The sequence below is a fragment of the Gymnoscopelus braueri genome (assembly GCF_963280865.1).
Source record: "Gymnoscopelus braueri genome assembly, chromosome: 16".
In the NCBI taxonomy this organism is placed as follows: domain Eukaryota; kingdom Metazoa; phylum Chordata; class Actinopteri; order Myctophiformes; family Myctophidae; genus Gymnoscopelus; species Gymnoscopelus braueri.
The window spans coordinates 7,532,716-7,604,804 of NC_137616.1; the positions used below are offsets into that span (position 1 = coordinate 7,532,716).

At 41.7% G+C, this 72,089-nt stretch overlaps 3 protein-coding genes across 5 annotated transcripts in view; 1 reads left to right on the forward strand and 2 right to left on the reverse strand.

Moving 5' to 3' along the window:
• Window positions 1–700: 700 nt before the first annotated feature.
• Window positions 701–20,337, reverse strand: vps18 (VPS18 core subunit of CORVET and HOPS complexes). 2 transcript variants are annotated; one of them, XR_013934704.1, is made up of 12 exons: window positions 20,081–20,337; window positions 18,683–18,824; window positions 17,140–17,231; window positions 14,662–14,912; window positions 13,805–14,158; window positions 12,521–13,138; window positions 8,907–9,182; window positions 7,293–7,661; window positions 6,435–6,644; window positions 5,136–5,372; window positions 2,859–4,705; window positions 701–2,813 (listed from the first exon to the last, which is right to left on the reverse strand). XR_013934704.1 is itself a non-coding variant. In XM_080452992.1 (11 exons), the coding sequence occupies exons 1-11, from the start codon at window positions 20,181–20,183 to the stop codon at window positions 4,382–4,384; spliced, it is 2,976 nt and encodes a 991-aa protein (XP_080309118.1). In that variant the 5' UTR covers window positions 20,184–20,337; the 3' UTR covers window positions 701–4,381. The 2 variants fall into 2 exon arrangements, 1 of the variants encoding a protein (XP_080309118.1); XM_080452992.1 differs by having other exon boundaries at window positions 701–4,705.
• Window positions 20,338–21,134: 797 nt separating this feature from the next.
• Window positions 21,135–27,084, forward strand: rhov (ras homolog family member V). Its single transcript, XM_080453863.1, has 3 exons — window positions 21,135–21,541; window positions 22,833–22,891; window positions 23,799–27,084. The coding sequence occupies exons 1-3, from the start codon at window positions 21,337–21,339 to the stop codon at window positions 24,246–24,248; spliced, it is 714 nt and encodes a 237-aa protein (XP_080309989.1). The 5' UTR covers window positions 21,135–21,336; the 3' UTR covers window positions 24,249–27,084.
• Window positions 27,085–64,642: 37,558 nt separating this feature from the next.
• pigh (phosphatidylinositol glycan anchor biosynthesis, class H) overlaps window positions 64,643–72,089 on the reverse strand; it is an 11,304-nt gene continuing 3,857 nt past the window's right edge. The window contains exons 3-6 of one of the 2 annotated variants that reach the window (XM_080452499.1): window positions 69,169–69,378; window positions 68,605–68,688; window positions 67,498–67,567; window positions 64,643–67,464 (exon numbers count right to left, since the gene is read on the reverse strand). In XM_080452499.1, coding sequence (XP_080308625.1) covers window positions 67,460–67,464; window positions 67,498–67,567; window positions 68,605–68,688; window positions 69,169–69,378 — 369 coding nt within the window. In that variant the 3' untranslated portion in view covers window positions 64,643–67,459. Of the gene's footprint in view, window positions 67,568–68,604; window positions 68,689–69,168; window positions 69,379–72,089 lie in introns of both variants that reach the window. The other variant, XM_080452500.1, reaches the window with a different exon arrangement.

Sequence of the window (72,089 nt, forward strand, 5' to 3'; positions counted from 1 at the left end):
TTGTTTTGGTTGAGTTGTTGTGATGGTGAGGAGTCAATCCGTTTTCGATTGGTAGCGTCTGCCCCCGCCGCTATGATGACTGGCGGGCAACGTGCTGACGTCATCCGAGGGGAAATCCGTTTAAGGAATTGTGTTGCTCTGATATCACATCCATGTGATGTTTATTTATTATATACACAAATACTGGTACAAAATGACACTTAAAAAAATATATATATATATATTATTAATAATATTATCATTATTATTCCAGGTCATGTTTTTTTATGTATTAGTAACAAACTTGTTAAAAAAGTTAAATTGAATTAGTGTATTGCTTTACTGTCTCTGGTAGCAAAAGCATTGATTGTTTTAAATTCAAGCTGCACTATGTAACTTACCTCTTCTACCCCGGATTTGAACCCAGTTTCAGCCTGCCTGCGTGCTCAGGGGATAAATTGAATCTTGACCATCAGGTCAATAATATTCGTGTCAGATCCTGTGTCTAGGTGAGACACAACCTTTGGTTTGACACGATCTAAATGTCTCAAAAGAAGAGCAGGGAGACAAAATACAACCACCCCAGTTGTATAAGTTATATTGTATTAACATACTCTACCATACGGATTGGACAAAATACATTTCTATTCATTAAAACAAAAGTTACATAGTGCCGCTATATGTATAAATACAATGTTAGCAACACATTCAGGACAAGTGATACTTAACAAAATCCTTTATTAAATATTTATTACACCATCAATGATAACAGCCATTTAGACAATCATAGATACTGTATGCAACACTTGGATTGCAAAATAAGAGTATATGAAAAGCCTTTTAGTTCATTCTAACCAAGAGCTTTGCGTTACAATAATACAATAAAAGGGTTTAAAGGTAAGCTAAGTGATATGTTTTAATAAGTGTTACATTTTCAGCTCGGGATACCTTTATTTTTTATAATTTTATCCAATTAGGATAGAGAACTCAGTCAGGATACAGATTAAACAAGTGGAATTGGATGTGATGACACAAATACATCAGCAGACAAAATTGGAACTGGAACACAATAAAAATGAAGCTGATAAATTGGTACTTTCTCCTGATTGGCTGAGGATTTAAATGCACCTGAAAATGTATTTTCTGTTTATTAAAGATCTGGAGAGACGCAGAGACCCCTACTACTGAACAAACACTCTATAGCAATGATTACTATCACAATATAGTGCTTTAACCCTTTAACAAACAAAAAAACGTTGTTTTAACCCCAAAAAATATCACTTACCCTACCTTTAGTCTACACTCCGTAAAATGGACGGTGTGGCTTGCCTAACAGAACTCAGAATCAGCTGTATTGAACTGATCCATGTACAAGCATAGCAGTGCTCTGTTAGCTTGTAGATCAGTTATTTTAGGCAAGCGATATTGTCGTGCGAATGAGTATAAATTAAAGCTGTGCAATCATTAACTTCTATGTCCTACCCGGGATTAGAACCAGGCTCTCCTGTGTACCACTCAGCCATATACATATGTCACAGGAAGATTGGAGAACCAGGGAGATTGAAGACAGAGCGCTCGTTTTTAGGCACAGGGCTTCGGGGCGAGGCGGGGCTTTGATGCGACGCGGACCTGTCTTTTGTTGTTCCCCCCCACATAGCAACCAGGAAGCTACGCAAGGGGAACGCTGAACACGCGTTCACACGCACACGTGATGATAGTTATTGTCCATGACGGAGGCGCGCCGACTCAGCAGAGCTTGAGGCCGAGGAGGCGCCGAGAATTAGCGCCGTCCGAGTTGTGAACCGATAGGGACAGAATAGTTCTTTTCCTGGATCACTGTGTGTATGTGTGTGTGTGTGTGTGTCAGGGAGAAACTAAAACAATGCGTGTGTACGCGGGCGCGTGCATGCGCGCATGTGTGTGCGCACAAACGCGTACGCACACACACACCCTCCCTCTAGTCTGGCTTGCATTGCCCTCTAGCGTTGGTTTTACAGAATTGCCTGAAAACAAGCGCTCCTTCTTCAATCTCCCTGTAACATACATACATACATACATACATACATACATACATACTATAGCGCTTATGAGCTTGGGGCAGTACTACTTCTTGTCAGCCAGTAGATGTCCTACCAGACACCAGGGTCTAAATGTCTCCGTGGAAGAGTAGGGAGATCCCCCACCCCCCAACAGTAACAGGAAGAGTAGGCACTATGGAAGAGTGGGCTCCTCGATGTAAAATTGGCTATTTGGTCCAAATGTTATACATTTTTTTATAATTGTTATAATTGGAAAACGTTAAGTAATGTAAAGTATGCATGATTAGAACATGATAGAACATTTGACAATTAAGGTCTAATATTTCTACAAAATGCTACAAAACCTGCATATCCACTCGGTTTGGGAATAAACAAGAAGTTGAAGGGTACATTTAAGTCTGATAATGATGTACAGTACATGTTCAAATCATGTATACATTACTTAAGACCATTTTTCTAATATTTCATCTTTAACATTTTGGACAAAATAGCAGATTTTACATCAAGGTGCCCACTCTTCCTTAGTGCCCAGTGCCCACTCTTCTTGTATCCCCTCCAACCACTGCTACCACTGTGCCATTAATATTGTATTAACATACTCTACAACACAGATTGGTTAAAAAAAATATGTTTTATTCCTTAGTCAGTTCTGGTATTGCAGCTTTAAGCTTTAGAGAGGGTAATAAACAGACAGGAGAAGGACAGATACAACGCAAAGCTGCAGCTGCTACACACGAACAAGTGCATCATTTAAAACGTCTCCAACTGGCAATCTGATCTGAGCATGTGCAGTGTCTCCCAAATGAACCCTTACGGGTCCATTTGGTTCCATTTGTACACTCTTCCATTTGTACACAAACTCTTCCATTTGTACACTCTTCATCAGCAGGGTAGTTCAGGCACACACACACACACACACACACACACTCACATACATCCACATACGTACAGCTCAGGCATTGTTATATTAAAGACACATCCGCTTATGTGTGGGTGCGTGCATTCATCCCATCTTCTTCACTCACTGTGCCCACAGTACAGTCAAATCACGGCCTCTATTATCGCTAAGGCTTCGCTCAGAACGCAAGCAAATCCCATTTGACTGTCCAAACCGCTATTTGCAAGTGATCAGATCGGTGTTTGTGTATATTCAGACAACGACGTCGACCTATCTGCATTGGTTGCTGTGCTATCAACATAACATAACAGATGTGTGCGTAATGCTTAGGACTTATACTCTGACATATGACGGTGTCGCTTACTGAAAGTAGCCGATCTACAAGCTCTTTTCTTACAATCAGGGCGACAGTTAAGTTTGAGTGTCTGTGACGTAACGAAGAAAGCTTATAGCGCCAACTCAATTCAACACTGCACTACAGTGTAAATCTCAATGGAACCTTCAGAATATCCCATATCGTACAATACCTTATAGATCAGCTATTTTTCTATGAGCGACATTTCGAGCGTCGACAGAGTATAAATCAGGCTTCAGTGGCAGAGTGTCCAGACGGAGACACATCTGTAGAAATCAGATTTGAATCACATTTCAAACCAACTAAGGAGGAATGTGGTTCAAATCTGATTAACAAAAAATCTGTTTCCTCGAATGAGGATATTGTTTGGTGTTCAGGCTTGATAAAAGAGAATGTAAAACATCCGCACACTGGTTTTAAAGCTCCCAAACTATTTTATTATTATATTATATATACTTGTCCATACCCGTGGGGGGATATGTGCACATGATCTGGCAACCCGGGAGCCAGCGAACACAAAAACGCTAATAAACAGCTGACAGTTGGGGAAAGCGAAAAACGAGCTTCGCTGTTGCACATGGTAATGGTCAATGGCTGTGTGCAAATTCAAATCAATTGCTCCAGCCACTGAGGAGAACCGGGCAGAACAGATGTTGGGCTCACCACTACAGAGCTTTGTCGAATTATGGGAGGATATATATTTAAAACCAGTGTGCAGATGTTTTACCGTCTCTTTGATTCTTGCTTGATGTCCAGCACCTGGCCTACATACAGGTACAAGACATGCACACAATCTCCTCTTTGAACAGACTTGATCAAAACCAATCTGATTCCAATTTGGATCATAGGCCACAAATCTGATTTATTTGAGCCACCGGTCTGAACACAGCCTATACGCATTCACCTGCATAGGGTGCAAAGTTCTCCACATCAGCCTCAAACACTGCCAACAACACAAACATGTTGAAACCAAATGAAGCCGGTTGCGGGGTTGTTTGTTAGGCAGTGGGCATTCTCAGCGGGCAAGAAGAATCCCTGTCATCGCCGAACGGGTCGATTCCCACGTCAACCGATCGAACGAACGAACGATCGCGACACAGCCGTTCTCGTTCATAACCAGCTGTCCCTCTCCTCCTCGAACTTGAGCGGGTCGATGAACGGCTTGTCGATGGACTTGATCATCAGCTCGCCGCAGTACACGCACTCGCACGCCACGATGTCGTCGATGTCCGACTTGATCTGCTCGCGGCTGGTGCTGGTGCTGGCGGCGGCGGCAGCGGAGGCGGCGGTGCTGCCCTTGCCCAGGCTGGCGGTGTCGCCCTCGCCCTCCTTTAGGCGATGGCGCGAGCGGGACGACTGCGCGGCGGCCGCCAGCTTCTTCTGCAGGTCGTCCAGACGACTCTGCTTGTAGGCGGTCAGGTGAGGGCTCACCTCCTGAAAAATCACAATTATTACAGTTAATCAAACAAATCCATTTAATTGATTATTAAAAAAATATGAATAATTTAACACAAAATAATCAATTAGTAATCCATCCCTATTTTGGGCATGTCATTATACAGTAGGTGAACATTATCAAACAATTCAAAAATAAATTGTGCAGATTGGCTGTTTTCACTATTTTTCAATGAAATCATTGTGGAACAAAGTATAATATAACGCTTACACATTGTTAATTGATTACACCGTATTGTATCCACCACTGAGGCAGATCATTATTGCGTTGTGACGTATTGTGAGCTTTAGATCAGCTATTTTAGGGTTCAAGTCTTTAAAACATGGGTTCGAGATGTTAAAATAAGTCTTTAAAACGTGGGTTCAAGGGGTTAAAAGAAGTCTTTAAAGGTGGTGATCAGTGCAGCACCTGGATGAGGCAGTCGTAGTGGAACATGTGCCCACACAGGAACAGGTAGAAGGGTCTGTTGAGCAGGGGGAAGTCGCAGGCGGCACACTTCTCCTGGGACTCCACCATGCCGTACTTGTTCCTCATCTCCTGGATGTCCTCGCGGATGCGCTTGGCGCTCTCCGTGGCCTCCTCCATCTCCTGCTTCAGCTCCTCGATGTGCTTGTTGTACTCCTCCAGGGAGCTGCAGATGGCCTCCTAACACACACACACACACACATTAACACACACACATTAATAAAGGATAACGTTGCTGTCTGTCGGGCAGAAACTTCTTATCTCCATATCCTAACTTTCTGTGTTTTTCTTTCGTAAATGAACGCCCTTCTTGATCATACTACAGAGTCACACAAAAGCTTCAAAAGTAGCAGATCTGCAAGTTCAAAACGCGGCGCGAAACGCGGTGCGAAACGCGGTGCGAAACGCGGCACGAAGCGACGTGTTTTGAGCTTGTAGATCTGCTACTTTTGATGCTTTTGTGAGGGCAAAATGTCCCTAAACATATAGTAGAATTTGAGGAATAGACATTGGTAGGACAAATTTCCTGGTGCTCACAAGAGAAATGGTTGTTTAGGGTTAAAACGTTTTGAATACAGGCATTTTACTTGTAACAAATGTGTTTTTTATATTGTATTATTGATACAATATACAAATATGAGTACTTTACTTTATTTATTTCCGGGGCACTGCACATTAACTCATTCACTGCCACTGACGTAAAAAACGTAATTTCTCCCGTTTACCAATCCTGCCACTGACGTAAAAAACGTAATCTTTTTTTTTTAGTTTTTGTTTCAAATTTGACCCAAAGACCAAGGAGATATGATTGTTTAAAGATCTAGACTCCCATCCACTTCCTTGTTAACTTAAAACTTAAAAATTCTGTATCTCGGCTCCTGAGTACTTTTTTTTTTCGATGAAAAATCTCTGGCAGTGGGCAAACGCGGCCAGCAATAATTGTGGCAGTGAATGAGTTAATGAACATTTCAATCAATAAACATATCATGTAAATATGCCGGATTTAGCTCATTTCCATCCATAGTCCCACATGCAAATACACCACAACTACAACATGACAAAACAGAGAGAACATACAACTGCCTAAGAACAAATTTTAAGAATACCATACCCAGTTTAAAACCAACAAAAACCTACATACCTACCAAAGTGTAATATCTAAGCAATAGAATATCTAAAGCCTAATTTGAAATATCAACATCCACTGGTGAAAAGTAAAAAGAAAGGGACTTGGATCCAGACCTTGAAGTGGTCGATGGTGACAAAGTCAGGGAAGAAGGGCAGAATGTCTTCTATCTTGAGCAGGTTGCAGCTGGACAGACAGTTCATGGCCTTCTTCACGTCCTTCTCCTCCTGGACCACGTGACGCGCGATCTTCAGCCACAGCTTCTTCCTCAGCTCCTCGTCATCCTCGGGCAGGTCGGCGCACGACTTGGCCAGGTCCACGTCCACCTGAGAACAACACGGTAAATAAAATAAACCATATTAAAATATAAAAATAAGTGATGAAATATAAATTAATTCATGTTATTCCTCTCACTTTGATATTCCTTTCATTTTGATTGTGATCTAATTGAAAACATTTCAAATTTAAAAATCATACTTTCCACTGCATTCTGCGTCTGGAGGTAGGCCTGTCACAATTATTACATAATTGCCTAATCGCAATTATTTGAGGTAATCGCATTTTTCTTTTTTGCATAATCGTCATAATCATTTCCATGTTAATTTTTTTTTATATATTTCCAAAAGAATAGTGGAAATTTTCCACTATTAAAGTTTCTTTTTAAGTATAACGTCATTAAATATGTGTTATTAGTCATATCTGCCCTGTGCAACATTTGTTTACGAAGGCTAAAAGCTAAACCGAATCATTTTAATAAAATGAAATAATAATCAGAAACACAATTAAATCGCGATTAATTGTGTGACAATTAATTGTCAAGTAAAATGTCATAATCGTGACAGCCCTATCTGGAGGCTTTCAAAGGCTCTGGAGAAATGCCACCAGCCGGGCCTACATAAATCATGTCTGCTCTCTGACAGTTCACACATTGCACCTCATATTACGATCTTGAAAACACGACATGACTGACGTACATTCAAGGCCAGATCCACGGCCTCCTCGTAGAGCTCCATGATCCGGTAGACCAGGACGCAGGCCTGCAGGAACCCGTGCTCGGCGCACAGCCTCAGCGCGTACTTCAGGTCGTAGTGGATCTCCGAGGCGTGGGTCCCTGCCTGCTCCAGGTACCAGAGCAGGGAGTCGGGCTTGTACTTGGCGTAGAGGGACAGCAGGTAGTTGTGGATGGCCTCCTCGGTGACGGTGAGCTGGTAGACGCAGAACTCCATGTAGCGGATGGTCTCGTTGATCTGCTGGGTGCTGCCCATCTGGCTGTAGTTCATCAGGGCCGGGATCAGCTTCTTGGGGTCCAGCCGCTTGCCCATCTGGATCCAGGCGTCCACCACCTAAGTGGGTCCCCAGCAAAAGTAATTAATATAACGTCACAATCATTTTAACCACTTTAACCATTATTTTATACTTAGGGTATTCAAAAATAGCAGATATATGAGCTTAAAGATCTGCTAAATTTATAAAAAGCAAAAAATGTATGTTTGAATATATATATATTTTTAACTCAAATCTTTGCTTCTGGGGGTCCGTGGAACAAACATATTTTGAGATGATGGGGGTCGGCGCTTGGCGGCCAAATGCATATAATTTTGGGGGTTCTTGACATGCAAAAGTTTTGAGAACCATTGATATAGCAACATAAGTTTCTCAGAAAACTGTTAGGATTTAGAAGACATTTGTAGAATCGGCCACAGGTGGGATATTCAGTTGTCAAAGCAGCACCGCAGTAAGGATGAAACAATGGTACAGGCAAGTATAGAGAAGTAGGAACACTACAGGGGTCGGCAGGGGCTCAGGAGGTAGAGCGGCCCCTTGGGAATCGGAAGGTTCCCCGGCTCCCCCTGGGTTACTGTCGAAGTGTCCTTGAGTCCTTGAGACACTGAACCCCTAACTGCTCCAGATGAGCAGGTTGGTGTCTTGCATGGTTTCCTCAGAATTCTTTTTCTTCTTGATGATATAGTAGTCATGTAACAGTGGTGCAGTGGTGATTTTTTGGTGGCACGCTATTTTAATGACATCACGGTGCGCAGGTTGCTTAACACCTACACTACAGGATTTAGCACATTCTTTACTTAAGTAAAAGTATCAAAACTACAGTGTAGAAATACTCTGTTACAAGCAAAAGTCCGGAATTCAAAATCTACTTGAGTAAAAGTACAAAAGTATTGGTCTCAAAATGTACTTAAAGTACCAAAACAAAAAGTACAGAATGTCCCATTTCACCAGTTCAAAACGTATGAAAAACCTTTTGAAAATAGCCAATCTACAAGCTCACAATGCGTTGCATCACAACGTATCGTGAGCTTGTAGATCTGCTATTTCCAAATGGCCGAAGTGGGCTGAAGTGGTTAATGTGTGTTTTGTAATAATAATCCAAATCTACAAAGTAACTCAAGTTTTCATATAATAGTAGTGGAGTAAAAGTACAATATTTGCCTCTGAGATGTAGCGGAATTTTGGAAATTGGAAATACTCAAGTAAAGTACAAATACCAAAAAATGTTACTTAAGTGCAGTACTTAAGTAAATGTACTTAGTTACTTTCCACCACTGTATAATAGTTATGCAACAGTGACCTACCTTCTTGGGGATGTGCTGCATGAGCACGGGGGAGAACTTGTAGAAGAGCTTCTCGTCGCAGTGCTTGGAGAGCACCTCCAGGGCGGCAGTGTAGTCGTCGTGCTGGCAGTGGTGGGAGATGACCCTCTCGTAGTCCTGCATGATGACGGAGAAGTACACCATGTCGTCCACGTTGCCGTGGCTGGCCAGCAGGTCGTAGATGGTGGAGCGGTTGTTGAACAGGCACTCCTTGTGCTTGGCTCCGCCCAGGAAGCGGCGGAACTCGTCGCGGGTCTCCTGGAAGTACAGCCATGTGTTGTGAGCTTGTAGATCAGCTATTTTCTATAAACTTGTTAAAGGTAGGGTAAGTGATTTTCTTTGGTTAAAATAAGTGTTAAATAGCTCTATATTCTGATAGTACTCATTGCTATAGAGTGTTTGTTCAGTAAAAGGAGTCTCCTTGTCTCTCCAGCTCTTTATAAAACAGAAAATGCATTTTCTTTTCAGTTTCAGTTTCATTTCCAATCTTATCCAATCAGGAAAGAGAACTCAATCAGGATATAGATTAAAGTTAAACAAGTGAAATAGGAAGTGATGACACTAAGAAATGAGCAGGCAAAATTGGAACTGGAAAACTATAAAAATGAAGCTTAAAAATTGGTACTTTCTCTTGATTGGCTGAGATTTTGACACCTACCAGAAAATGTATTTTCTGTTTATTAAAGAGCTGGAGAGACGGGGAGACTCCTGTTACTGAACTGAAAAACACAAATAATCATGAATCCCAATGATTGTCTGACAATTAATCATCAACTAAAAGAGTGTTTATCAAAGTGGAATCGGGGTTAGCAAAATGTTAAATGATTGATAGTTATGAACCAAAAGGAACCTTACAGGTCTGTAACTCAGAGTGTGTACAAATGGAACCAAATGGACCCTTACGAGTCCATTTGGTTCAATGGCCCCGATTCATTATGCTGGTCGTAAATATGGGGTGAATAAAGTTCGTAAAGGAGGTCGTATTTTTGGTACTCACAAACTGACGTGCCATTCTCAAAGGGGTTCGTATATCCCTGAGACGTGCGTATGACCAGGTGTAGGACATGATTACTCTGGAAGGCTGCATCCAACAGCATCCAACTTCAACGTCACCGTGCTGAACAGTGCTAAACAGTGTTGCCATGTCCGCTTATTATAAGCGAATTTGGGCTTATTTTTCTGTAAAGTTGCTTGTAAATATTGGTAGCTGTGGGGTGCGGTTTTTTGGGCTTGTTTCTAAAGTGTAGTTGGTTATTTGGGCTTGCTAACCGGTGGTTCTCAAATATTTTTATGTCATGGACCCCCAAGTTAATATGTAGGCTAATTTATCCCTATAAGCCCCATCTGAAAATGTTTTGTGCCAACTAGAGCCCCGTACCAGATTCGTGTTGTTAGAATGTTTAAAAAATCTTCCAAATATTCCACATTTTATTACAAGATTTTTGTTTTAAATAGCAGATCTACAAGCTCACAACGGTTTAATTAAAGTGCTCATAATGGCCTAAGTGCCAGTTGCTTCTTTTGGGCTTGTTTTCCTAGACCTGGTTGCTTATTTCTCTCACAACATCTGGCAACGCTGATGCAAGTTTGAAGTTCAACTCCGCCTCGTCTAAAGATAACAGATCTCGCCTTGACAACTTACTGTTCTGTCTGGAAGCGGATTATGTAATAAATGCTCTCATGTGTAATGAGAATAAAGAAGTTTACAGGGTTTAACCCCATTACCAAATAAAAGGCTAATAAAACGTGGAAAGGATATTATATAAGCCTTTTCTAATGAACATTGCGCACCTTTACCGAGGTAAAAAGATGATGAAATCCAGCATACTAGTGGAACGCTGCTATCCGATTATGGACCAGAGCTTATTGATTACTTATTGATTAAATTCGTTAATCTTTTATTAATATATCACTGTCCTACGTCGGAATGGGGAATGGATCTTCTGCACACAGCTTTCATCCACTATAGTTTCCTCATCAGATGGTAAGATTTATTAGGCTGTTGTGTGTGGTGTTCATGTGATCAATATACAGTAGAGTAGCCTACAGTAGGCTATTACAAATTAATACCGCGGCACGGACACTGGAGGTGCGTCAGTCCCTCCGCAGTTTCATTAAGGTATGATAGCCTATTTTCATTATTACGTGACACTTTGGCTGAGATGGCCCGCTGGCAAACACACTGAGGGACCTAAAAATTCAGCTCTAAATGCAACTTATAGCCTAGAAAACAAATTAAAAGCATGTCTAAATTATGCATAGGCTACAAGCAATAGGTTTGACATTTATTTTTTATATATGTGTGTTGACAAATGTTGGCCACACATATTTTATTTGAGGTTTGCCACTGTTGTAATTGATTTTGGCATGAAGAATGAAGCATTCTAAAGACATACACATTTCAGCCCTGGTAAGACAGCCTCGGGGTTGACTTGGGAACGTGCGCACCTCACGCTCAAAACACAGACCAAAAAACTTTCATGAATCTGACTGCAGGTGTAGGATTTGTCTTAAATGCCGGTAAGTACAAAATATGGTCGTAAATCGCTTGATGAATCGGGGCCAATGTGTACACACTCAAGAGTTATGGACGTCCTTATGCATGGGTTCCCAGTGCGTCCCACATTTTTCAGGCCATGACCCCCTTAATGTAATCTCCACCCCGATAAGCACTTGCAATTGTAGGAGTTGAGGCATTACATTTAGTTTGACTCCGTTCCACAGATACATATTGTGAAAAATATCCTAACGAGCTTGTAGATCGTCTATTTTCACAATTTTGGACTCTTTCTTCTGTAAGATTTGACAATTTGGCCAATGTTTGACCATTGTTTATAGTATAGTGTGTTGGTTACTTTTGATGTAGTAATGGTGTTGTTATTAGTTTGTTATTATTATTTTCATTTTAGAGGTATAAAAAAGGGCTTAAAAGTCAGATGTACCCTGTATACACTTATACTGTATGTTGGTTCGTTTACGGTTGAGTGAGAAAACAATGTTGCACATTAACACATTGCATGCCAGTCGCGTAGATCTACGCGAACCTATTTAAAGCCGCAGCGTGCCAGTCGCGTAGATCTACGCGAACCGCCGATTCCCATTGTAATCGCCCCAGGTGCACTTTCCGAATTTTTTTGATCCATTTCCGTTTCCGGTTTCCGGTCGGAAACGGAATTATTCGGGTTCCGGTTTTTTCGATCGTATCCGCTTCCTGTCTGGGATCCTGTTTAAAACTCGATTTTCTCGGTTGTTGTTTTTCTCCTCGCTGATCACTGTTTACCGTTGATCGGCTGTAGCTTCAAGATGGCGGCACGGATTTGGAAACTGTTTTCGCTGGCCGTTTCTCACGGATCCGCTGTGTGTTTAGAACCAAATGAACGCGCACTTTTAACTTATTTAGCGAGGTCTGTGGCGACATGAAAAAAACTAAAAAACAACAATAAAACGCTGGCACTGGTGAGTACATTATGAGATTAAACTCTGGCATGGAATGTGTTAAGCTTATCCTCTGGGGACCCGCAGTTTGGGAACCACCGACCTAATGCATGCCAAAATGGGGGGTCCTTGAACGCAAAGGTTTTTAGAGAAGCACCGACCTGGAAGACGAGCATGTTCTCGTCGCTCTCCAGCCGGCCCAGGCTGTTGAGGTAGAGCTCCGCCAGCCAGGTGACCAGCAGGGTGATCTGGGTCCGCTCGCTGGCCTTCAGGTTGTTCAGCTTCTTCAGCAGGAACTCCTTCAGCGCGTCCTCCTGCTCCGCCTCGATGAACTTGAGCGCAATCTCCTCGAAGTAGTTCTGCGTGAGCGCGTAGCACTTGGCGCTCTCCAGGTAGCGCTTGTTGGCGAAGCAGTGGTCGGCCTCGCGCGCCAGCACCGTGTCCATGCACTCGGGCCGGTCGCGGCAGTACTCCTTGGCCAGGTCGAACTTGCTCATGTTCATGTACATCTGCCAGACGTCGCGCGCCTCCCGCTGGATGTGGTAGCGGAAGACGGCGCGCTCCGTGTAGATCCACACCAGGCCGCCCGCCGGGTCCTTGATCATCTTCTTCAGCACGCCGAACTTGTCGGGGAAGATGTCCTCATACACCGCCTGGCCGTTGAGCGTGCAGATGGCCTTGACGCGGTCGGGCAGCAGCAGCAGGAAGTGGAACTGGGTCAGCACGATGGAGATGGGCTTGTTGAAGCCGAAGTCGATGTCGTCGGTGTACTCCCACACCTGAGACATGCACAGAGAGAGAGAGAGAGAGAGAGAGAGAGAGAGAGAGAAGGAAGAAATTCTAATTTATTTTTTATAATCGATTAAATCGAATCAAGCTTACAAAGCGCCACGATGGAGCACATTGTGAGGTTGTAGATCTGCTATTTAACCCATTAAGGCCTGAGGTTTTGATTCTACAAAATGTCTTCTAAATCCTAACAGTTTTCTGAAAAACCTATGTTGCTATATCAGTGGTTCCCAAACTTTTTCATGTCAAGGACCCCCAAAATGATATGTATTTGGCCTCCGACCCACATCTGAAAATATTTAGTTCCAGGGAGGGACCCCCAGAAGCAAAGATTTGAGTTAAAAATGTTCGCTTTAAAAATATATTTATTCAAAGATTTACCGGTACACACATTTTCATTCATTCACATTTTCTTATTCTTCAAAAATAGCAGATCTACAAGTTCATAGCGCGGCACTATGAGCTTGTATTTCTGCTATTTTTGAATAGCCAAAGTATAAAATAATGGTTTAAGTGGTGACACAGATGCGTTCCCGGTTTTAATGGATTAATATATATAAAAATGTTCCCTTCTAAAATAAATGTTCTCTTTTTTTATACATAAAATAGTTTGATTAACTGTTGCACACCTAAATGAATCTAAAGACTCTGTTTACCTGTACATCACTAAGGAGGGAGTCAGGCCTGACGTAGTCCAGCTGGCCGTACAGAACTCCATTCCCCATCATCCAGGCGAAGGCCTTGGGACAGGAGCGCAGCTTGGAGGTGTAGAAGGTGATCTCGCTGTAGCCCATGTTGACGGGGAACTCCTGGAAGCTGGGCAGGAGGTCCTGGTTCTGGGCGAAGATGGAGCTGAAGCCCTGCTGCTCCGAGCCCTCTGGAACCTTCCCCACGAACTGGAAGAGGCGTTTGCGGGTGGTGGCGATGATGAAGTACTTGTTCTCCAGACCGCGCTCCACCTCCAGGCAGCAGACCGGCGCCGGCTTGCCGTCCTCCTCCACAGAATGGACCTGACCCAGGAAATTGGACAAATTTCATACAGTGTAGACTAGAGTGCAGTGACCTGTAATTACTGTATATAAATTCGGTGGATCTATTGAAGCTTTATATGTGCACATTGTGTAGACTTTTTAAAGATTCCGATTGAATTGAATTGAATATAATCACTAGCACTGTGTTATGTACTGGTTCAGTGAGTCAATATATTGGCCATTATTAAACATTTCCAGTCTTTTTTCCAGTCAATTATGCAGCCAATGTGCTCACAACTGAGCAGTGCCAGACCAAATCTGCAGAGGGAAATTGTATTTTTGCAATGGCAGATTCATCTGGTTTCCGGGCTAATGTGTTTCCTGTTCAAATCTGCAGCCAATCAAAAACCGTAACAGGAAATGGGTATGCCACCTTCTGCCAACCTGGGACTAGAGTTACTATGCACAGAGCCTACAGATATGATTCCTGAACACCTCTCATCAGAAGAGATACACACATCCACTCTCTGCTCTCCCCTGACCTGTTTGAAGTACTGGTCTGGGTTGGTGTTGAACAGGCTGCCCTCCGTCGCCGAGATCTCGGCCTCGAAGATGATGCCCTGGCCGGTGCCCACCAGGATGGGGCCCGTGTTGGCCTCGGTGCCCAGCAGCTTGTTCCAGCCCACGCTCTCGATGAGGTGGCCTCGCCAGCGGGACAGGCTGCGCACCTTCTGCGTGTTCCTGTTCAGGTAGAGACACTCACTGGTGCTCAGGCTGATCACCAGATGGGAACCTAGCGTGATGATGAGGAGACAAGGGACAGGCGTTAAATCATGTCACAGTGATCAATCAATCAATCAATCGGGACTAAAACAAAAACAAAGGAATCCTCCACACTAGCGGTGTATTTACTTAACTCATTCACTGCCAAGGACTTAATTGACGCGTTTTTTGTCCAAAAGCCCAGGCTGCCAAGGACGTAAGACGTACTTTTGCAGCCTGTGAATGATCCAAGCACCACCAAAGAAGAGTACACCCAGAAATCACGTGATCACAACAACAACAAAGATCACCTGCTTTCATGCTAAAGGATTCACAAAAGTCTTTTTTTTTCTCGCAGATTTCTGTTGTTTTCTAAGTGTTCTACAAAAAAAAAGCCACATTCAAACGGCCATAGCTCCGGATTTGGAGGATCGTGACCGGCCAATTTTTTTCCCCGATTCTACCGGACCCCCGTGCATGTAATGAGCCGATCTCCGTGAGGAAGGTCGGAGGTCACGGAGGATATTCCATGATTTTTCAAAGGTACAGTAAAATCGCTGTTTTCGCTGGCAAGAGGACGGTAGACGGATGAATTAATTAATCAATACCTGACAGTCAATGAGTTAACATTTAGCACAACATCAAATCCTAGGTTCTTGCTGTTCTACATACAGCCAACCAGTTGACGACATTGCAGATTGAGGCTTTAACCTTTGCTTTTATGAAATATCCGAGACCATTAGCGTTTTATGGAAGATACTTCTGAACATGTATTCTAGTGCTAGTTTGACCCATTCCATACTTCATTTACAGAATACATACAGCATCAATGGGCTTTACATAAACAGTAAAGGAAACTGGCCCTATTTTTGGGATGTAAATTATTTTCACAATTTTACTGAATTAGCTAAAATAGTCCATCTACAAGCTCACAACACGTCGCAATACAATGCTTTGTAAGCTTGTAGGTCGGCAAATGTTGCTAATTTCACGAGACCTCATCATATGACAAAGTATAAAATAGGGCTTGTGTGGTTTAAAAACAAAACACTTTTAAAAGGAGTAATAAGTAACTAGTAAGGTTTTACTCTTCTTGAATAAGTTGCAACACTGATAATGAACAACAGAATGGAAAATGTTCTTCTGGAGTTTAGAGTATCGAAATACAGAGCCAGGCTCAAATATATTTAAAAACACTTTTATACTTGAAGGCAAACTGAGATACCGTAAATGTCCACACCTAAATGTATCCATATATCGTTGCTGTCGGGCAGAAACCTCTCATCTCCATATTGTAACTTTTTGTGTTTTTTTGTAAATGAACGCCCTACTTGATCATACTACAGCGTCACACAAAAGCATCAAAAGTAGCAGATCTACAAGCTCGAAACGCGGCACAAGGCAACAAGTTTTGAGCTTGTCGATCTGATACTTTTGATGCTTTTGAATTTGAATCCTGAAAAGTTACAATTTGTACATATGAGGTTTCCACCCGACAGAGACGATATATACTGTACCCAGCATTAGTATATTTCCACTGCTCTGTTTGTTAGATTATCTATTTGTATTTGCTGTCAGCACATGGATTTACTGTAGACTGAAACATTCTTAGCCTGTCTGTTAATGACGCTGCCATTTCCACACCACCAGCACATCATTTAATCGCAAGGTGACCTCCTGGTTAATTGAATGAATCAAAACATAAATTATCACCAGCCCACGTGTATCATGATTAATCATTTGCTCTTTAAAAAGCCTGGCATTGCATGATAACACAGAGCATCAGACGGTTGCCATTTGATGCGAGTGAGCTGACATTATAACGTGGGTAGGGCTGTCACGATTATTGCATTTCACTTGACGATTAATTATCACTCAAATAATTGTGATTAACGATTTAATAGTGTTTCTGTCTCTGGATTATGAATACAAAATACATTTCTGTTTGGCTTTTAGACTTCGTAAACAAAAAGGTGCACAGGGCAAATGTGACAAATAACTTGCATAGTTTAATAACTTCATACTTTAAAAAAAAAACATGACTAGTGGAAATAGCCAATCTACAAGCTCAAAACGTGTCGCAATGTGACATGTTTTGAGCGTGAAGATCTGCTATTACCACTATTTTTGAATTGTTTTGAAAATATATGAACATTTTTCAACATGGAAATTATTATGACAATTATGCCAACAATAATTGCGATTATCTCAAATAATGTGACAGGCCTAATAAACGTGGGTGTTTTAGGTTTTTTTACCTGTGGGGTCCAGGAATAACTTGTGTACTTTAGTGTCATCTTTCCTCCCCAGCTCGATGTGGTTGGGCTGATCCGGCTTGGCCAGGTCGATCCTGAACAAGACAACAACACCATCTCATTACAAAACATACAATGGATATTAATGTCAGATAGTGGATATCATTGTTGTCGGGCAAAAACCTCTTATCTCCATATTTTTAATTTTTGTGTTTTTTTCGTAAATTAACGCCCTACTTGATCATACTACAGCATCACAAAAAAAGTTTCAATCAAAAGTAGCAGATCTGCAAGCTCAAGCTTGAGCTTGTAGATCTGCTACTTTCGCTGTTTTTGAATTTTAATCCTGAAAAGTAACAGTTTTCGATATATTAGGTTTCCACCCGACAGAGACGATATAATCACGCCACAATCACCATCAACCACATGGCCTAAAAGGCTAACATACTTTTTTTTCAAATTCAAAAGCATAACAAGTAGCAGATCCGCAAGCTGGAAACATTTTGAGCTTGTAGATCTGCTACTTTTGCTATTTTTTAATTTGAATCCTGAAAAGCAACAGTTTTGGGACATATGAGCCGAGGTTTATATGAGGACAGAGACGATATAGTAAGTTATGTCTCACCATAAGTAACACACCGTAGTTACTAGTTACATGGTACATGATATTATACATGATATTATTAAAACAATGTCAATCACAAAATGTTGTAATTTGTCATTCCTTTTATAAGAGGGAGCAGACAGCTTACCAACATATAGGCTACAAGCACCAACAGACACCATATCGTTGCTGTCGGGTGGAAACCTTGTATGTCCAAAACAGTTCCTTTTTTTATTATTATTTAATAAGTAGTGAAAAGAGACGATCTATTTGTTGTAGATCGGCTATTTTCACTATTTTTGTGTGACACTCTTGTGTGATGAAGTAGGGCATTCATTTACAGGGGGATGTCAAATATATCCAAACATTTTCCAAAACATTTAATTTCTATTTCTATTTCAAGGATTTTCATGACCGTGGGAACCCTGGCTACACTCAAACAATTTAAATCAGGAAATGTTCTCATTTGTCATTCATTTTATAACTACTACAATTCAACATTTAATCGCATAGAATAGATAAATGACGCAATCATAGATAAGGTGCTATCAGTAAAGGCGGTTACACACCGGCGAATGTGCGAATATACGCAAAATTCTGACTCGTTCCGAATAATTAAAAGACGCTTTTTAGCTTCGCTTTTCCACTTTTTCGCGCCATGTACGCTTGCATTGACTTTATAAGGTTTTAAAAAAAAGCGTATTATTCGCACGAAAAAATCGCCCCGGTGTGTAAGGACCTTACAAGTCAATCAAAACCAGGTGTTTACTGTTTAGAGATATCTCTGCATTCAATGTCAAGACAGTGTGTTCTAATCAACATGTATAACAATCATGATCACAGCTAATCCAATCAGGTTACCATACAATCTTAAATTAACCTTTAATACTGTGTATTAACTGTGTAATTAACTGTGATAAAGGGATGGTTTCTTTTTTTTACCTCAGTAGTGTGTCTTTTCCCAGGCTCATGCATAGCTGATTGTTGCACACTGCAAAGTGGTTGATCTTCTCCGGTGGAGAGAAATCGATCCTTTGCTTGTTGAATATCGGCTTCTCCTCTTCCAGTCTCACATTCACAAAACCTTTGGGAGGATAAACAAAAAGTCAACCCTAAACATTTATGAAACAATAAATGTTATAAACGTTGTGGGTATTTGTAGCTGTTATTATTATTAACCACTTATATAGTGATAGCCCTGGGATTAAAGACTATCTTAGACGAGTCTGACTCGATAAAATACATCTATGATAGTCTTGATCCAAGGCTAATATACAGGGGTCATCAATGTGTCCGTACACAGACAAATGTGTCTGTGGCATACATTACATTATTTTGATCATAAGACTCAAATACTGAATGTGTCAGTCTCCAGGTTTTCCTCAGAATTTGCATGTCACTTATTTACTATGACTATGTATACAGGTGTCACTTTTTATTTTAATAATAACTCTGAGAGTGCACAATGCATGGCGATGCATGGTAATGACCCCTTCATTGTAAATTCACACACACACAGAGAGGGGGTGGGGTGACTTCACACACACACACACACACACACACACACACACAGGCTTGTGGTGGACATTTGTCAAAATTTTATCTTTACCATGGACATAAAAATTGGTGGAAAATTATAACCAGAAACACACGAACCTTTACAATTCTGAGAGTGCACAAATGGAACCAAATGGACCTGGATCAATTTTTTTGGACCCTTGGTCCAATTGTAAAGGTTTGTGTGTTTCTGGTTATAATTTTCCACCAATTTTTATGTCCATGGTAAAGATAGAATTTTGACAAATGTCCACCACAAGCCAGCATGGCAATGACCCCTGATATAGTGGTAATCAATCAATAAGTGGGGTCCTCAGCCAAATACATAACAATCTGGGGGTTCTTTCCTTGACATGAAAATGTTCTGAGAACCACTGACCAAAATAGGGACACAAGGTTGAAAGAGAGGTTAGTTTGGTGTAACCAGTATGATAATTGATTGATTGAATGTATTAACAGTTTGCAGAAAAAAGAAGAGAGGTACAGTTCTATACAAAAGGATGCTAAAGGGATTAAACACAAGAAAGCACTATGGCTTGTTTCGATTGTTGTCCTGTGTATTCAATTCATATTATAGTGGTCATCAAAGTGGGGGACTATTTGGGGGCCCCAAATTGTTATGTATGGTCAGTCTGAAGTTCTCAAACATTTGCATGTAAATGTTTGAGACATTTGCATGCAAATGATTGAGAACCACTGTTAGTTTGGTCAAACCGGTATGAGAATCACATTGATCATCTGTTGAGGGGTCCCAGCAGAGCACCATAAGGCCCCCCGGTGTACCTGAGTGCGTGATCCCGATGTTAGCAGCCGACAGGCGGCCGTGCTGCTGGAGGGACTGCCTGGTGTTCTGGGAGTCCTCGTATTCATCCAGGATGGAAGCCATCACTCCTTGATTTAACACAGAAAACGCTTAGAACCTATATGGTTGCCTTCTTCATGCGTCTATTGAGAGGAGGATGTGTAATAATGTTTATTGGAGTATTAAATGATGAAATAACATTGAAAACACACACAGCTACATGACACAGTAGCATAGCTTCCGTGTGTCTATGGTTCAGTCATGTGACCAGGCTGTGTGTTGGATCATGTGACCTAAGTTGATGTAGTGCTGTTCGTTTGGCAGCAGGGGTCGCAGTGCTCTCACATTTCAGCTGTAGATCACCATGCTGCTGTTCCTCCTTGTGCCGACTTATTATGCTGATTTTGTTGTAGAAATTATGATGATAATGATAATGATAATAATAATAATAATAATAACAACAACAACAACAACAACAACAAATAACAACAACAACAACAACAACAAATAATAATAATAATAATAATAATAACAACAACAACATATAATAATAATAATAAGGGTAATAATAATAATAATAATAATAATAATAATAATAGTAATAATAATAATAATAATAATAATAATAGTAATAGTAATAAAAGTAAATAAATAAAAACAAGTGAGAAATACACAAGTAAATAAAAGGACCTCAGTCAAAATTGTGCTTGAGTAGTCAGTCTACAGCATTGGTTCTCAAAGTGGGGTCTGGGGTTCCAGGGGGTCCCCAGCGAAATGTCCTTGACATGAAAAAGTTTAGCAAACAGTAGCCTACTTGAGCATTTGGTAGATTAAATCAATTCCTATGAGTATATTATCTATATCTACTACTTCTCACCAACTGTGTGTCAAAAGATTATTTCTGAATGGGGGAGAAAATGACGCAGAGGGGGGCGTGGCTTATCCATATGCAAATCACACAACCTGTTTGACTGGCGCGGAGGCGAGTTAAAATCCGACACCCGCATTTCGTCACTCAGCATTCACACTCTGGGAGCTACAGGAGAGGACAGACCATACATAGAGACAGACATACTGCAGTACACACACACACACTCAGCTGTTTCTCCACATAGCCAGCCAGACAGACCTACTGCTGCATATTACACTGTTATTACACAGTTTGTTTCTGTTCTTCAGACAGCAGTGATCATCACCATCTCAGTAGTGTTTTTAGGACGTTGATGTTGTTGATAACATGCCACCCCACATGGATTACTTCCACCACGAGTCCAGGGTGCCCAGTGCCTGTGGCTTCAGCCAGGAGGACGAGCTGCAGAGCGGCTGCATCAACCTCATGCTGGTGGGAGACCCGGCCGTGGGCAAGACCAGCATGATAGTCAGCTACACCTCCAATGGATACCCCGTTGAGTACAAGCAGACGGGATTTGACGTCTTCTCCGGTGAGTTCTTCATTTATTTATACCAGAATCAGAGTATGGAGGGAAAAAAAGGAAAGAAAAAAAATAACAGTGGTTCTCAAACTTTTTCTCAAGGACCCCCAAAATGATATGTATTTGGCTTTGGACCACCATCTCAACAATATTTTGTGCCAGGGATTTTTCAAAAAATAGCAGACCTACAAGTGCCGCGCTTTGAGCTTGTATATCTGCTATTTTTGAATAGCCAAAGTATAAAAGGTTAAAGTGGTTAAAATGATTGTGACGCTATATAACTAATTTTGCTGGGTCCTGGGACCTCACTTTGAGAACCAAAGATCTATAATATCTAGAGCACTGGATCCGAGTTCCAGCAAATTGACATTATTATAGCATCAATAAGTTCGACCACTTCAAACCAATGTTATTACTTCGGATATTCCAGCCAATCTACAAGCTCACAACGCATGTAGATCTGCTATTAACCTATTCTTATTATTATGAACGTTTGGAATAATCTAATTTTAACCAAATCCTATTGGGGCTCCATGGCACAGAATCGATTCAAGTGGGGTTCAGCCATAGGGGTTCAGCGGCAAAATACATAGATGTCAATTTGGGAGTCCTTGTCATGGAAATATTTGAGAACCACTGACCCAGTCAATGTCAAACAGAGCATAGATAGTTATTCTTTCTTTTATTTTTATTTTAACCATGGCAAATGCAATGACAAGATAGTAGTCTATCCATAACTATTTTAATGAACACATATGTATTAAAATACATGTAACTAATTGGAAACTGTTATAAGTGCATAAGAAAAACATCATAAAAGGGCATTTGAATAAAATAGTTCAAGTATGTTAAACATCTATCAGGATACCAAAAGGGAAGGTAGATGTAATTTTCCCATCCCTTTTGTAGGCTACACATTATAGGCGTAGTGTTTGTATTTGTTGATGACATGTATTATTGTGTTAATTGTGTATGCTATGTTGATGCATTGAATACATAGTGACCACAATGGAAACAAGTCCCCAAGACTTTTTTTTGTGTTATCCTTTTAGCTTTAATGTCTTACTGTACCATGTGCTGTTTACATTGTTGACTAATATGCAATCAATCAAAACCGAGGACAGGAAAAAAAAGTCAGTGGCATGCACTGGCAACTTCTAGCAACTGCGTTATAACTTAATAAGGAGATTCCACAGCAGTGTGTTCTCTATAGCAGCCAGTGTGTGACTCTGTTCTTTGACATAATGACTGGAAGTCTGTGCGTCTCTGACTCATGTCACTGTGTCTCTCCTCCCAACAGGACAGGTTCAAGTGGAAGGAACCCCTGTCAGAGTTCAGCTGCTGGACACTGCTGGACAGGTAAGAAATATTGACACATATTCATCTCCAGATATCACTATAGTCACTGTAACAAGAATGTCGTTATGGTCGAGCAGAGAAACCTCTTATCTCCATATTTTAACTTTGGGTTGTGTTTTTTTCGTAAATTAACACCCTACTTGATCATACTACAGGCATCACACAAAAGTATCAAAAGTAGTGAGATTGTAGATCTGCTACTTTTGCCATTTTTGAATTTGAATCCTGAAAAATAACACTTTTGGATATATGAGGTTTCCACCCGACAGACGATATTATAGTTAGGTTTATAAAAAGAAAATACATTTTTTTAAACCACTTTACTTTCAACCACCTATTTTTGTTAAAAATAAGCAAAAATTGCAGATCTGCCATCTCACATCGTGTCGCATTGCGACATTGTATGGCTTTCACTGTAGTAGGACTGGCCCCTCATTGTCGATTAATTGATTAATCAGTCAATTTGGTCTTTGTTGATTTTAGTCTTTGTTGATTGATCAGTCCCCCCCCCCCCAAGTACATCTCTTGTAAACTCTAAAGAACCATTTAATTATTCCAGTCTATAACTTTCAATAGCCAGTATGTATCCATTCTGAAATCAACACTAGAATGGTCAGTTCTCAACCTCACCAACTTGAGTTAGGCTGCTCTCTGTGATTATATGCAGCCAACACTATTTTACATAGTGATTGATTAAATCAATTCCTATGACTGTTAGTCATTTAGTCGAGGACAACCATACACTTATAGTTGGTTTATGCAACAAGCGTCATGTCACTGTGACACAGAAACCCAATGAACCTCTGACTCAGACTGAATCATCTCCGGTTCATGTCACCAATAGACGTTAGATCAACATCACATGAACTAACCCATCGTTTTCCTCTCTACCTTCGTCCCTCTCCAGGAGGAATTCGACGACTTCCGCTCGCTGTCCTACGCCCACGCCGACGTCTTCCTGCTGTGCTTCAGCGTGGTCAACCCTGCCTCCTTCCACAACGTCACCGACAAGTGGGTGCCCTCGATCCGCGCCCGCAACCCGTCGGCGCCCATCGTGCTCGTGGGCACGCAGTCGGACCTCCTCGCCGACGTCAACGTGCTCATCGAGCTGGACCGCTCCGGTGGCGTGAAGCCCGTGCCCAGCTCGAGGGCCAGGAGCCTGGCGGAGAAGATCCGGGCGTCGGACTACGTGGAGTGCTCCTCGCTGACGCAGAAGAACCTGAAGGAGGCCTTCGACGCCGGCATCTTCGCCGCCATCAAGCACAAGACGCGTAAGGTGAAGAAGAGGCGGTCGTCCGAGAGGAAGGCCAAGGCCTTCTCCCGGTGTAGCTGGAAGAAGTTCTTCTGTTTCGTATGAACTTTGGACTCTCTCTCTCTCGGTGGGAGGTCGTGGACAGAACTGGAGTGTTATTTATTGCAGTTGGATCCCAACCTATTTTCCTTGGGGCCCCCAAGGAACATCTGACAAGCGTGCAAGCACGCACGCACTTGTGTTTTTCCAGACATGTTAACCACTTAAGACCTTTCAAAAAGTTTCCACAATAGCCGATTCACAAGCTCACTTGGACATGACGTTGTTGTAGATTGGCTATTTTGGAAACTTTTTGGAAAAATTCCTGTTTGAGGACGAGCTGGACTGATATCAAATTGAGGACATACAAGAGGATGGAAGCAAGTTATGATTTTGTGCAACATGTTTTGGACTACCTCCAAAAACAGACGTGGTCCCTCACACGATCCCTGTGATCTTTGGGGGGGGGGGGGGGGCCCAGTCCAGACCCCAGGTTGGGAAACACTGATTTATTGGAGCCAACAACAATCCCCTTCCTCTCGCCTCGCTCCACTTCATGCAAAAACAGTGACACAAACGGAAGTGAGCCCCATAGGAGTGGCGGGGGCAGAGATTTGGGTACTTTCAACTGGCGAGCTCTACGGGAGGCAACAGTTGGGATTCTGGGGATTTTTTTTCTCTCTCTCTCTCTCTCAGCTGAGTCGTCTCCTATTGGCACCCTGGCAAGGGTGTCATCTTTCAGCCCTGCAGTGTCAGCTACGTGTTTCACACGCTCGGCTGCTTTGTGTAAACAGACAAAAAACAACGCAACGTCTTGCGTTTGTGATGAAGCAATCAAAAGGCAATACGTCGTCTGTTATGAATCAACTGAAAAGAGACAGTGAGTCGTCGCCGGACTGAGTATCAGCTGAACGAACGCTCTGTCTGTCTGTCGGAACGGGGAAACAAACAGTCATGGAAATAATAATATGCTGCGGATTGGCAGGTCTGGTCGGCTGTCTGTTCTGATGTTGCCTGCAGTGTATAGTGTGTGTGTGTGTGTGTGTGAGAGAGAAAGAGAGAAGAGGCCAAAGCGTGTGATAAGATCGAAGGCAATCGTTTCTTATTGTTCTTCTCTCAGGGCTGGCCTGTTTATGCTCCATTCATATGCAGTAGAGAGTCTGAAGTCTCCATTGTAAATGTACTCAATTCTTACCTGCGTGTGAAAGCCTTCCTGGTCAGCATAGAGGGGGCGATTATCACCTGGCCTCTGGCTCTCAATCCACTCACGGGAGTTGACATTTAAACCAGTGTTGTTGGGAAAGTTACTCAGGAGGAGTAATAACTTACTAGTTTCTTACTACTACTACTACTTCTTATAATAATATTACATTACTTATGACTTGGTGAACTAGTTACATTACAAGATATATTACTTTCACGTGTACACGTTACGTCATAATTTCTACAATAAGATCTACAAGCTTAACAACGTGTTGATAGCTTGTAGATCTGTTATTTTTCGCCATGTGACAGCCCCCTTTACTATGGAGTATAAAATATAGGCATAATAGTCTAAAACACATTGTGTTCATTGTAACTCAAAGTTACTTGGATTAATAACTTAATAATAACTATTATTACTTGTTTCTGCAAATGTAATAAGTTACATTACTAGTTACCGGAGAAAGTAATATTACAGTAATATATGACTTAAATAGTTTCTGCCCAACACTTGCATTTGACACCCGACAGTCATCTTTAACACCCGCCGACACTTAACACCCAACGGACATTTTTAGCAACAAGCGGGGGTCACTGCAGGGGGGCTTTGTGGGCCTACAGATCAGATACAAATACAGTCCCTGCTTCTGATTAATGAGCTGATAGATCAGAGAGACGCTTTATTTGTGAGCTCTCCCCAGTCCGTTCCCGTGGCCTGGAGGTTTGTGTGAATGAGTGAGTGGTGGGGGTTAATCCCTGGTCTTTTCAGGCCTGACGAATCTACATCTGTAAAGACAGAGACACCGCTGGAGGCTTTGGGTTCCACCCCTGCCGACAATCACCCCCCTACCCCCATCCCCCTCCTCCAACTGGCAGGAACCTGGATGACGTTAGCGCCAGGGGTCCATTTCTAACAAAAAACAGAGGGGCATTTTCTTAGCCACTTGAGAAAATACAGAAAACACTTAGACAAATATTTTTGAATTTACAAATAATTTGATATTAAATTGTGATACTATCAGACAGTCATGTATTTCATTCAGTCTGATTATCAGAAGCAGGGATAAAACATATCCCCACCAGCCGCCCATACAAAATGACTGTCCAGAGACGAGAAGGCCAGGGAGGGGATATCAAAAGCAGGGGCATCATGGATTTACCCCCCCCCCCCCCCCCCCTCCCTCCCAAGCTAATTATATTGTGGGTGTAACGCTCTCCCTTGGCTCATGATGAGCTCAGTAAAGTCCTCTCCATGTGTTTAGAGAGTTGACTGCTGCTCTGAGCACAAACATGGCCAACAGCCTCTGCCTGGATCTAAACACACTTTTACTAACCTCTGTGTCAGTCACATTTTGTGCATTACTCCAATACTCCCCCCCCCCCTCCCCAACACACACACACACACACTCAAGTCATCTGTCACCGACACCCGGTTGTGAGACAGCTCTATTGCTCAATGCTTCTTGTGGAAGTGTTACGTATGTATTATACTAAAGCTATTCTGTTTGTTTAAAACAGTGTGTACTATTTTGTAAATGTCTTGTAAATTGTAATTATAATATGTGAGAGGAGATGTGGATATTCGATGCATTGGTGTATGTTGTGGAGTCTCACTGTCTGACATCAACTTATGCTGTGACTGACTTCTGTGGCGATACATTTATACATGTTGAAAGTGATGGAATATCAATAAATTAAGTATAAAATGATCTGTGCTATTTGTATTATCTATCTATCTATCTATCTATCTATCTATCTATCTATCTACGGTATATGCTGCATATCGTCTCTGTCGGGTGGAAACCTCATATGTACAAAATAGTTACTTTTCAGGATTCAAAATTCAAAAACATCAAAAGTAGCAGATCCACAAGCTCGAAACACGGTGCGAAGCGGCGCTTTTTGAGCTTGTGGATCTGCTTTTTGATGCTTTTGTGTGACGCTGTAGTGTGATCAAATATGGCGTTAATTTTTTTTAAAAAAAGTTAGAATATGGAGATATGTATGTAGGCTATAATTCACTGGTGACTGCTTAACACTCAGGGCAAACAGGTTTGATTGATTGATTGATTGATGGAATACTTTATTAGTCAGAAATGTAAACAGCCCGTGGTACAGTCAGACATTAAGGCTAAAAGGATAACACAAAAAAGTCCTGGGGACTTGATTCCATTGTGGTCTTATATATGTATTCAATTCATCAACAGCTTTTAACACAGTCATCTTACAATAGTGATAGGGGAGATTGAGCATTATTCTCCACAGGACTCAGTCAGTACCCTTCCTCACAGCCACCACCACCACCACGTGTACTATGTTCTCGGTCCCTGGACCTAAGCAGATGACAAGTGACCGACCCCGCGTGACTGCAGCTGTGAGTGGGTCGACTGTTCCTAATTCATTCCACATGAGTGACGCAGCGCGGTGGCAGTCACGCTGTGACTGATTGGCTGTCACATGAGTGGCCCTTGCGCCGGTGGTGGCATCAGTCACACTGGGGACTGATGATGATGGCCATGTGTGAGATCGAGTCTCTTCACGAGAAGTGGCAGAACGAAGGACACTGACTGGACCAAAGGGTGAATGGAGCGACTGTATAGGAAGTTTGTTTATCGGGAATCTCAATTGTGACAATTGCCACGCCTGGTGAGACTTCAAATGGGAAAATTACTTTGGCACACGGTTGCCGTTGGTTCAGAAACCACCACGAGGCACAGGTCTGCCGACGACAAGTTCTGACATTGATCTGCCCTATCAATCAAACTTTATTTATTTATAGCACGAGGCGTTACATCAGATGTAACCATGTGCTTAACGCAAATAGAGGAAATGAGATGTTAAATAAAGAACATGAGCTAAAACAAAAACACAAACAAAACGAATAAACTAAATATAAATAAACTAAGAAACGGGAAATGACATTGAAAGTACAAGTCAAAATGAAAACACTAGATAAAGCTATTCTAAAAAGATGTGTTTTAAGTTTTGAAGATATCTATACTCTGAGATATACAGAACTTAAACTAAGGAAGTACTTAAACCCAGTCTACTTCGTTGTTTGTCAAATATTCAAAACAGCAGATCTACAAACTCATTGTGGATTTGATGAATGTTCACCTGTTTTTGCAGAATGTTCACCTATTATATGACACAAATAGAGAACCTATGGCTTATGTGGTTAAGAGTGAATTTGAAGATAAAATTACACATGCACACAACCCAGCATACACCCACACACACATCCCAAAGACACAAACACACTCCAACCCCACACGGCACACACACAAACACACACTCACACAACGCAACAATAACACACAGACCCTCAAACACTAGAGAACATAATGTTGCAACATGTTTACCATGAGTCGGCCTGCTGTCCCTCTTGAAGGCACTATGTCTGAAACGGCTGTTATCTGTGAGAGAAAACAGACTCGGGCCGATGACCTCTGCATCTGAAGAGAGAGGTCATGACCTCTGACCTTCTGTCATGTGATAGCCTGGACACTAGAGGAGCTACACTCTCAACACAAGAGGTTCAATATGCACCCGAAAAAGATCGGTCTACGACTTTAAGTCCTATATTTAGGACTTGAGTCCTATTTTGTACACGATGGTGTCGCGCGGTGAAAATAGCCGATTTACACGCTCACTATGCGTGGCGTTTTTATGCATGGTGAGCAATGACGGTTCCCAATGGAAATCCAAAACAGCTGAGTAAAGTTGAGTCGATTTGAGCCGGTCCCATTAATTTTTTCTCATGGAACCATTTGGTCCTATAAAAAAGTTTACACGGGTTCTGTCACTGTGTGGAACTATACACTGTACCCTGTCTGTAGAATCCTTTTTTTGTAAGAGCACATGTCGCACTTTGACGCGACCTCTCCTCATCTCGCTCAAGATGTCAGACCAGTTACTGACAGACATATCTGTCCAGGTTGCTCTCTGTTTACTCTGGCATAGCCAGACGATCGGAGATCTAGCTCTACCTTTAGTGTTTTTTTTCTCCTTCTTCTACATCTGAAAAACGCTGATACCACCCCCGACACGTGTGTACACGCACGCACGCCCACACACACTTTTGTTTTTCACACAATACATGTAAACCACCCTATACTTTTACAACAAAAACATTTTTGGGGTAAAAAAACTTTTTCTCTGTGACAAGTTGTTGACTGATATCACATTGAGAACATACAGGCAGACAGTGGAAGCAAGTTGTTTTTGGACTACCTCCAAACATAACAGACAAGGCCTCACCCCTTAGACAGCGGCAAGGACGACCTCTCTACACTTCTTGGGCTTTCCTAATGTCTCTCCTGCACTGTCTCTCTCTCAGCTTTCCTACTATCTGTCTCAATAAAAATGAAATAAATCAACAGAAAGTGGATTGACCACTTAAAAATAGACGCTGGATATGGTAGAAGGAGAGACAGACAGCAGGACAGCTGAGAGGGAGACAGACAGTGTAGGAGAGACAATAGGGAAAGCTGAGAGCGAGACAGTGTACGCAAACACTCACATTTCAGATTAAAGAGACTAATGTTATCAGATCCTTAGACGGGTTGAAGTGAGGTAAAGATTAAAGAGACAACTCTAACCTTGATCCAAGGCTTCATCATCATATTACGGTTGCTTTGTGAACACAACAATGATCTTTTATCTTCGTAAACTGCTTGAGCTTGTGCTCTATGCTCTCAAAGTAAAGGATCTTTAGAATCCTTTAGAAAATGGATGATTTACAAGCTCACAACAACACGTCGGCCCGTGGCGCCGCCACCGTACGCCGAAGTATAAACGGGGCTTTTCCAGGTGAAGATCTAACAGCCCTGAGGGCAGTGACCCCTCTCTAGGGTCAGCGGTCCAGGGGTCGAGAGGGGCCATGAGACTGCCTGGGATCCCCAGTAGAATGCCAGCTCTCTACGGTGCGCTGAGCGCAGCAGGGCGGTTCCTGTTTCAATCCCCCGCTATACTCCTGGCTTCCCATCGAAGTGTCATTGAGCAAGACACTGAAGCCCTAACTGTGCCCGATGGGCAGGTTGGTGTCTTGTATGGCTTCCTCTCCTGTCGGTGTGTGAATGTGTATGTGAATGTGTGTGTGAATGTGTGTGTGTGAATGGGTGAACGTAATGCACATTGTAAAGCAATTTGGATAAAGGCGCTGTATAAATACAGACCAATAACAATTTACACACACACACATGTACGTATGTACATGCAGACACTAGACACAGAAACCCACACACGCAAACAGGCAGGCAAGATCATATGTGTGCACGCATAAACTCACGTACGCGCGCGCACGCACGCACGCGCACACGCACACACGCACACACACACACACACACACACACACACACGCACACACGCACACACACACACACACACACACACACACACACACACACACACACACACACACACACACACGGTGACAGATACAGTCATTGAGTAATCATAAGGGCCACGTTGGACAGGTTTTTGGTTCCCATGAGTCAAAACACTGTTCCTCCTTCTCCTTTCGGTTAGTCACCTGTCCTCCTTTCTCCTCTCGTGTCCTCTCCTCTCCTCAGTGGTGGAAAGTAACTAAGAACATTTACTTGTGTAAAATGTTGAGGTATTTGTACTTTACTTGAGTATTTCCAATTTCCAATACTTTTACTCCACTACATCTCAGAGGCAAATATTGTACTTTTACTCCACTACAATTATTTGAAAACTTTAGCTACTAGTTACTTTGTAGATTTTCATTATTATTACAAAACATACATTACCCACTTCAGTCCTATACATTTCGGCCATTTGAAAATAGCCGATCTACAAGCTGTGCGACGCATTGGGAGCTTGTAGATCAGCTATTTACATTTGAAAACTTGTGAAATGGGACATTCTGCATAATGAGTACTTTCTACTTTTGGTACTTTAAGTACATTTTGATACACTTTTGTACTTTTATTCAAGTCAATTTTGAATTCCAGACTTTTACATGTAACAGAGTACTTCTTCTAAATTGCAGTATTGATACTTTTACTTGAGTAAAAAAATCAGAGTACTTTTTCCACCCTGCCTCTCCTCTCCTCTCCTCTCCTACCCACCGCTCCCATCCGCTCCCCTCTCCCCTCCCCCCATACTGTCCATACTCCCAGGCTCTCATACTGTGTACAGTCAGGCTGCAGTCACAGTCAGCAGACTCTTCCTTTAGCAGCAGCTGGCTCCGGGCCAGTTTCACTCTCTCCCTCCCTGGGTTTCAGTGGAAGGCAGAGCTTGGCAGGGAGGCCTGGGAAGCAGCAGGTGCACCGACAGGTCCGCCTGGCCCGGCCGCCCAGGAAGCTTATTGGCTCACTGAGACGTTTCCTCTCCCTGGTCATCCAGAGCGACAGTTAATGCTGTTAAGCCCTGAAGGGAGTAGAGAGAGAGACAGTGGAGTACACACACACACACACACACACAAACACGTTTGTATTACTTTACTTGTGAGGACATTAACATTTTTACAACGACGATTTTACGAATGCCATTCTTACAATTGTTTGGCATTTTTTAACTATAAGCAACCTAATGGGGTTAGCTGAATCTTTTTCTAATTGTGAATGTTAACGTATCTCTTGGGGCTTTTTTTAATGCCTTTATTGATAGGATAGGATAGTAGGCTGACAGGAAATGGGGAGAGAGATGGGGGATGACATGCAGCAAAGCGACGCGCTGTCAGGCTACTTCAGAGCCTAGGTGCCTGGACCGCTACACCAGTGGTCCAGGCCTAAAAATCTATTTTCAACCAGAAAATAACAATTTTCTTGTGATGACTGGGAAAGTGGTCCTCAAATTGCTAAAAATGTCCATTTCTCATATTGTACTATACTTGTGGGGACATTTGGTAATAGTAGTGATACAAACACACATGTATGCGTGCGTGCGTGCGTGCGTGCGTGCGTGCGTGCGTGCGTGCGTGCGTGCGTGCGTGCGTGCGTGCGTGCGTGCGTGCGTGCGTGCGTGCGTGCGTGCACACAAACACACATACGAACAAAACACTGCTTGCTTATGTTATTCTTTCTTTTTTTAAAGCTTTCTTGGCCGGCCTGTGTGATTGTGAGACATGTGAGAACTTAGTGAGTCTTTTTGTAGTTGTTTGGCACCGTGGGGATTTATCTACTATTCCAGGTAGATTCTGGTGTTGAATGACCAAACATGAACAGATAAATTCTATCTTTTGATCTTTATAGATTAGAAAACATAGGCTATATTGTGTTTACATTTCTAAATGTTGTTTAGTGTTAGAAAACGACTATGTATATTCATGCAATCTTTATGTGGACTTTTGTTTGTTTGTTTGTTTGGTTTTTTTTAGGTTATTTTCACCATTTTCAACCTGGCATCCTTATTTTAGGCATGTCAGACAAAGGATTCACACGTTTTCAAGTTTTCACTAAAATAAAAAACAGCAAAACAAAAACAAACGCTATTTTAGATATGCAGTTTTTCTTATTTTCTCAAATAGGGCTTAACCGCACCATTTAAACCCTCTATACCAGTGGTTCTGGAACTGGGGGTCAGCACCCCCATGGGGGTCCCCTAATTATTTTGGGGGGGTCCCCAGATTAACATGCAACATTGTTTTCTCACTCAACAGTAAACAAACCAACATACAGTATAAGTGCATACTAAAGTGACAATTTAAGGACTTTAAAGACCTTTTTAATGCCAAATTGTTAAATATTACGAATGACAGAGGCAAACATTGTGAAAATAGCCTATTCAAAAGCTCACAAAGAGCCTGTAGTTCGGCTATTTTCACAACATTTATCTGTGGAAACGAGTCAAACAAAATGTAATGCCTCAACTCCTACAATTCAAGTGCTTGTCAGGGTGGGGGGTCCCCAGTTCAAATATGATTATTTTGGGGGGTCACGGCCTGAAAAGTTTGAGAACAGCTCTATATTTAGTGAAAAGGACATGAGTTGGCTCTGTACTTTGTCTGCTCTTGTTTCTTTTTACACCAAATCTCTTTGCCAGTATAAGGAACGTTGGGGTGCAATTTGTTAAACGCTAGTTGACCAGAGTACCCCAGGCCACCCTCCCCTTTTCTCTACTTGTAGATCTGCATTTTTTTCGCAGAATGTTCACCCCAGAATCGGGAAGCAATATAGGGTTCATGTGTTATAAGGTATATGCTACTAATGATTAATAACCGTTAACCGTTAAACCTTTACAATTTCCAATGAGCATATAAGGGATCAGACATGATCTAAAATAAGCCGACATGCCAATCAAATCCACCGCAGCGGGCCTGTTTGATTAAGCTCTCTAATCATTTGTGTTCAAGGAGCATAAACTGTGAGTTTCGGCTGCTGTTCCAGTTGTTGCTGAGTGTGACTGTCTGTGACAGCACCTGCCCTGCAGGCAACAACATGAGGCGTTTGTTCTCACAGTAAAAACCGCTGTGTGTGCAGTGTTGCCAGGTAATGCGAGAGAAACAAGCAACCAGGTCTAATAATAATGATAATACGTTTTATGTATAACACACTTTTGATTTTTGCAAACCTCAAAGTGAAAGACTTAGAGTTTAAAAACATGGCATAAAAAAGCAACGGCAACCAAACAATTACATGGGACCCTACTAGGCTAAAGGGTCAAATTAAAAACTAGGTAAAATCAAGGCATAGAGAAAAAGAAAAAGGCCCAAGATTCTATGAAAACAAGCCCAAAAGAAGTGCCTCGTATGCGACCACATGAGCATCGGCTATTTATTTGAAAATAGCAGATCTACAAGCTCACATCTACAGGCACAGCAAAAAATAAAAAAAGTGGAATGTTTTTTACATTTTAACATTTTAACAACACAAATCACCAAGCCTCCACAGCCGTTTATCATTTTGTGACCACGACATGCAGATCTTGTTTGCACAATCTAATTAAGTTGTGGGATAAACTTCACAGCTCTCGTTCACACAAGTTATTACGTTGTGGCCAAACCATATTTGACGTTACCACAACTTAAAACATTATTCAACATTATGTCCCTTTACGGGTACATGAAAATATTACACGGATACATCCGTGGATACATGAAAATATTTGAGAACCAATGGTTTAAACAACATTAGAAAGCAAGCCCAAATAAGCAACTACACTTTAGAAAAAAGCCCCAAAAAAAACATCAACCCGCAACCACCAATATTTACAAGCGACTTTACAGAAAAACAAGCCCAAAGTCGCTTATAATAAGCGGACATGGCAACACTATGTGTGTGTGTGCTGTACTGTCTGTTTATTATATTACATCCAACTTGCGGTCGACTTATTGCACAAGGGAAGGGAAAACCGATTCCCAACTGTACTAGGCCTACTTTGTCAAACAAACTCCCCAAAAAACATGCAAATCAACAGACATGAGCACACAGAAAGGCCTATGTGTGCAAGTCAGTGGTGGGAACTGGGCAGTAAATATATTTTACTCAAGTACAAGTTTGATATACTTTTACTGTACTTGAGCATTTGCATTTTTTTTAACTCCACTTTTTAACTTTCTACTCCACTGTATCTCATATGCAAATATTGTATCTTTTACTCCACCACAATTATTTGACAGTTTTAGTTACTTTGCAGATTTAGATCAGTAATACAAAACTGACCAACACTTAAGCCCCATTCTATACGGCTATTCAAAAATGTCAGATCTACAAGCTCACAACGCATCGGCATGCAATGCGTTGTGAGCGTGTAGATTTGCTCATTTTTTAAAGAATTGTGAATGGGCCATTCATAATGAGTACTTTTACTTTGGTAATACTATATTTTAATTCCAATACTTTTGTACTTTTACTCAAGTAAAAAAAGTGAATACAGGCCTTTTACTTGTAACAGAGTTTTTCTAAATTGTGTAAACTGATACTTATACTTAAGTAAATAATCCGAGTTCTCCTTCCACTAGTGTTCTTAAATGTACTTTGTCAAACAAACAAATGACATGAGAACACATAAGTGCAGACTGTGGGTCTCTCTTCAAAACATGGGTAATGCAGTGTGAGTGTCCTATGTATACTGTACATGTCAGTTATGATTTATGCATTATGTCCATGCAGGATCTTGTCTGTTTGTTCTGTGTGTGTGTGTGTGTGTGTGTGTGTGTGTGTGTGTGTGTGTGTGTGTGTGTGTGTGTGTGTGTGTGTGTGTGTGTGTGTGTGTGTGTGTGCCTGCGTGTGAGTGTGAGAGAGAGAGAGATCCAATGCCAGGGCAACTTCTGAGGGTTTTCTGACGTCAGAGCAAAGAGTCCTGATTGAGGACTTGTGAGTGATGGTGGTTCATTTCATGGTTGTGGGTTTGCAATATACACAAGGGCCTTTCATAACCAATGGTGGGAAGTAGCCTAACTAAGCACATCTACCCAAGTAATGTGTTTTAGTACAATTCTGAGAAACCTCTTATCTCCATATTCTAACTTTTTCTGTTTATTCGTAAATTAACAGCCAAAAAGCGTTCTGCTACTTTTTCAGTTTTTGAATTTGAATCCTGAAAAGTTTTGGACGGTAACTGTCATGGAACACTCGCTCCAAAACACACTCACCCCCATGTTTTGGCGGACCGCCCCCAGCGGTTCTTGTATTCTTGTATTCGTTTTACTGAGGATAAGGTTAGGAATTAGTTTAGGGTTAGGCATAGTTTTACTGAGGTTAAGTTTAGGAATACTGTTAGGTTTTGGCATAGTTTTACTGAGGTTCCGTTTAGGAACACCTGATTGCGACCGTTCCGAGGTTGCCGGATTTAACCCGGGGCGAGCTTGTATTCTTTGTACTTTTTACTCCATCACACATTATGATGTATTATTATAGATGAATCTACCCAGCAGCACATAAAGAAAGTAAAATCAGCCCCACCCTTTACGAGCTGCAACATTAAAGTTATGAAAACATTATTGCATCACTAATTACAATCCAATATAATAGTAAAACCATTATGCATAAGGAGTGCATTTATGTTTGGTACTGCAAGTATTTGATGCCAATATGTTTGTGGGATACTTTTACTAAAATGTGAATGTATGACTTTTACTTATGACAGAGTATTTACAATGTAGGCATTTAATTAGCAGACACACTTAATCCAGAGCAATTTACTGTAAGCACGGTAAACTGTACATCAAATGCATAGAGACAGTGCGGTGCCTCGGTCATCTAGGATCATAGGTAAACCAAGAACCTAGCATCAGTCTAAACAGTATAATATAAAAAAGAAATAATCTGTACATTGAAACTATACAAACTATAGGATGCCAGGTCAACAAATGGACCTGGCATCTGTCCAAATAACATGCTATCTAAATTACATTTAAACCTTTGCATAAGACTGCATGGCCGTCAAGGCTAGGTCAAGTGCTACGGGCTATTTGTGCAGTTAAAATGTTTACATAATTAAGCAGTGACCTACATCTCTAGTCAACAAACATGATATAATCACCATCGACCTCATGGCCTAAAAGACCAAACATACTTCACGTACGTCAACACCTTTCACTGGACAAAAACAACCATTGTCATTTCATTGCATCATGAAATGAAGCCAAAGTGTTGTTTCAGATGCATGGCTGACGCTCTTGATGAGTTGATTAGCACTTCAAAAGCAGCTCAGCCAGACTCACATTACAACAGGGATGATGATGGGCCTCAGAGGCCATAGACTGATGAGACCTTTCATTCAGCACTCAACACAGTGTCATGTTGATTGTGTTTGAATGAGGAGGAGGGGGACATACATATACACACACACACACACACACACACACACACACACACACACACACACACACACACACACACACACACACACACACACACACACACACACACACACACACACACACACACACACACACACACACACACACACACACACTGGTGCACAATGAACCTCCTTGATTAGCCTGCGTCACCAATAAAGAGATGACATCGTCACCATCTAGTCTGTCTGTCCTAAACATTGATGTAGCTAATAATGATAAGTGTTGGACAAAGTACTCAACCCCAGCACTTCAGTCAAGGTAAAGTCAGTGGTGTGTTCTACCGTGTCCCGCTGTATACGCCGTATACAGTGTAGATCTTTTGGGGGAAAAGCGTATACAGTCTACTAACCATTTCATCCATTGAAAACGCGCTAGCGTATACCCACGACCATGCGCATCTCGTGCAGGGAATGATTATCGTATACCTCTGGAAAAAAACCTAGACCACAACACTGGGTAAAGTATAGGCCTACCTATACTTTGCCTACTGTACATGGTTCTGCTTTGAAAAGGGTTCTATAACTGCCATCATACATACATACAAAAACCGACAGAACCATTTTAACTAACTTCATTGTTATATAACCAAACGGTCCCACATAGAACTTTTAAGCACTTTTAAACGTTTTGTTCCAAGGGGCCCCCAGCAAAATGAGTAAATACAGCATCACAATAATTTTAACCAAAGTGTCCATTTATACGTTGGCCATTCAAAAATAGCAGATCTACAAGCTTGTACATCTGCTATTTTTGAACATTCTCTTCTGGGGGTCCCTGGCACAAAACATTTTCAGATGGGGGGGGGGGGGGGGTGTCCTCGGCCAAATACATATCAGTTTGGGGGTCCTTGACATGAAAAGGATTGAGAACCACTCAGAGGATGACCTAAGCCCTAAGTAAACCTGGGGGTGCAGAATGAGGAAACAACAGAGCAGTGATGCAGTGGAGCTAATCATTTAAGGCTTTAAAAAACAAACAGCAACATTTCAGAAAGTGAAGCCAGAACAGGAGCGATGGTGTATTGTCTCTCCTTTGTTCCAGTTAAATACCCTCGCAGCTGCATTATGAATCATGTGTAATCGAAAAAGGGGGTTGAATGGGTCAACCCCAAATAGAGTGAATTACAGTGAGTTATGAGTCATGAGTCATCTATCAGCTGAGTCATGTTCTCAGCTCAGAGACACCTTCCGCCTCAACCCACCACACACACGCGTGCGCGCACACACACATTTATATAACTATACTTTTTGAGGACATAAATGTTTATTTTTGCCATTTTATCCCCAACCCTTAAGCTATACTCAGTTGCAGTGCTAGTGTCGAAAAGCACTGAAAATAGTCTATTTGCAAGCTGACAACACGTCATCCATTGTGAACTTTTAGACTGCATGGCTATTTTTGATGCACGACACCAGCGCATGAATGAGGATAAATCAGGCCTTATACTCCTCCAACCCTAACCCCTGCACCTATAAAAGTCTAATCCTAAACCAGGGCTGCCAACATTGGCCTGTGAGAATCAGGGATTATTATTTTTGTCTACTCTGTTGAAACTTTTCAACAGAGTAGATGTCATTTCCTGTGTTCTGGTGAATTTTGTGAGTTTGATACTTTTATCAGGCTTGCTTTACTAGCATTGGAAAATGATGGGTAGAATTTCATCCATTAAAATGCAAAAAGTAGGCCCACAGAACATTTTGATGACTGAAGCAATGTAAGACCCATCTTTAATAATAACTATTCATTACTTAATTATCTTTAGTTAATATCTGTGTATGATTGCATGCACTGACCACATCCCCCAAGAAGGGGGTCTGGGGGTCCTCCACCAGAAACGTTTTAACATAGTAGGCCTAGATGTAATTTCCTGTGTTCTGGTGAATTTTGGGAGTTTGATACCAAATCGAGGAGAAATGAAGGAGAAATTACAATCCAGGAGTCCATAAGGAGATGTGGTCAAAATCAAGGAGGCTCCTGCAGGACCCAGGAGGGTTGGCAGCCCTGTAGCCGAACCCCAATTTAAATATTTTTAACCATAAAACAACAGTTTCTCTTGTTGTGGGGACCAGGGAAATGGTCATCACCATTTCAAAACGGCTACTGTACTTGGTGTGTGGTGGGCACACACACAAGTCAAATATTACGCAAGAAAGAGGAAAACATAGCTTGTAGATCGGCTATTTTCACAATATGTATCTGTGGAACCGAGTCAAACTAAATGGGGGGTCCCCAGTTCAAATATGATTATTGGGGGGGGGGGGGGGTGGTCGTGGCCTGAAAAGGCGGGGGACCCTTGATCCAGAGAGTGCTCATTCAGTAAAGTTGTCTCGTTCTTATCAACATACAGAGTGCTCTTTCCTCTGTGATCAGCAACCTGATCACCTTATCTCTCCACATTACACACAATGAGGGGCTTTTCTCACCTCTTAACACCTCCATTCTGCATTTGAATATAAAGACAATGTGTGTCTGTGTGATGTTGAATGGTTAAGAGAGAGATAGAGAGAGGGGGGTGGGGGGGAATGAGGTGAGGTCATGTAGCCATCATCAAGGCGAGATACACATTAGTTGTGGATTAAAGCAGACAAACAGAGTCGCAGCTTTTGTTCCAAGTGGTGATAAGACACTTTAAAAACACTTCTGGGGGTCATTTTAACACCTACTTGGGCTTGTGTGTGTGTGTGTGTGTGTGTGTGTGTGTGTGTGTGTGTGTGTGTGTGTGTGTGTGTAGTACACTACACACACACACAGATCCCCAGACCAGGGGTCATAATTTTTTTTCAGACCAAGGACCCCTTAGCTGAGAGAGAGATGAAGCATATTGTATAAAATGGTGTTGCAGATTAAACCTTTTCATAGATTTCATAGATAGCTTCAATATTTTTGAGATGGGGGGGTCCGAAGCCAATACATATAATTTTTGGGTGTTCTTGACATGAAAAAGTATGAGAACCACTGAACTAAGAAGGGTTTACGACTCTTAAGATTGCTTGTAAATCTGTTTTGAATAACAGATTTACAGTTTGAATAATTATGTTTGACAATTTTCTCCTATAAAGGCATGATGCCCAAATATAGTGACGCCAAGGTTCAAAGTGGTTGATACCACCAGACATTGATATAACCTGACATGACTTGTTACCAGTGTGTTACCTCAGACTTCAGATGTTTTCAGATCAAAGATATCCCTGGGTATCCATGTCAATGTCATTTTGAGTCACAGGTTTACTTTACTTTGATATCAAAAGAGTCACTCACATCATTATCTTTTACTATGTTGTATTTTATGAGGTCGTAAAGCCCAACTTCTGTTGTTTTTAAATGTGTACAAATAAAGGTGACTTGACTTGACTTGACTTGACATTATACTCGAAGTAGTTTTTTTTATTAATTCATTAAAGGACGACTTCACCCATTTTCAACCTATCTTCATATAATAGGCCGTCACTAATGCTCATGATAAAACTGTACAATGTTTTTCTACTCGTCTGTGTCTCATAGGAGGACTGTGGACAGTCCACAAACCCGTCTACCAGTGACATCATCATTAGGCAGGACTTTTTTTTTTCAACAAGATTTAAAACATTTTATTTAGATTTTTATTAACGCGAGAACAATGGCTTCTACTATTGCATTGCAACTTTCCAGGAATACAAAGCCTGCAGTTTCTATTAGCTTGGATTCCCCATCGATGATGTCACTGGTAGACAGGTTTCTGAACTGTCCACAGTCCTCCTATGAGACACAGACCGAGTAGAAAAAAATGGTACAGTTTTATCATGAGCATTAGTGAGGACCTATTATATGAAGATAGGTTGAAAATCGGTGAAGTCGTCCTTTAAGACCGGGAACGCATCTGTGTCATTTTAAGATTTATTTGGCTATTCAAAAATAGCAGACATTCAAGCTCATAGCGTGGCACTCTCTGTGCCGTGCTATGAGCTATTGGCCGCGGACCCCCCATCTCAAAATATGTTGTTCCAGGGACCCCCCAGGAGCAAAGTTGAGTTGAGTTAAATATGTTCGCTTTAAAAATATATATTAAAAGATTTGCACACATTTTCAGGATTTTTCAAAAATAGCATACAAGCTCATGAGCTTGTATATCTGCTATTTTTTAATAGCCAAATAAATCTTAAAATGACACAGATGCTTTCCCGGTCTTAATGGATTAACAACATTTTTATTTTCACCAGTCTGTATGGTCCACCACTACCGAGCCTAATCCCCCACGGGGCGTCATTTAGTCTCTGTCTGGTGGAAACCTTGTTTCCAACAGATCGAAAGCTTGTAGATCTGCTACTTTGGCTGTTTTTGAATTTGAATCCTGAAAAGTAACAGTTTTGGACATAATGAGGTTTCCACTCGACAGAGATATAGTAGTTGAGCGGGGTCGCCAAAAATAGCAGATATACAAGCTCACATGAAGATTTACAGCACCTCGCGACGTCACCTATATTGCGAGCTTGTATATCGCCTCTGTCAGGTGGGAAACCTCATACCTCGTGTTTTCCTTGCTTACTGTAAAGTCACTCTGGATTAAGAGCGTCTAAAATGCCTAAATTGCGTCTAATTTAGGCGTCTAACTGCCTAAATTGTATATTGATTGTAAATATGACCAAAACTGTTACTTTTCAGGATTTCAAAGCTCAAAACGCGTCGCTCCACACCGCGTTTCGAGCTTGCAGATCTGCTACTTTTGATGTTTTTGTGTGATGCCAGTATGATCAGGGCGTTAATTTACGAAAAAACACATACAGTTAAAATACCGAGATACGAGGTTTCTGCCCGACATTAACGATTATGTGCTATTTCTGCCGAATGTTCCACCCAGAATAGGGACAGCAGGGTTCATGTGGTTATGATAAGTGTTTAATAGTTCTATCAAGAACAAGCGACCCGACCGACCCCCCCCCCCCCCCCCCCCCCCCTTATTGAGTTCAATGGGCAGGTGGCGCCATCTTGTGAGGTTTTCAGCTATTACTTTCAATGGTGTGACGTCACATTCTCTTTCTTTATATTATTTTTTTGTGAGGAGCCCCCACCGAGAGGACCCCGTCCTACTCCCCCCGCCCAGCAGGTGCCACCTCAGCCCGTATAGGATTGAATGCAGTAACAATTATCACCCTCCCCGCTCCGGCTTCCCTCCATAGAGTTAGAAATAGTAGAGGTGTAACAAAAATTCCCGCACATTCACTTGTATGGAGTTCCCAGCGCATAGTCCCTTTTCACCCCTTCTTCCGGGTTGGGCGTTGCGCGTCGTCTCGCATGTGCAGTAGTGTCACCTCCGTGCACAACCTCGTGCGGAAGCTCGTGAGTCTAACCCATTGGTTGAAACCGTTTTTGCTTGTTCATGTGTCTGGCCCCAGCCGTAATAAGCTGCAGTACCCATGACTGGCCACCACGTCCAATGCACTTCACTGTTCCCTCTCGGTTCTGGGGGCTTGCCAACCAACTTGACGCCAATTTTATCCAGTCAGGAGAGAGGACTCATAGAGGATACAGGATAGACAAGTGGAAGTGATGAAACAAGAAGATATAGGCAGACCTTTTTTTTACTGTAACACTATAAAATTTAAGCTTTGTTCTTGCTCCTGGTTAGATGAAATTGGTCCACTGGATTCATCATCTCATCTCATCTAATGGGGGTGAGGGGTGTGGTAACAGCAATAACTATATTGTGCTAATTCTACAATATGTAATAAAATATTCAGTTACACTGGATCTGATATTCAGTTGGGAGGTGAGCTTCCCCCTCTCCAGAATATACACAAGAGACGATGTGTGGCTATAAAGCTGAAAGTATCATCAGGGACATTTACCCATAGAGTTATAATATATGACATTTACCACTCCAGCCATGGTCTGTTCAAACCGTTGCTGCATCCACGTCCAGGCAAACGATACAGCAGCATCAGGAGCAATACCACCAGACTCCTGAACAGTTTCTATCCAGCAGCAATTACACTGCTGAATAATAAGAGCTAAGCCTGTTGCCACTGCACAGACTGAACTGATCCGTGTTTTAATTGGACTCTCCTTTACATAATATTTCATCTCTCTATAACTATATAATTTATTATGCACATTAGCCACTTCTTATGCACTTTATTCTACTTCTATGCTCCAATTCTCTATCTATCTTTTAACTGCAATGATGGGCCTGCACAAGTAAGAATTTCACCCATGTTACTTGAAATGTGATGTGACAATAAAGTTTGATTCTGATTCTGAGCTACACTCACATTCGAATCGTGACACATTGTGAGCTTGTAGATCGGCTATTTTTGTATATGTTTGAAAGTGGTTAAGCGTGTCTATGCATGGGGTTTATACAATTTTAACCAATGAAAAGTATCAACAAGAGCTTATAACTAAATAATAACTAGATTGGATTGTTTTCCCCCATTTACTGCAAAGTAAAAGTAAGGTTTCCACCTGCATGACAGCCACCATGTGAAGATGTCAGCATTCTCAGTGACAGTTATTCATGTTTATGAGGGAAATGTGAACAACATTAACATATGGGATGGGAGGGTTTCTATTGGCTGTCAGCTGGCACAGGGGGGTGTGGCCACGTCTGGGAATCAAGGGGGTGTTATTTTCTCACACGGTAAGCTTTGGATGGTGTGTGTGTGTGTGTTTATGTGCACGTGCACACGCGTGCGCACACTATTGAATGTCACAGAAGCAAGCGTGGACACGATGCAGTGACACACACATCTGTCTCATGGGTGTCCCCTGTTACACATGTGAAACACGCACGCACGCACGCACGCACGCACGCACGCACGCACGCACGCACGCACGCACGCACGCACGCACGCACGCACGCACGCACGCACGCACGCACACACACACACACACACACACACACACACACACACACACACACACACACACACACACACACACACACACACACACACACACACACACACACACACACACACACACACACACACACAAGGGCATGCGCACGCACGCACGCACGCACACACGCACGCACGCACACACAGGCATACGTGCACACACAGACACACACAAACACTATACATATGTACTGTATAGACACACACACACACACACAAAAACGTATAAATGTAAACACACATACAGTACTTGCATGAATACATACATAAATGCAGATGCATGCGCACATGTGTACTGCACTCTCTCACACACACACACACACACACACACACACACACACACACACACACACACACACACACACACACACACACACACACACACACACACACACACACACTTGCCCAACAGTTGAGGTGATAGGTGTATTACAGTGTGTTTGTTAACAGTGTGACTAAATGATAAGAGTTGTGTTACGACTTGTTCCACTGAGACTGAGATGCTGGTGGACATTACTAACAGTACATCTGACTCACTGTCTCACCCCCTCTCTGTCTCACTGTCTCACCCTCTGTCGCACTGATTGATTGATTGATTACTTTATTACTATTAGTAAGAAATGTAAACAGCACGTGGTACAGTTAGACACAAGTAAGACGCGCGAATGCGGGAAGCGAACGCAGCCCTAATGTTTTTTTTGTCTTTTTAAATTGTTATGTTGTGTATTTACGGACTTGTAATCTGTGTTATTTCACCGTGATGGGGAGAGCGTAGAGAGAAAGTCACGTGACTGCCTCCATGTATGGAAGTGTGTGTGTGTGTGTGTGTGTGTGTGTGTGTGTGTGTGTGTGTGTGTGTGTGTGTGTGTGTGTGTGTGTGTGTGTGTGTGTGTGTGTGTGTGTGTGTGTGTGTGTGTGTGTGTGTGTGTGTGTGTGTGTGTGCGTGCGTGCGTGTGTGTGTGTGTGTGTGTTAAAGGATTACACAAAAAAGTCCTGGGGACTCGTTTCCATTGTGGTCCCACTGTATGTATTAAATTCATCAACATCGCATAACAAATGTACACAATAACACATGTCATCAACAAATATAAACACTATATGTACAAAAGAGAAGGGAAAATTACATTTAGCTCCCCTTATGGTCTCCTGATAGATGTTTCTTCAGGCCAATTTTGAAAGAAACCAGTTTTCACATCCTTTAATGGACATTTTGATGGCAGAGTATAGAATGAGAATTGTCCCAGGTTTGTTCTAAATTTGGGTGGTACCACTGTCTCTGTCTCACTGTCTGTCCGTCCGTCCGTCTGTCCGTCCGTCCGTCCGTTCCTCCCTGTCTCTGTCTCTGTCGGTCTCTGTCTCTGTCTCACACTCTCCGTCTCTGTCTCACCCTCTCTGTCTCAGTCTCACTTTCTGTGTCTCACTCTCTCTGTCTCCACACTGAGGGAGAGTCATGTAATAATACAGAAAAGAAAGTGTTGTCCGAGGGATCCCTAGGGGGTCCCCAGCTAAATGAGTTAATATAATATTCGAAATCAGTTCAACCAATTCATCTCTATATAGAGCTCACAACGCGACGTTGTAGATTGGCTATTTTCAAAACAAATCTTGAAAATGTGAAGAATTTGAATATTTTCAAAACACACAAATCTTGTATGGGAGTCCCTGGCATAAACACTTTCAGATGGCGGTCTGCGGCCAAATACACATTAATGTGGGGGTCTTTGACATGAAAAAGTTTGATATCCACATATGAAATACTCAACTTGAAGGTAAAGCCATTGATAGATGGATGAGGGGCATGGTGGTAGGGGCCTCCTCCAACCACTGCCAATCTGAGGGACTGCAGGCTCCAAATTGACTCTGGTCAATGTTCTCAAACATTTTCGTGCCAAGGACCTGATCTACACGGCCCAATCGCTGCACTAATCATGTATCTGTAGTGTGCTGCTGGCTGTGAGGTGACGACGTCACTGTCACCGTGCGTGTGGAGCATGTCTTTGTCATGCAGTAACTACGTGGGGTATTTTTAAACAAGGTGACGATATACAGATGATTACAGATCAGCTTTTCAAACTGTACGTACATACCTCTCCATTGTCAAACAACAGCAATGATGTTCCCTATCATTATTACCATAGGGGAGGTTCAGTGCTGGCATGCTTGCAGTAACAGCAGAGCATCTACACAGCGTAGATTCTACGGCATAAATGTGGTGGTTCTCAACTTTTAGAATTTCAAGGACCGCCAGTTTGATAGGCATTATTAGACCACAGACCCCCATTTGATACCATTATTATATATTTGTTGTGAATTGATCTACAAGCTCATAGCTGATCTACAAGCTCTATGAGCTTGTAGATCAGCTATTTTTGACACATGGTGCTAGGCGAGTTTGTGGTTGCACAAAACACGTGGTTGCACAAAGCGCGCGGTCACACAAAACGAGTGGTCGCACAAAGCGAGTGGTCGCACAAAGCGTGGTCGCACAAAGCGTGCGGTCGCAAAAAGAGAGCGAGAGCGGTCGCACAAAGCGCGGGGGTGGTCTCACAAGCGAGTGGTCGCACAAAGCGAGTGGTCGCACGCGAAGGTGTGAAGCCTGCTGCTGCCGACTCAGCGCAGTTTGACAAATAAATAATACGTTACAATGAACTTCAAATAAAAGAAAAATCTAGGATTGTTGGGGAAACCTGATGCATGGTTCTTATCAAAAAATGTCACACAATGTTTTGGGCATTAGAAAACAACATTCAGTTATGTTTTTGCAGAAACGTACACTGTCAATGCTTTCTCTGGTGACCCGCACGCACACGGAAGATTCAAGATTCGAGATGCAAGATTGCTTTATTTGTCATTCGTTTTCCATCTGCAAGCAGCTTAAGAAAAAAAACGAGATTATCTTTCTCCTACATAAGGCCACAATAAATGTGTTAAAGTAAATAATAAAAAAAAATATATATATATACTGTATATCTATCTAAATAAATACATCCAGAAGACTTTATGTCATTCATAACAAGCATAACCAGATAAAAATAAACATTTTCAACTGCTCTTCAGAAGCACGCACACATGCGTGCACACGCACACGCACACAGACACAGACACGCGCACACACACACACACACACACACACACACACACACAGACACGCACGCACACACACACACAGACAATAGTTGGGCTCAGGAGCTCCAGAAAGCAGATGTGTGTTTAGGATCTCTCCCTGTCAGACCGGTTGAGCTGGGCAGACTGAGCTCATGTGAGCAGCAGCAGGTCTGACAAGAAGGACCTCTCTCTCTCCCCTCAATGTCACGCCTTGCAGCTGACTCTATAGCAGCAGGATGGTGGTGGGGATGGTCTCTATGGCGGTGGTACTCAAACATTTTCATGCCAAGGACCCCCAAAATGATTTGTATTTGGCCGCGGACCACCATCTGAAAAGGCTTTTTGTACCAGGGACCCCCAGAAGAGACGATTTTGTGTTAAAAGAAACTATTAAAAAATGTCCAAATATTTTCAATCTTTTTCAGAAATGGTCAAAAATAGCAGATGTACAAGCTCGCAGCATGGAACGGCTATTTTTTACAATTTCTGAAAACTTTCAGAAAAATTGTTACAAAAAGTCAAGACTATTTAAAATGTTCCAAATATTTTAGATATTTTTCAAAAAATAGCCAATCTACAAGCTCACAACACGCCGCGCTGCATAGTTTGGCTATTTTCGCACGCACGCACACACACGCACGCACACACACACAATTTCTTACTGATATTATAATAAAGTTAAAGTTGTCTGTCTGTCTGTCTTTTATGCACGCCCACACTCCAGGTCGAACTGAGCTGAAACTTTGCGTATAGCACTATGATCCGGGGAAGGATCGTTTGTTGACCATAGGGTTAATGTCATTTACTCCAATTTCACACTTGTAAGTGACTCTGGATACGAGCATCTGCTAAATGACTAAATTGTAAAACGCCATGCCACACCCCCTTGACATAATAGAGCAGAGACATTGTCCCGCTTGTATAGAGCATTGGTCCCCAGCAAGTTAACATAGCATCACAATAATGTTAATCAATTTATATGTTGGCTATTCAAAAATAGCAGATCTACAAGCTCACAGCATGTCACTTGCGGCTACTTCAGGATAAAAATTCAAAACTAGCAAAAGCAGCAGATCGACAAGCTCGATACGCGTCACAAGTTTCGAGCTTGCAAATCTGCAACTTCTTTACTTGTTTTTTTTTTACTCTAAATTTTTATCCCGCGATTTTTGTAACCCATTTTTTTCACCCGGTGCCAATTTCCTAAGTGATCCTGGGCACTACACCAGCCCTACACCAGTATTACACCTGTCACCCCACAGTAGGGAGGCCAGGGCCGAGCTCATGCTTCCTTCAGGCATGAGAGCCAACTGACCTTCTTGTCACCCGACAGGGGGGAGTTTCCCTGGTTGGACGTAGCGCGTGGAAGGAACACGTTATTCCAACCAGTTCCCTTCCCCTCCATCAGGCGCCCCGGCTGTCATGGGGGAGGCGGTATAGTGACCAGGATTACTACATGTTTTTGTGAGGGTATTAACTACCCTAGGAGACACGGGGAGAACATGCAAACTCCACACAGAGTAGGCCCTTTCGCCAACCCCACCCCAACTTCTTTACTTGTACAAATATTTAAAATGTTTGGAAACTTTTGAATATTGTTTTAATCTCTTCTGGCACAAAACATTTTCAGATGGGGGTCTGCAACCAATACAATTTAAATTTGGGGGTCCTTGACATGAACAAGTTTGAGAACCAGTGGTATAGAGACCCGACATTCTATGACTGACGTCATAGTACTGACATCATAAATTACTGACGTCACTCACATCATAGATGACGTCATAGACTGACCTCCAAGAAATGGAAGGTTGACAGCATAGTGCGCACAAGATCATGGAAGGTCATGGACAGGTCAAAAGTCATAACCGTATGACCTGAAAAAACACTGCACTTAGGATGTTTAGCTGTGCAGTCTTAAGTGGTTTAACGTTGTTGAATGGGTGTCATTGAGGAAATGGCAAGCGAACAGATGGATGTATGTTCAAAGTAAATGTTGACTCATAAACAATAAACGCTGTCGTCTGTGAGAGAGGTGGAGCAGGGTTTTCCTGTCCTAGGAAGGAAACGTGGCCGATGTGTTAACACAAAGAAAATCTCCTCTGAAGCAGATCTAATTAATCACCTAAAAACAAAAGTTTAAAGGTCAGAGGTGTACGTCTGTGGTTTGAAACCCTTGCACTGCTTTCGATCCACCAAGGACACCGTTTCGCAAACAGTGGGTCGGGACCCATATGTGGGTCGCGGACCACGTGTTATGGGACGCAAGTAAATACCCCTTTATTTTTTGTTTCCTACATTTTGTTTTTAATTAAAAAAAAATCAAAAGATTTTCTAAAAGAAACGAATTAATAATAAATCCATTAATAACAGGGAAAGAACACTTTCACTAAGTAGTGAAAATAGCAGATCTACAAGCTCACAACACGTTGCATCGCAACGTGTTGTGAGCTTGTAGTTCGGCTATTCTCATTAGTTTGGGTCCTGAGGAGACATCAAATTTAACTTTTGGGTCTCGAGCTAAAAGGTTTGGTTATGACTGATCTAGGATGTTGACAACATATACCTGCTGTCCAGCTGTCTAGAGGCCTTTTTTGTCAATCACTTTTGAACATGTCAGAAAGAAACACAGGAATCTAACTGGGTTCGATTGGGAAAAGAAAAAAAAACGCACCATTGAAGCCACTCGGCGAACGGCAACTTCAGAGAAGGTGTTTGTTTAAAACTTTGTCTGGCGTTCGTTTTGTGCGGAAAAAATCAGACTGTGTGCAACGGCTTTAATGCTTAATTCTCTGCTTCTTCGTACACCTGTTTTTGTTAAATCAGGACATAACTGGGATAGAAAACCAGCACTACCAAAGGAATAACTGGTCCAAGTTGAAGGGTTGATAAAAAAACGTAAACAGTAAAAGTCTGAATAGTGCGTATTTATTTTGTTTCTCAAAGTATTTTTTTTTCAGAGTGACACAGCAGCCCTCACATAATGTAATATTTCAGGAGCATTGTGGGGCCTACCGGCTTGAAAGCATCTGTTGTGTGTTAAATGAATCTCTCAAGCCGCAGAGAGGATGAAGGAAGCTTTTAGGTGAAAGTTCACACTGCAGGGACATATGTAGTAAGACCCCATGTATGTATGCCAGCTGGCACACCGTGAATGCAACGCAAATAGAGTCATATCGCTGCTGTCGTGGTGGAAACCTTGTATGTCCAAAACAGTTCCTTTGAAAGGCATTTAAAAGTTGTGAAAATAGCCAATCTACAAGCTCACAACGCGTCGCGAATGCGATGCGTTGTGAGCTTGTTGATCGGCTATTTTCACTACTTTTGTGCGACACTCTTGTATGATGAAGTAGGGCATTGATTTACGAAAGAAAATACATAAAATGTTGTGACATGTGGAGATATGAGGTTTTTCCACCTGACAACGACGATATGATCAGAGGGCTGATGATGACTGCTGCTTTTAGTTTCAGCTGCACATCTGAGCCCCCAGCGGGCCCTCGCTTCTCGCTTCGCTTAAGCGGCCGGAGTCCCGGCGCGCGACCCCTTTCCGGGGACAGTGACAGGTGGGGAGTTTGACTGGGACGGTATGCTAACACCTGTCAAACGGTAACGCAGGTGTCCTAAGGCGGGCTCAGGGAGGACAGGAACGTCCCGTGGAGCAGACGGGCAAAAAGCCTGCTTGATCTCTAGTCTAGACATAATTTATTATTGTCATAATAATAGCTGAACATTCGGCTAGAATACGCGAACATTCCACGAAAATAGCCGATCTACTGTACATGCTCACAACGTGTCACGTTGCGAGTCTTGCGACACACTGATTTTGTGTAGAGGGGGATAGTTCTGGACCAAGTACAGACCCCTGGGGGGTTTAGTGGCTAACAGAGTGTTGTTTGCCGAAAATAACTTATTGTCAAGCGAACGATGCACGCCAACGATACGTTTTATTCATCCGCCAAATCAATAACCATCTGTTGTGAGCTTGTAGATCTGCTATTTTCAAGATTTCTGAACAATTCTGACGTTTTTGCCTACAATGCATGCCCAAAAAGTAGGGACCGATTATGAACAGATTATTTTATTAAATTATCGATGTATTCTTTTTTAATAATCAATTAAATCCAATCAACTGTTCCACCCCTAGTGTAAATGTATTTAGTCTCTGTCGGGTGGAAACCTCATATGTCCAAAACACTTACTTCAGGATTCAAATTCAAAACTAGCAAAAGCAGCAGATCGACAAGCTCGAAACGCGTCGCAAGTTTCGAGCTTGCAGATCTGCAATTTATTTTGTGTGACGCTGTAGTATGATCAAGTAGAGAGGTGCTAATTTACTAAAAAAAGACAAAAACGTAGAATATGGAGATAAGAGGTTTCTGGCCGACAGCAACGAAATATATTTGTCAAATGGACATCAAGTGACGGTTTGACAATGTCTTCATCCTACAGCCCACAGGCTGCAGACAGACAGCGTTGGCACAGCAGCTGCTGCTCATGGTGTCATCTGATACATGGTTATAATCTGGACATCATCTACCTCATGGTGTTATCTGATACATGGTTATAATCTGGATATCATCATCTACAGTCTGTCGTTCCCGTTTCCTGGACAATTTGTAAATCGAGCCACAGTGGCCGAGAGCCACATGTTTGATTGATATTATCATCCTATGTATTTGCTTTGTCAAAATAAATCACAATCAAACCAATTCGTTTTGACACAGTACAACTCAACACAACACAACACAACACAACACAACACAACACAACACAACACAACACAACACAATCAGCGTTGCCAGATTTTGCAACAGAAACAAGTGGCCAGGTCTACGAAAACAAGCTCAAAATAAGCAACCAGTTTTACCACTTGAAACCCTATATACATCGACTATTTGAAAATAGCAGATCTACAAGCTCACAATGCTCCGCAAAGCGACGCGTTTCAGCTTGAAGATCTGCTATTAGCCCCAAATTCTTGAAAGAAAATTGAAATATTTTGATATTTTTGAAACATTTTAACAGCACAAATCTTGGGAGTCCCTGGCACAACATATTTTCAGATGGGGGTCAGTGGACAATGTGGGGGTCTTTGACAATTAAACAACATCAGGAAGCAAGACCAAATAAGCATCTACACTTTAGAGACAAGCCCAAAACAAACGCAACCCACAACTACCAATATAAGTGACTTTGCAGAAAAACAAGCTCAAAGTCACTTATAATAAGCAGACATTGAAGACAATACAACACAAGTACAGAGAGGAGGGCCTGGTACAGTATTAGTTGGGTCAGTGAGGGGAGGAGGGAGTTGTTGAGATTCAAAATCCCAACGTCAGTTTTCAAACTGACACCAGCTTCCACCTGCTGCGTGTGTGTCTACCAGCACACACACACACACACACACACACACACACACACACACACACACACACACACACACACACACACACACACACACACACACACACACACACACACACACACACACACACACACACACACACACACACACACACACACACACACACAACAAAGGGAGTAGAATGTAGAGCGGAAGCATTCTATGAAAACTGACACTTCATGAGCTATTCATTCTCTGGCAGTAGATTCAAATCTACTGTATTTGCCGTTCAGCGGTGGATCCCAAGCAGAATTAAATGTATTTTATTGACCATTATTAACGAGAATCAGAATCAGCTTTATTGTCACATCACAGGTTTACTAAGTAAAAAAGTGGGTGGAATTTGTTTTCGTGCATAGTTCCCATCGTATCGTTATTTCCATATAAAAAGAAATGGGAAGAAGAGGAAGGGCAAGGGGGAAATCAAACAAGAGAACAAAAAGAAACAAATAAGTCTGCATATATACACATGGTACCTGAGATAAGATATAAAGGTGCGTGAGCATAGCAGCAGATGTATACTGTGCATGATATACTTATGGACGTTAGTTAAGGTGCTCGAAAAACACAATAAAAAGACAAAAGTCGGTGCGTTGTACATGATGGGATGAAGGTGCAAAATGTCAGTGCGTGTCGACCGCATGATAATCCACATAAGGTAGACTGACACTGGTATAATCCGCAAGTAGGTCCATTTGGAAGAGCAGACCAATTAAACCTTAGCGGATCGGGGGGTCCCCCTGGGCTCTATACTAGGTCCCCATCTCACTACAGCAAATCTGTGCGAAAAGTGTGTGTGTGAGAGAGTGTGTGTGTGTGTGTGTGTGTGTGTGTGTGTGTGTGTGTGTGTGTGTGTGTGTGTGTGTGTGTGTGTGTGTGTGTGTGTGTGCGTGCGTGCGTGCGTGCGTGCGTGCGTGCGTGCGTGCGTGCGTGCGTGCGTGCGTGCGTGCGTGCGTGCGTGCGTGCGTGCGTGCGTGCGTGCGTGCGTGCGTGCGTGCAAGCTTATCTACATGCCTGTGTGAGTGTAGCCTTCATGACTATATCATACGTATGCATGATATCATCGTTAACACACATCTTTCACATTCCAAAAATGCATTCCAGTGACTCACTTTCACCCTGCCATTGCTGTTTTGGGCATGATGACCTTTCTAAAATGACCAATAATGTTCAATTCAATCAAAACTAAATAAATGAAAGAAATGTTCACAAATGGCCAAAATATCAATCATTGTGATATTTTCACTATTCGCCAAGTATATGGCTTAAGTGGTTACTGGTCAAGACGTATGATGTTGGACTAGACTCCAGAGGTTACTTTGGACCACATCACATCATCACAGTATGTTTCAAATCAATACATCAGTGGTTCTCAAACCTTTTCATGTCAAGGACCACGTGATGTGTCACATCACATAGAGTTGTGAGCTTGTAGATCGTCTATTTTTCAACTGCATATAAGGTTAAAGCGGTTAAAAGGATTGTAACGCTATATTAGCTCATTTTGTTGGGGTGACCCCCAAGGACCCCTGGGGGTCCCCGGACCCCACCTTGAGAAAAGATTACCCCATCGGGGATATTCTCCCATGGTGTGTGTGTGTGTGTGTGTGTGTGTGTGCCCTGCAGGGGGTCAGGGTAACTCCCCAGATCAGCGGGGTGCCAGTTCTTACCCTCCAGTAACAGGGGTATCCCTGTCTCTCCATCTCTTTAGCAAACAGAAAACCCAGTAGGCTACATTTTAAGGTGGGTCACCAATTTCAACCAATCAGGTGACAGGACCCATGTATCAGTGCTCAAATTTAAAATGTAATTCTTGTTTGTCCTCCATCTTTATGAGTTCTCTCTCCTGCTTGGATGAAATTGGTATCGCAACCTGAAGAGGTTTTTTTCTGATTACTAAACAGTTGGAGAGACGGGTAGACCCCTGTTAAAACACTCTATCCACAAGTTTTCCAATGAGCTTACTGGGGAAAGGGGTGTGTGTCAATTATGGGCATCACGTCCTGTTGTCAGTAATTCAATTCATTTGAGGGATCAAATCAGTCAACAATAATGAGGGAACACAACCTAATATAAATAAATAAAAGAGTCATATTAGTCTGCCTACTTACCCTACAAGATCTCCCTCCACACAGCTGATTCAAAATAATGATAAATGCTTATTATCAAGTGCTGAAGTCACTTAACAAGCACCATTTAATCCCCATGCAGAGATTCAGGTGTCACAGCAGCAACAGCAACCAGTCAGAAAGAAACACAGAACAGGAGTTATGCTATAGCTAAGAGCAAGTGTCAAGAGCCACTGATCATTAATTGGAATCAGCTGTGTGGAGGGAGATGTAGGCAGACCCATAGAGAGAGAGAGTTCTGACACGCTGTGATCTCACCACAAAGCGGGCCGCTATGGGCTATATAGTTCCAAACATTGGAACTATCTCATTGAGATAGAATGAGCATTTCCGCATTCCATTCTTACATGGGAGTCAACGCTAGCGTTGTCACTCTCATACTAGATCACGCTGGTTGTAGGTAAGTAGGCTAAATAAATCGACCCTTTCTGATTTCTGTCAGGTTGTGTTCCCACATTTATTATCACTCAAATGAATTGAATGACTGACAACAGGAAGTGATGCCCATAATTCACACGAGGCCTCATGGGACGCTGGAAACTCGTGGATTATTTAACACTTATTTTAACCCCCAAAAAAAGAGAAGAAAAATCAATATAAGTGATCAATATAACTTGTTGACAGCAGCCATTAATTGTGTCATGACATAGTAGGGTAAAAACAGGTGTTACCAATGAACTAATTAAGGTTGTAATCCGTTCAGGTCAAACAGACACTGGTAACACCTGTTCATTAGGCCTGTCACAATTGTTACATAATCGCCTGATTGCAAATATTTGATCTAACCGCAATTATGCTGTATTAATCGTTAGAATAATTTCCATTCATCTGTATAAAAACAGTTGGATGAAATTCACAGATATGTCACATTTTCATCATTGTTTTTGGGTCCGCTCATTCCAATAATCGTCCCAATAGTCCGACAGACGTTAGATTAGTGTGAGGTTAGGGATAGGGTTAGGGTCAGGGATAGGGTTAGTTATAATGGGACATTGGAATAATCATGTCGTCCATGCAATTTCAACCTGTTGTCCCTATTTTGGGCATTTAAGGCATAAAAAAGAGAATAATAATACTTTTTCTTTTTTTGGGGGGAAAAATCTCATAAATTTAAAAATAATAGCAAAAATAGTCACAATATGTCGCTGGGGAACCCGTTAAGGAACCCACCTCGAGAAGCACTGCTATAGAGAAGAGCCCAAATAGTATCATTTGTTTTACCAAAATTATTTCAAAAGGTTTTCGGGGGGGAAAAATCTAACATTTTTCAAAAGAATAAGAATAAATAAATAATTCCATACACACAAAAAATTGTGTATGGCTCAAGTGATTAATTCATAATCATAATATATGTTTGTAACTTTGGGTCCCTATGGAGACCTCAAATGTATCTTCGTGGGTCTCAAGCTAAAACAGTCTGGGTACACCCTGCACCAGGATTTACGGTAGGGGGGGGGGCTGGCTGCTGGTTCACAGGCCCTGAGGTGTCACACAGATCCAGGGGGTGTCCCCTGGTTGTCCCCCTGGTCCCTGGCTGTTTCACACCTCCAGGAAGGGCCTGTTATAACTGTCATAGAGCCACTCTTCACAGCGGCGTGACAGCGTGACACCTCGCCCTGTGAAAATCACACCCTGATGCTTGTTCTGCTGCCCTGGGAGCACAGGGTTCACGTGCACAAACGCACGCATGCTAGCACGCGCGCACACGTACGTGCGCGTGCGCGCGCGCGCACACACACACACACACACACACACACACACACACACAGGCATACGCACGCACGCACGCGCACGCACACACACAGCACTCACGTGCACAAACACGTTGGTATTACTATACTTGTGACAACATTTTTAGCCCTAACCCTATAATGACAGTTATACTTAGCGATGCGTTGAGCTTGTAGATCAATTTTCAGTGCACAACACCACACCGGCAAGTAACCAATTTAAATGGGCCTAACTCCTAAAACCTAACCTCTAAACAGCCCGGGCCTAACCCCAACCTGGATATTTTACTATTTGTAAACCTAACAAAATAAATATTAATCTTCTAACAATTAAACAATTTCTCCTGTGGGGGTCAGACCAGGAAACATGGTCCCTCACAATGTCTATTTCTCAAATTCTACAATACAATTATAGTAATACAAGCACTGATGCGCATACGCAAGCACACACACTTGCCCGTGCACGCACACACTTGCACTCGCACATACACACACACTTGCACGCACACACACACACACACACACACACACACACACACACACACACACACACACACACACACACACACACACACACACACACACACACACACACACACACAGAGCTGCTAATCAGGGGGCTACAGGTGGTCATTAATGGGGACAGAACAGAGGCCTGGAAGGTAAACACCAGCTGAGCAGAGAGGGGAAGCCCTGAGGAATCACAACAATATTTGCATGTCAATGTCTGTCAATGTTTAGTGTTCCAAACATCCGTATACTGACTGATAGCTTTAAAATTATATGGAGTTAAACCCAACTTTCTGTAGTAAAATATGTTATGAGTTCGCCGCAGCCAAATGATGGGAGAAAACACAGTCGTAAAAAAATGATAGAGTTTATTCCATGAGAAATTTCTAAAGTTACACAGAAAATAAAGGCATATTTATCTGCTATCTGGAAGAAGCTCCCCCTTCCATAGCGTTATCAGGTCAGACGTCACAGCCAGATGGTGGGTACACGTGTATCCTTCCATATCTTATCGTTTCACAAGCAATCAGTTATGTCATCGTGACTTGTTCAACAATACGCCTACATATCTGGAGGTTTCATCAAACAACAGTAATGTCATGTGGACCTGAGGTCATTTGGTACAAGATGGCACATCTTTGGTACATCAGACATATTTTAGTGTGCGGAACACTTAATCAAACTAATCAATTCAATCGATTAACAAAATAATTAGTTTTTATTATCAAAACATTGCAGGAACTATCAATTATAAAACATATGTCAGTACAGTTTGTACAGACCTAAGGCATTGTGGGTAATGTATTGACCACATGAATCCTAACGTCCCAATTCTGGGGTGAACATTCAGTGAAAATAGCCGATCTACAAGCTCACAATGCAGCGCGTTGCGAGACGTTGGGAGCTTGTGGATTGGCTGTTTTCGGGGGAAGAGATCTGGTGCAAATGGGAAAAAGGAGCAGACCTACAGTTCTAGAGCCTTGGGGGACTCCAGTCAATAAGGTTTAATTGGTTAAACTAGACTATCGTTTAATGATCTGAGAATTATAATGGTACAGTTACAATACCACTCAGGCAGGGCAGAAACCTCTTATCTCCATATTTTATTTGGTAAATATATTTTCATAAACGAATGCCCTACTTGATGCCCTACTTGTTCATACTACGTCAGTACTGCTGTATGGGGCTGAGACATGGACCCTCACAGCACAACAGGAAAGGGCCTTGGATGGAGTCTAGACAAGAATGCTACGAATGGCACTAGGTGTCACATGGATGGACCACATCAGAAATGTGGTCCGCTACGGGGACCTACCACACGGGTCACAGACAAAATCAGAGAGAGAAGGATGAGGCTGGCAGGGCACTGCGTCAAACATCCGGAACTAGAGGCAAGCTAGCCTCGGGAACCCATGCGTTTTTTGGGGCAACCAAACTGACACTATGGGAGCCAACCCTAGACAAAGCCAGGAAAGGCAAGAAGCTCACCACCTATGTAGGTGCATTGAGGCGCCACCGCTTAGCTAACAACACTGTAGAGCTCAAGACCCTGATGTTAGATAGGACTCAGGAGAGTGTGGAGGCCAGCGAGATTCAGGAGTCCCGAGTTGGTATTGGCTAGACCGCACTCTCACATCGCATAATATTATAAAATCTAACACCACAAACAAAACCAAATATCACAGCACCCTCTCCCTTTCTGGTCCAAGCTGTATGAATCTTATTCTGAAAGTTAGAGCCTGAATGATAGTATCTGTTTGGCCGATATACATCGGCCATTATTTGAGGTTTTTCTTTCTTTTCTTACGCCCCAATTTAGTCTCCCCACACATTCCTCTTGTTCTGTTGTATCGTACTGACTCACCTGCCAGTGGGGAGCCCCCCCCTGGGAGGACGTGGAGCCTCCGTCTTACTCCTCCCGCCCAACACTCCCTGCTGACAGGTGCCGCCCCAGCCCGTAGGATTATGTGCAGTAACAATTATCACCCGCCCAGCCCGGCTTCCCTCCCCCGAACACGGGCCAACTGTGTTCGTATAGACCAATGGTTCTCAAAGTGGGGTCCAGGGACCCCCAGGGGTCCTTGAGGAGTTACGGGTCTGTAACTCTGAGAGCGTACAAATGGAACCAAATGGACCCGTAAGGGTCCATTTGGTTCCATTTGTACGCTCTCAGAGTTAGGGTTTTATAATGTAGATTGGGCCCCCAGATTTAGAAAATTATATCAATTAGGGGTCCTTGGCCTAATGCATAACAAACTGGGGGTCCTTGAAATTAAAAATGTTTGAGAATCACTGGTATAGACGCTCGACAAAGCCGGACGCACCACAGTGGAGTCAAACTAGGGTTGGGACCCGGAACCGGTTCTTTTTCAAATCCGGTTCTGAGATTTAAGAACCGGAGCCGGTTCCATCGTATTTGCATTAAAGGTTCCTCCAAGCGGTTCTTGGAATTTCTCATCTGTCTTCATTTGGCTCGGCCATGCAAGCGACTGTGGCGACGTCACGCCACCTACAAGTGTGTGTGGGGTGGATACGCTGCGTTTGTGTATGATTGAATTTGTGTTTATTATGTACTTGTATAATGGATGTCAGAAAAAAAAAGAAAAAATTATAATATTAGGAATCAGGAACCGGAATCGTTAAGAGGGAATTGGTAATGAATCGGAACCGTTAAAATCCTAACGAGTCCCAACCCTAATTCAAACCCCCCAGACTCCATGCTGGTGGTGGGCAGCTACTTTACCACTGCGCCACCTGAGCGCCCATTATTTGACTTTTTTGATGACCTATCAGCAATTATGCGTCCCAAATCCAGATTTTTAACCACTTTCAACCGGGCATCAGTATTCATCATTATAGAACTTTTGTTCTTCTTCTCCAAAATAGCAGATCTACTGTACAAGGGGACGCATATTGTGAGCTTGCAGATCGGCTATTTTTGAAAATGTTTACATAGGGCTTATAAGTTTGCTTATAAGTTAAGTGTTCTAAAATAGAATTTGTAATCAAATCAAGGTTTTTCAAATTGTTTAGAACATTTTGCACTTTGACAAAACGTAGTTAATTGGCGCTCTAGGGCTCTCCAACATCGGGATCGGACCCAAAAATCTGGCATTGTTGGCCGGGTTCTACTCTGTCATCTAAATGTAAAGCTGCACTACGTAAGTTTCCTGTTCTCCCCTGGATTTGTACCCGCGTCTCCTGAACAAGTGCTGACATTTCCACCAGCTCATTACCACTGAGCTAATAGAGCCTGCCTTGTTTGCTCAGAGGAGAAATTACATTGTGACCTTCAGGTCAAAATTCGTGTCAAACCAGAAACACGCTCGTGTCAAAGGTCGTGTCGAACCAAAGATCAAAGATCGAATTGTCTCAATAGAAGAGCGGGAAGACCAAATACAACCGCCAGTGGGGTTGCTAGTTTAGTTTGTATTAGTTTTAGGGCTTTTCTTTCTTAATGGGGGCATTTTTTCAGGGGTGAGATTCAAAAAGGTCAAAAAAGGTTAAAACAAAAATACCATTTAAAAAAAATTATTCACAGCTAAAACATTGGAGGATAGATTTACATTTTCTCTATGATTCTTTTTTTTTAATGTAAAGCCTTGTTTTTATTTCAGTTAAAGCTGCACTATGTAACTTTCCTCTTCTTCTCTTCCTGCGCAAGTGCTGATTTTGTTTTACCATTGAGCTAATAGGGCCTGCCTGCTTGATCAAGGGATACATAAATCTTGACCTTCAGGTCAAACTTTGTGTCAAACCAGAAACAGGATCTAAATGTCTCAATAGAAGAGCACGGAGACCAAATACAACCACCCCAATTGTATAAGTTATAATGTATTAACATATACTCTACCATACAGATTGGACAAAACAACATTTTATTCACTAACAGGTGAATAGTGAAACTGTCCTGAGTTGCAACTGTACTTAGCCGATCTACAAGCTTCCAAAGCGTTGTGAGCTTGCAGATCTGCTATTTGTAGATCTGCTATTTTCATTTTTTTTAAGACATTTCATGCATTTGAAAACTTGTGAAATGGGACTTTCCGCATAATGAGTACTTTCTACTTTTGTACTTTTACTCCTTGTACTTTTACTACTTGTACATGTTGAGATCCAAACTTTTACTTGTAACAGAGTACTTCTACATTACAGTATTGATACTTTTACTTAAGTACTTAATGTGAGTACTTAACTTTTTCCACCACTGCAAACAATAAAACCTGACTAACCACCTCAGCTAAGAGTTACAGGCAAATATACTTTTGAGGAAGAGCCGATCTGATACAGGAAGGAGATTAGTTCAACAACTCATATGACACCATGATTACTGTCAGATGGATATCATTTTTCCAGAGGAGCGTTCTGCCTTTTCAATGTAACCCCTGATGCTGTGGAAGAGTATTGGTCATAAATCCAGTGTAGTGTAGGAGAAATGGAAAATAAAAAAATATCCCCACTCTAAATCCTGTCTTCCATTTTGGAAGCTGAATACAAATAATGAACAATATATATATTTAAAAATATATAGAGTAATCAGTCATTTAGTCTGAACCAGGAACTACAACAGTCCACAATCCAGTTTTGTCTTCATCTTTCTACAGTGTTTTTGTATGTGTGCATATGTATACAATATCAAATGTGTGTGCGTGCGTTGTTTTTACCTTACATGTAGCCCATGTACATTGTACTAGTTTGTTTTTTGCAGCCCTTTGAAACATGATCTGTGATATTATTGGGCTATGATACAAATTTGACTCGACTAGTTTGCCAGTAGTGAGATAATGGACCAAAGACAAAGATCAAAGACTTCACATGTGAATGTGGCAGCATGCCATCTGTGAAACCTCATCAGGCTTGATCAGAGGAGACACATTTCTTCTTCTTTTTTTTTTACAACATGTCTCTGAAAAGAGGTAGCGGTCTGTAAGAGGGTCTGTCTGTCTGTCTGTCTGTTTGTCTGTCTGTCTGGAGCTAATCTCACAAACCACTGATCCAAGCAGAGACACATTTCTGGCACTCAGCGGTGGAAAGTAACTAAGCACATTTACTCAAGTACTGTATTTAAGCACAGTGTTGAGGTATTTTTCACTTTACTCGAGTATTTCCAATTTTCAGTACTTTTACATCTCAGAGACAAATATTGTACTTTTACTCCAACACAATTATTTTAAAACTGAAGTCACTAGTTACTTTGTAGATTTTGATTCTCACAAAACATACATTAACCACTTCAGCCCTATTTAAACTTTGGCTATTTGAAAATGGCTATATGAAAATAGCAGATCTACATGCTCACAAAGCGTCGCACCCCGGCGTGTTGTGTGCTTTTAGATTGTCTATTTTCAAAAGATATTTATACATTTTATACATCTGAAAACGTGTGAAATGGGGCATTTCATGCATGGGTACTTTTACTTTTGGTACTTTAAATACATTTTGATGCCTTTTGTACTTTTACTCAAGTAAATTTGGAATACTGGACTTAGTAACAGATTGTATTTAATTGTGTTAACATTGTGTTATTGTCTATTGATACTTTTACTTAAGCAGTATTTTAGTACTTCTTCCATCACTGCTGTCACTAGACGTTGGGCATTTGGAACCAGTGGGTTCCAAATGGATCTTTACGGGTCTGTAGAGTGTAGAAATGGAACAAAAAAAAAAAGAAAAACACAACGATATGTAGTACTTCATATCATAGACAACTGGTGTCATAGACCAGTGGTTCTCAAACGTTTTCATGTCAAGGACCCCCAAAATGATATGTATTTGGATAAGACTTGAGCAAGATACTGAACCCTGTAACTGCTCCTGATGAGCAGGTTGGTGCCTTGCATGGTTTCCTCAACCATGTGGGTGAATGGATGAATGTGATTTGAGTTCCTGGTTTTAATGGGTTAACAATGAGGTGATTCATTTATAATTTCATTTCATGAATCAAATGCTGTTGATGCAATCCTCTTGTTGATGCAATCCTCTTGTTGATGCAATCCTCCACTCTCGACGCCTGAGCTTGTATGTAGATCTGCCATTTTCACTACTCTTGTGCATTTATTTACAAAAAAAACCCATATAAATTGAAATGTGGATATGAGGTTTCTGCCCGACATCAACGATATAGAAATGCACCGTTTACCATTTTTGGACCCGGTTTTGTTAACTTGTTTATCGTCTCTGTTGAGTGGAAACCTCATAATAAAACTCATCATAACCTCATAATACGTCGCGAAATGCAGTTTTGGGCATATTATGGCCAAAACTGCGTTTCGCGCCACGTTTTGAGCTCGCAGATCTACTACTTTTGTGTGACACTGTAGTATGATCAAGTTAAAGGAGTAGTTCACCCCAAAAATTACTTATATTCTATCAATTACACACCACATGAAGCAGTGAATTCATGGAGATCTTTTTGTTTTTGTAGCATTCCTAAGCCAATAATTTGATGACCGGTGGTCTCTCCAGTAGGAGACTCAAAAAGTCTCCTTTGAGTCTCCTACCGGATACATTAGCATCTTTCCGCCGGTAATAGGAATGCGAATAAAAAAAAATCTAATCTAATCTAATCTTTTTTTTGGGTGAACTGCTCCTTTAATTTACGAAAAACACAAAAAGTTAAAAACATGAGAGATAAGAGGTTTCCGACCGACCACAACGATATTATGAACAATCCTTGGGTCTCGCTGCACCTCTGGATCACTTTAAATAAAGATGAACCAAACACACATGCAAAGCTTCGAGGCTTAAAGGGTATTTGGGGGAAATAAGGTCAAGAGTCACGTTTTATAGCCTTCAGCAAACCCGACCTACTAAAGCAAAGACCAGCTGTGACCAATTTCCTTGGGAAGCCAGAAGTACTAGAGAAGTAACCGAGAGCGGAGGATTGCATCAACAACATTTTGATTCATGAAATGAAATTATAAATGAATCACCTCATTGTTAAAGTAAAGTGCCTTGGCAGTGATGTAGTATGGACTGAAACACACGTGACATCATTCATCAGGGCAGATGGACAGGAAAGGCTAAAAAGGCAGGCCCTCAATCAGTGAGTGCCAGTGAGCGCCAGTCAGTCAGTCAGTCAGTGTAAGGCTGCCCTCTACAGGCGATGTGGAGTAAAGCTCCTCAGAACAGATACAGTGAAGCTCAACCTGCAACAGTGGTAGCACTTTATAATAACTCTACACTATTACTATACAAATTCATCATTGTATAGCATCATTCATGCATTACTAAGCATTAGTAAACACAGTTATAACAATTGTATTCATGATTAATAACCTAATCTGTAATGTGCTTAATGATTGTATTGGCATTTTCTTTATCACTGCTTCTATCTAATTTATAAATGCTTTATAAAGGCATAGATAGATCTGACTTTAGATTGTCTCACTCAAAATATTTAACTAACGACTACTAACTACCTTAATATATCCCGAGTTTGAGTATGAATAAGTGTTTATAAAATGTGTTTTAATACACTCTTAACAGTGTATTAACAGTTTGCAAAACTGTCTAAATCTTTAAATGTACAAATGTACTTAACTAATGCTTAATAGTGTATAGTTATTACAAAGTGCTACCAAACAGTTAATATAACTAGGATGAAAAAATAAAATGAATCATTTGTTCATTTGTCTAATGAAAAAATCGCAGATTTGAGAAACAAAAAATTGCCTGCAGTCTTAAAGCCTTGGACTAAAAGCGTATCACATTATCAACAACAATGTTCATGAGTTTTACAGCAAAAATGTTTTATTAAATACAGCATAGCAGAGGCTGCAAACAGGTTCATAGAAGGTAAATGCAGACCACTACACAAAATTACGGAATAAATAATCAATATTCAGATAGAAAAAACATTTCTTAATTGTCAGTTTGGCATAACTTCAAATAATACTATAGTTCAGTTTCTAAATACATTTATATACATAACAAATAGGTTTGGCTGCATCATAGGGTAAGAATATAGGTTATTCTAACAGTGCTAAATATATTGAACAAAACTTCAAGTAATTAGAAATCACAGTAGAACTTAACTTAAGTGTTCAAAAAGATGTCCTAGTGCTATTCACCTCTCTCTTGTTAACCTGCAGTGCTCTGGTTGAATACAAGAACGCTCGCCTCAAAACACACTCGCCCCGGATCAAATCCGTTGACCTCGGAACGGTCGCCACCAGGTATTCCTAAACATAACCTAAATAAAACTATGCCAAAACCTAACTTTATTCCTAAACCCTAACCTTATTCCTAAACGTAACCTCAGTAAAACTATGGCAAAACCTAACCGTATTTCTAAATGTAACCTCAGTAAAACTATGCCAAAACCTAACCTTATTCCTAAATGTAACCTCAGAAAACTATGCCAAAACCTAACCTTATTCCTAAACATAACCTCAGTGAAACTATGCCCAGGGCCGGCGCGTCCATACAGGCGACCTAGGCGGCCGCGCGGCAGTTTGGAGAGGCGGAAAAAAAAGTCGGGAAAAAATTGTTTTATGATAATAAATCGGTAAAATCTGAATTAAATAACATAACCCTAACCTAACCCTAATCCTAACCCTAAAACCGAAATAAAGTAGCCAAAAACGTATCATCATGCGCGGGGGCGCATCAGAGGAATCTCGCCTAGAGCGCTGATCAGCCTAGAACGGGCGCTGACTATGCCTAAACCTAACCTTATTCCTAAACCCTAATCTTATTCCTAAACGTAACCTCAGGAAAACTATGCCAACACCTAAACTTATTCCTAAACTTAACCTCAGTAACCTCGGTCCACGAAAAAAATGGGGGCGAGCATTCCAGTTACCCTCTGGTTCAGTGGTTATCACAAGTAAGACGCGCGAACGCTGGAAGCGAACGCAGCTCGAAAATATTGTGTATTTACGGACTTGTAATCCGTGTTATTTCACTGTGATGGGGGAGTGTGTGTGTGTGTGTGTGTGTGTGTGTGTGTGTGTGTGTGTGTGTGTGTGTGTGTGTGTGTGTGTGTGTGTGTGTGTGTGTGGTATTGCATTGTCTAAATTCCTGCACTCTGGCGCCCTCTACATAGGTACTGCATGCACACAGACACACAGACAGACAGACATACAGACACACAACCTGAGCAGGGTTACATAGTAAGCTCCACTTGGTCGGAGGCGCGGCGAAAGTTTTCAATTTCAAGACACTCTTGATGAAGGTCCAGAGGGACCGAAACGTCATGTCAATTTCATTTGAATAAAACCGATGCTGCTGAGCAAGAGCAGAGTGCGGGATTTTTGATCATGAATTTTTGTTCATGATTGCTTCAATTTCAAGGGCCCCCCATGGATGGAAGAATGGATCGTTTATACAGTATATCAACGAATCGATTAAACACTTGCATTATATTGTACTGTACGTCGCAAAACAAACAGTGTTGTACAAAAATTGTGAGATTAGCTGATCTAGAAGCTAACAAAACCATGCGTTGTGAGCTTGAAGGTCAACTATTTCCACTATTTCTAAACCTTTTTCAAAATATGACATTATTAAATAATGGGCCATTATTTATTTTCATTATTGGTACTGGTCATTGTAGGTCATTTATTTGTATTCTTTTCAAGGTATTTGTTATACCTGCCCTACAAAGCCATAAAAGGCAAACAGAAATGCAAAGTTTTATTATGCTCCAACGTCCGTTACCAAAAACACAACTGAATCACGAATCACAATTATTTGCATGACTTGTAATAACATAATCGTTAAATAAATGTAATGATTGTGACAGCCCTAATGAACCAAAGTAGCTTGGAGCTCTCTTTTAATCCATTAAGACCGGGAACACATCCGTGTCATTTTAAGATTTCTTTGGCTACTCAAAAATAGCAGATCTAAAAGCTCATAGCGTGGCAGTGCCGCGCTATGAGCTTAGATATCTGCTATTTTTGAAAAATCTTGAACATTTGTGCAATGCCAATACTCAACCTTCATGGCTATTGTCCAGCAAACTGATCCATTCTAAGTGGTACCTATTTTGAAAACATTGATTTGTTGAATTATAAAAAAGTTCGATAAAGTTTGTTGATAAATTCACATTTTTGAAAAGCTGCCGCGTTTTCTTCTCTACAACAGTGGTTTTCAACCCTTTTTATATCAAGGACCATTATTTATTCGGCATTTGAGCCACAGAACCACCATTTTAATGAGATTTAGCCTCTCAGACCCAAAACTTAAATATCTTGTTATCGTTGGATAGGATTTTGTCCACAGTTCCATGCAGTATTATGTTGGTACCATAGGAGAGATAACATGTAAACGTTGGCCAAATAACAATTCTTTAATTAAGTAATGCAGATGTTTAACAATAATTTAACTCTTGAGGGCGTAAAATGAAATTTGAATTTGAAAATGAATTTTACGCTCCCCGGACCACTGGTCCCCGGACCACTGGTTGAGAACCACTGCTCTACACGACAGAAATTGAGATGTACCAAAAGACAAATGACAAACCAGTGGGTTACTCCACTGACAATAAAACGAGAGACATGTGGAGTAAAGTATTCATGTTATGCCGTCTAACCTGCAGCAGGGTTATGAGTGTCTTGGCTGGGGGTTTCCAGCATGTCGTCAGCATTTAGACAAGATCTCCTGACAGCTTTTGTAAACTTTCTCCAAGCAGCTTAGTCTCGGCTTTGAGCTCTGAAAGACATCATAAAAAAGATATTTATTACAGACAGGCTGGTGGAGATTAGAACCCGACCAATGCCACATTTTCCAATGCCACGTCATCATTAAGCAATACAAAAAAAAACGTAGATTTGATTAAAGTTTCTGATTGAGAAGAATTTAACTTAAGCAAACAAATAAAATAAACACAAATAACTTTTTGATAGAGATTTTTTTTAATTAAGTATACAGTACTGTATAACATTTCAATGTATGAAAAGAACATTTAACTTCAATTATACAGTAACCCAGCAAATAAGTAAATATAAGCAGAACTATTTCATGCAACCACTTAATCCCCATTCAAAAATGTTCAATAATAGACGATCTACAACCTCTCAACGTGTCATACGGCAACACGTTGTGAGCTTGTAAATCGACAAATTTTGAACTTGGGACGCATCGGCTGCATAATGATATAGTTAAAAAAATAGTCAAATAATGGCTGGTGGGCCTGACAGGCTCTAGTACTAGCACCACTAGTGCTGCTGGTTTTCCATTGTACATAGACAGATGGAAAACCAGTAGCACCAGGGGGTCCCCGAGGAGGGGACAGCTCAGAAATCTGCCTACCAATGGCATCATCGGTTTGGGATTCCAAGTGTAAAGTTTTCACTTGATTTTATTACCCTAATAAACATTGTCATAAATACTATATGCTTCCAGTCGCTAGTTTAAAGTTTTCTTTCAATCACCATGATATGCATTTTGGTAAATTATGGTCCCATTTATTTTTGAATTAATGTTAAAGTAGGCTCTGAGCCACTACTGCTACATAGGCACCTTTTCAAACCATCCACCGGCCACCTCGGAGACACAAGAGCGAGAATGAAATGACACCGTCCCGTAGCATTAGTAAGGACACTTCTACAGTATGGGGATGATGTTGATGAACTGCTTAATATTCCAGAGTAGGACCGTAGTACCTACAAGGTACTAGATGTAACTGCAAGTAGTACTTTTTCTAACCTTTATTTAAGCGCCGATGCACTCTTCTGTTTTGTCCTTACCTGAAACAAGGGGACGACACTGGACACTGCACTGGGGTCCGCAGGGTCCTTCAGCAATATGCACAGGTAGTAGATGATTCGATGCTGAAATGACAAGACATGATGCATAGTACTCATGCACAGACAACACAGTGTGAAAAACAGACAATTACCGTACAACTGAACTAAGGGGGTCCCCAGCCAAACTTGTTAACACAGCATCACAATCATTTTAACCACTTCATCCATTTACACGTTGGCTATTCAAAAATAGCTTGTACATCTGCTATTTTTGAACATTTTGGAAAAATCTCAAAAATGTTTGACAAGTTTTTTTATTATTTCGATTTTTCTTTAAACACAAATCTTCTCTTCTAGGGGTCCCTGGCACAAAAAATTAGATGGGGGGGGGGGGGGGGGGTCCGCGGCCAAGTTCATATCAATTTGGGGGTCCTTGACATGAAAACGTTTGAGAACCACTGGTCTAGAAATCTCCAAAATCGTGACAAGCATCGACGAAAAAATCAGGCATCAGTCGGCCTCTCAAAGCGAACGGCAAATCAAAAGCAACGATTATTTCCTCACCATGTAAATGGCTTCGTTGATGACGATGTCCTTGATGTTGCTCATCTCAATGAACGTGGTGCTCTCCCGCCCGGAGGCGTAGCTGGACGACAGCTGGACGCCCAGCGAGCCGATGAGCAGCAGCGACTCGTGGTCGATCTTCACAAAGTGGATGTGGAGCGTCATGCCCACCAGGGTGACAATGATGGCACCGGACAGCACTGCCGTGATCTACAATTATTAAAGCACAATGACACACAGGGTGTCATTTTACATACAAATTACTCCTGTACTCCAGTTTTAGCATCACTACATTGGCTCCCGGCTGTTTTTAGGATTGATTTTAAAATGCTTTTACTTGTTTATAAAACACTCAATGGTCTGGCACCTACCACCTTGATTGCCTGCCTAGATACGTTCCAAACCACTGACCTGCTCCAAGTGGTTAAAATGGCGAATGAAAAACACGGTGAAGCAGCATTCTGCTTCTACGGGCCGACGGCTTGGAATAAACTCCCATTACACCCAAGACAGGCAACCTCTGTAGATAGACCTATTTTTTCACTCAAGCATTTATTAAAAAATAATTATCTCTGCGTTTTTCATATGTCTTGCCTGATTCACTGCCTTTTTTGCTATTATTTTAATGTTGTTTTCGGCTTTTGCTTTATTTTTTTCTTTGTTAAATTATTTTAGCTTTTTATATAAAGCACTCATGCTTTATTCTTGCTCTGTTAAGCACTTTGAGCTGCATTTCATGTTATGAAAGGTGCTATTCAAATAAAACTTATATTATTATTTTTATTTTGTTGGATACTGTTAAGTCAAAACGCAGGAATTGGAGCTTTGACTTAGTGCCTGGAGCTTCATTGCAAATCCTCTTCCTTATATGGTAAAAAAAAACTACACCTCTACTCAAGCAGCACTACATTTCCCAGTGGGCAGTAGCAAAATGGCTGCTCGTTAACAGATTAGGAGCACCTGAAAAGGAACAGAGGTGTTCACTCAAACAAACCAACTCCAGGGAGAAGGAGACTCTTCAAGTTTCCAACCAAGAGTTAAGCCCAAAGACGCCAATGGTCGGTGAAATGGTTTTATTTAATGGTGCTTTGAAATGCTGTTTAATGTTTGCAATGCTGCTTAAATGTGTTCATGTGTACTGCTAAAGTTTAAGTTAAGGAACACATTGCAGCATCGGTCAAATAACTCATTACATTGCAACATTGATTTCTTGTGTTTGAAAAGTTAAAAGTGTGGAATACAAAAGAATAATACAAAGTTAAAAAGGCTAAAATCCTGTTTATGATTTAAAATGTAGACAATAAATGCAATTACCATGTTGTGGTTTATTTGATTTAAAACTACTTAAAATGTAGAGTTCATGAATTTGCCTGTTAAAAAAGGTTTAAAAGGCCAAGTGAAAAAGAGCCGATCTACAAGCTTGTGGATCAGCTATTTTTCTGAAGATGTGTCTTTATTGTAATTTATATAATTGTTTAAAGACACTTATTGTTTGGTCTAAGGGCTTTAATTGTTTGGAACATTTATTGTTTTTAAACCTTTGTTTAATTGTTTGGAACATTTATTGTTTTTAGACATTTATTGTTAAAACATTTATTGGTTTGGAACATTTATTGTTTTTAGACATTTGTTTTATAACTTTGTTTAAAAAATGCTTTGATTTGCTGTAAAATGGCAATGTTGCTAATCTTTATTTTTCTCTGTGTTAAAGGTTTACAACCTAAACTTCTCTGACCAGACCAAATCAACTAAAGAAGCCAACCAATGAGAAAACAGAGTTGGAAAATAAAAAGTTGATTGAGTTTGGAACTTTGAGTTGCGTCCTTGGAGCGAAACTAGAAAAGGGACTTGACAGGTACCCCCTGGAACCCCATCAAGGACCCCTGGAGATCCATGGATCCCACACCAAATATCTCGATAATATAATAGCGTGTCGATAATATCACATTTTATTTTGTTGTAGGAAAGAAATTCTTAAATAGCGAAAATAGCTGCATCACGTTGTGGTCCTGTAGAGTGTAGATGAAGATGAGCTATTTCTTTGTTTTGAAAATTAAAGTAGTGATTAAAACCAGGCACAAGAAGACAACCAAGCCACATAGCGAGCACACAATAACCTTGCTCTGGAGGAGGACCGAGCGAGCCGAGAATGATCCGCTCCTCCTTGTCTTGTGAGGAAGGTCGATCACGTAGTGAGGAGCACTTGCAGTTTCTCATGGGCGTTCGGCACACATAGCACATGTGGCTGCGGCACGTCGCATGGTTGCATCCCTCGGTCTTGATCACGGCCAAGCCGCACTCCGGACACTTCCTCGCCGCCGTCATGCGCTCTCGTAACGCACCCAGATCGCGTCCGTCGACGACAGGGCCTGCTGCTGCTCGCACATCTTGCCCCCGTGCTGCTTCCTACAGCTCTTCTCGCGGCATTCGGGGACGGGACAGCTGAACACCGACACGCCTTTGTCCAACAAGGCTGGAAAGTTGCAGAACGGACACCGTACTAGTTCGTCACCATCAACGGCAGCGACCGCCTCTTCTGCTTGTCTCTCGTAGTATTTACACAGGATCTTCTTCGGCAGGACTTTCTCCAGTTCGCGCACCGGGTACGAGCAGGAACACCCGCCCTCCATGCAGCTCAGCTCCGACTGTCCAGAGCCAAAGTCTCCTGAGCGTATTTGACCAGGCACTCTATACAGAAGAGATGACCGTCCGAACACTGGGTCATCTTCTCAAACGCAAACTCGCCGTAGCAGCAGCCACACTCTATCAGCTGCTGGCTGTCCATTTTATATTCATCCTCATTGACCTGCAGTGCCAGCAGGAAGTCATCGTGCTCTTGCCACTTATTGAGCTCCCTCTGAACGGAGGCTTTAAGATACGCTATTGGAGCTGGAATTACCGCGGCTGCTGGCACCAGACTT

What these genes read in the sequence shown, in the direction of transcription:
- rhov (XM_080453863.1), top strand. Translation starts at nt 21,337, where the DNA reads ATGCCACCCCACATGGATTACTTCCACCACGAGTCCAGGGTGCCCAGT. An exon ending in GGGATTTGACGTCTTCTCCG is followed by an intron (nt 21,542 to 22,832) that starts GTGAGTTCTTCA and finishes TCCTCCCAACAG; the next exon opens with GACAGGTTCAAGTGGAAGGA. An exon ending in TGCTGGACACTGCTGGACAG is followed by an intron (nt 22,892 to 23,798) that starts GTAAGAAATATT and finishes GTCCCTCTCCAG; the next exon opens with GAGGAATTCGACGACTTCCG.
- vps18 (XM_080452992.1), bottom strand. Translation starts at nt 20,183, where the DNA reads ATGGCTTCCATCCTGGATGAATACGAGGACTCCCAGAACACCAGGCAG. An exon ending in CAGACCAGTACTTCAAACAG is followed by an intron (nt 14,159 to 14,661) that starts GTCAGGGGAGAG and finishes TTCCTGGGTCAG; the next exon opens with GTCCATTCTGTGGAGGAGGA. An exon ending in CCCTCCTTAGTGATGTACAG is followed by an intron (nt 13,139 to 13,804) that starts GTAAACAGAGTC and finishes TGCATGTCTCAG; the next exon opens with GTGTGGGAGTACACCGACGA.